The sequence below is a fragment of the Lolium perenne genome, chromosome 1, assembly GCF_019359855.2.
Source record: "Lolium perenne isolate Kyuss_39 chromosome 1, Kyuss_2.0, whole genome shotgun sequence".
Lineage (NCBI taxonomy): Eukaryota > Viridiplantae > Streptophyta > Magnoliopsida > Poales > Poaceae > Lolium > Lolium perenne.
This window is the reverse complement of record NC_067244.2, coordinates 22,659,434-22,729,561: the sequence shown is the minus strand read 5'-3', so window position 1 is coordinate 22,729,561 and position 70,128 is coordinate 22,659,434. Positions and strand designations below refer to the sequence as shown.

The 70,128-nt window shown below is 45.6% G+C and overlaps 5 protein-coding genes and 1 long non-coding RNA gene across 9 annotated transcripts in view; 3 read left to right on the top strand and 3 right to left on the bottom strand.

The window, feature by feature from the left end:
• Positions 1-1,081, bottom strand: part of LOC139831768 (uncharacterized) — a 1,110-nt gene extending 29 nt beyond the window's left edge. Inside the window, exon 1 of the mRNA XM_071821101.1 lies at positions 1-1,081. This exon is cut by the window's left edge and continues 29 nt beyond it. Coding sequence (XP_071677202.1) covers positions 1-1,081 — 1,081 coding nt within the window.
• A 15,577-nt stretch (positions 1,082-16,658) lies between these two features.
• On the top strand, positions 16,659-18,435 carry LOC127344354 (probable sugar phosphate/phosphate translocator At3g11320). The gene is made up of 4 exons (XM_051370590.2): positions 16,659-17,299; positions 17,408-17,511; positions 17,612-17,840; positions 17,953-18,435. The coding sequence occupies exons 1-4, from the start codon at positions 16,781-16,783 to the stop codon at positions 18,097-18,099; spliced, it is 999 nt and encodes a 332-aa protein (XP_051226550.1). The 5' UTR covers positions 16,659-16,780; the 3' UTR covers positions 18,100-18,435.
• A 51-nt stretch (positions 18,436-18,486) lies between these two features.
• On the bottom strand, positions 18,487-23,680 carry LOC127344302 (uncharacterized). The gene is made up of 8 exons (XM_051370535.2): positions 23,507-23,680; positions 23,278-23,424; positions 22,492-22,782; positions 22,329-22,369; positions 22,152-22,238; positions 21,604-21,733; positions 20,896-21,521; positions 18,487-20,814 (listed from the first exon to the last, which is right to left on the bottom strand). The coding sequence occupies exons 1-8, from the start codon at positions 23,595-23,597 to the stop codon at positions 18,766-18,768; spliced, it is 3,462 nt and encodes a 1,153-aa protein (XP_051226495.1). The 5' UTR covers positions 23,598-23,680; the 3' UTR covers positions 18,487-18,765.
• An 8,612-nt stretch (positions 23,681-32,292) lies between these two features.
• LOC127344286 (beta-glucosidase 34) lies at positions 32,293-37,340 on the top strand. 3 transcript variants are annotated; one of them, XM_051370526.2, is made up of 14 exons: positions 32,293-32,599; positions 32,693-32,836; positions 34,646-34,712; positions 34,862-34,920; positions 35,047-35,122; positions 35,215-35,286; positions 35,410-35,500; positions 35,596-35,851; positions 35,937-36,052; positions 36,129-36,352; positions 36,427-36,458; positions 36,618-36,720; positions 36,858-36,966; positions 37,033-37,340. In XM_051370526.2, the coding sequence occupies exons 2-14, from the start codon at positions 32,705-32,707 to the stop codon at positions 37,205-37,207; spliced, it is 1,512 nt and encodes a 503-aa protein (XP_051226486.1). In that variant the 5' UTR covers positions 32,293-32,599; positions 32,693-32,704; the 3' UTR covers positions 37,208-37,340. The 3 variants fall into 3 exon arrangements, with proteins under 3 accessions (XP_051226486.1, XP_051226480.1, XP_051226485.1); XM_051370520.2 differs by lacking the exon at positions 32,293-32,599 and having other exon boundaries at positions 32,616-32,836; XM_051370525.2 differs by lacking the exon at positions 32,293-32,599 and having other exon boundaries at positions 32,617-32,836; positions 35,413-35,500.
• Positions 37,341-38,347: 1,007 nt separating this feature from the next.
• Positions 38,348-50,304, bottom strand: LOC127344266 (probable histone acetyltransferase HAC-like 3). Of its 2 annotated transcripts, none has more exons than XM_051370502.2 (18): positions 50,159-50,304; positions 48,713-48,790; positions 45,931-46,122; positions 45,667-45,775; positions 44,620-44,857; positions 44,357-44,533; positions 43,316-44,268; positions 42,828-43,097; positions 42,459-42,734; positions 41,733-41,861; positions 41,415-41,615; positions 41,190-41,332; positions 40,817-41,102; positions 40,589-40,728; positions 40,169-40,247; positions 39,684-40,028; positions 38,977-39,197; positions 38,348-38,865 (listed from the first exon to the last, which is right to left on the bottom strand). In XM_051370502.2, the coding sequence occupies exons 3-18, from the start codon at positions 46,107-46,109 to the stop codon at positions 38,787-38,789; spliced, it is 3,825 nt and encodes a 1,274-aa protein (XP_051226462.1). In that variant the 5' UTR covers positions 46,110-46,122; positions 48,713-48,790; positions 50,159-50,304; the 3' UTR covers positions 38,348-38,786. The 2 variants fall into 2 exon arrangements, with proteins under 2 accessions (XP_051226462.1, XP_051226469.1); XM_051370509.2 differs by having other exon boundaries at positions 38,977-39,194; positions 50,159-50,303.
• On the top strand, positions 45,739-48,832 carry LOC127344278 (uncharacterized). Its single transcript, XR_007877878.2, has 3 exons — positions 45,739-45,843; positions 48,449-48,625; positions 48,781-48,832. It is a non-coding gene; the product is annotated as an uncharacterized lncRNA (long non-coding RNA).
• Positions 50,305-70,128: the final 19,824 nt, after the last annotated feature.

The following is a 70,128-nucleotide window of genomic DNA, read 5'->3' as shown; positions in this document are numbered from 1 at the left end:
CCAGCTCCCCCATTGGCTCGATCACCTCCTCCACGCAGGCCATCATCAGGCCCGGGCCGGCCTCCTCCTCCTCGTCCTGGACGAGGTTTGCTGCCGCCGATGCAGCCTCGTCATGCTGCTTCTTGCGGCACTCACGTGCCCAATGTCCCTTCTTGCTGCAGTAGCGGCAGTACTCCTTGTCGACGTCACCGTTTTGTGCGCGTTCGTTCTTCGACGTGCGTGCTGATTGGCTCGTCTTCGCCGGTGCCGTGGGTTTAGGGTTGTCGTTGCCACGGCCACCGGTGCGGCCGCCACGGGTCTGCTTCTTCTTGGCCTCCCACTGCTCCTCGGTGAGGAGGAGCTGGCCACCAGCGGTGACTTGATCACCGTCTAGTCGCTCCTCGATTGCGCGCAGGTGACCCGTGACCTCCTCGACAGTGAGCAATGCAGGGTCGTGGAGAGTCTCCATGGAGAAGGCTATCTGCACGAACTTGGTTGGGACGACGGAAAGAAATTTTCTTACGATTCTCTCTTCGTAGACGGCGTCACCGAGCGTGCTCAGCGCAGCAGCGAGGTTGGAGATGCGCATGGAGAAGTCGGCGATCCGTTCGCCGTCCTTGAACGTCACGGTCTCGAACTCCGCCCGGAGCCGCCGCAGACGTGTCACGTACACGGTCACTCCCTTGGCTCTGGACGGGAATGGCCTCCCATGCCGCCTTCGCCGTCCCTTTGCCCACCAGCGGCGGGTCACGGCGTCGAACTCGATCGCATCCCAGAGGGACGCAGCCTGGAGGTTCACCTCCATCACCATCGCCCAATGGACGTAGTTGGTGCGCGTCAGCATCGGGAAGGAGAGGTTTGCGCTGCTGCCGCCCGCGAGCTCGCGCACCACCTCTCGCACCACAACCTCGCCACCACCACGCCTTGCAAGGTTCGGTCCGCGGATCTGCGATCGCCGTCGCTGGAGCGGAACGGGTGTCACAGATCTTACCCTTGGAGGTGTACCGCCACCGCGTCCTGCGTGTGCGGCCGGTGGGACTGCTGCCGCCGGGCTCACGCCTCCGCCACGACCGCCGCCACCGTTCCGTGGGGATCTTGACATGCCCTACGATCTAGGCTCTGATGCCAATTGTTGCCCTTGAATCTACGAACTTAAAGTCGATCTCTGGATCGCAGAGAGAGAGAGACGAGAGACTCAAGGTTTTTTTTTTGTGCTGCGCTGCTGTTAGCAGCTTTTCGGTGTTCTCTTCCTTTATTCAACAGGAATTACAAAACGTGTCCGAGCCACGCGCCCCACTACCGATCATGCCATCCCATGATCCGAGCTTCGTGCTGAACGTGTCTACGAGCGAAACAACAGGATCGCTAACTGAAAGAAAGAGAAAAAAACGAGAAAGACTCGGGCGCTAATCACCCAGTCGTTTATCTGACGAAACTGACGAAGTGTCGTAAAGGACACCCGCCTAAATCCTAAAGCGCCAGGGTTTAAGACAACAACGCCCGGATGAGTCCGTGGTTGGCCGGATCCCGCACACGTCGAGGCGTTCACGGCGAGGCCCCCTAAGTACCGACCAGAGGGAAATGGGTCGCTGGTGAGATGTGCGGGTACGGCAGCGCTGCTGCTGTTTCGAGAGAGAGGCGCAGGGGCAATACGGGAGGGGATGGGAGAAGGCCGATGAGGAGAGAAGACGGAGCAGCAGGAGCGGATTTCCAGGCGCAGCCGCGTTTGCTACCATTGAAGTGCGACGTCAACCTCTTGGCCTCATGACCCTTTTGTTGATAGTGTATCTGCGTACTGAATATTTTCATGTAGTACCAGAAACTTAGCTCATGCTACTGAATTTTCTCCTAACGCGCGCTGAACAAGACTGAAGAATGTTTGCTGTATTCGAACGGGGTCTCTACTTAAAATCCTACAGTACGTACATCACCTAGGTGATGATTTGCTAGTATCCAAAACTCTGCTTCGCGCGCCTTCTAATACAAGTGCGGAGCTGGGGCTGCGGCCCTTCTCCTCTAAATTTGTTAGTTAGTATCTCCAAGTGATTCTCGTAATTTCTGAAATGCATCGGTTGTCACCGTTTCGAGTTCCGGTAGCTTATGTTTGCTGGTGGTAATATAGTGTTTCTGGAATTCTACCTGAATAATATGGCGTTCAGATGTTGCTTCGGAAACTGCCGAAAAGAATTGTTATCACAATTTTGAAATCGCAAGTAGCTTGCATGGCATATATATGTAGTTTAAGCCATACAAACTAGAGATGTTGTAAGCTGATTATGTACTACATATTATGATTGAATTTGGCAATTGTTGTAATGGTTATCCTCCCATATTTGGTTTAGTTGCTTTTGCAACGCTAATTGGGTTGTACCCATGAAAATTTCAATAAAGTGGGTGATTGGGCACTTTGGTGTGCAATACAATCATGTTCAAAGACGGAGCCAGGAATATAGTTTGGATGGGGGCAATTGAATAAAATTTTGCTTGGAGGGGGGCAGATAGGCAAATATTCAAAATTGAAGGATCAATTCGGATATATTTTAGGGGGCTTTCAGCAAAATTTTCAGCATAGGATGGTGGGGGGGCATGGCCCCCACTGGCACCCCCTAGCTCCGTCCCTGGTGACCGACGCGACCATCCCAGCATTGCCCGGCGGGCACGCGGGTGGATGCGGGCATGCCAGGGAGGCAGGCACTCAGGTGGAGGCGGGCACGCCGGCGGTGGAGGCGGGTTCATCACTGGCAGCGATAGTGGGCCGCAGGGCAAGCAAAACTGCTGCCCCTGCGCACCAACGGCGGTCGCCAACGCAGCAGCAGCGACGACACTGTACACCGAGCTCTTCATTTGCTTCTCACTCGATAAGTCACTCTCTTGCACCGGACGTCCTCTTCCCCCCTCCTTTGTGCTTTTATAGGCAGCCCGGTCGCGAGTTCAACACAGCAGAAGAGAACAAGAACTAGAGAAACAAAGCTAAAGGGTGTGGGTGTCCAGGCTCAATACGATCAAGGAACTACAAACAAAGGGTGAACCAGCTGCCATCCTATTCCTAGTTGCCCTCTTTTGCCAAAACCAAAACCTTAGAGAGCTGCTAAAAACCAAAAAATCATAGTTTGGTCTAAAACAAAAACAAAAACTGCCCAGAACAATCATAGTCAAGCTTCCTCTTCAATCCTCCAAGGTCATTAAGCAGGCAGTTAGCTCTTTTCTATTTGGGCAAAAGACACATTTTTTGTCCACTCAACTCACAGCACGTACGTGTCCTCCCCTGACTACCGATCGCGCTAGATGGTTAATCACGCCCGTTTAATCTTGTGTGGTGGGCCCCTGGCTATTTCTCGTTTCATCTCAAACGGGATGAAGAGACAGCACTTGAAACTGAGAATGCAGACAAGCAATCCAACAAACTCAGAATAAATGGTATTGGCGTGACCAAATACGTAACATGGTGAGAAACTGAGAATGAAAACAAGTACACACATAAATAATAACGACTGACAGAAAAAAAAATAGACTGAGAAATATACACTTCCATGTACAAGAAATGAATATATGACAAAACTGAGAATTAATGACCTTGAAATTGTACATTATTAGCTAAAATTAGCAGATACAACAACCATTGGCTTTGCACTCTTTCCATTATCTAAAACCGCACAAAGTTCAACCGCCACACTATGACACTATCCCAACTCTAAACTCTAAGTCGTGAACGTCTGAACGAGAAGGCATCCACCGGATGTTACAAGCCAAACAAGATAACCTGCCTTTTTGGTGAACTTTCTTATACATGTAGCCTATTCTTCGGAGGAATCAGAAATGCTGCTGCTGAGTGGGGCCTAGCCTCCTTTTCGAAAAAAGGAGCGCAGCTAAGTATAATGATCTCCTTCGGAGTTCAAACAGAAAACAGGGAAAACAAGGAACTAAGAAATGGCATTTTGGCTGCGAAACCTCAAATAGAGCTCGAGCTCTGAGGAGTCTTTTTTTCAAAATTCAAAAATAATATTTAAAAGTTTCAAAATAATTCGCAAGTAATCCTACATATGGACAATGGTTTACTTTACCAACGTACAAAATCCAACTCGAAATACTCCATCCAGTCCATAAAAAATGTCGTGGTTTCAGCGACGGAGCCAGGAATGAAGTATAAGGGGGGCAATCTTAGTATGAGGGAGCCAGAACTAGCTAAAATCACACAAATAAGGAACTGCCATGACTTGTCTTCAAAGAAAAATCATGAGCATAGGAGGGGGCGCCCACCCCCCCCTCGTCCCCCTTGTCTCCGTCCCTGCGTGGTTTAGTTCAAAGTTGGATAAAAATGAACTAAAACCACGACATTTATTATGAATCGATTGTAGTAACTTATATTCGGGGCTACACGAATATGCAAAAAACTAAGGTAAGTCGATTTCATATTTTGCACGTTTGTAACATACAACATTATCGACGTCTAGGTATTTTTCAAATTTTCTTAAATTTTCGAAAGGTTCTGCTATTTCACTCGGGCCATACGTGCCGCATACATGTGGTCACAATCGTATTGAACACTGCTCTTTCCCCACTCGGAAGGATGTCAGCCGCCGGTATCAACCAAGGCACCAATCATGTATATTGTGTTCGGTGGGGAACGGTTTAATGGCCTGTAGATTGTACGTGGAAGACATCGAACCAAGGGGTTGTTTGGTTTATGCCTCCACCAGCCACGCCAAATCAAGGACATGCCAAAATGTTGGCGAAGGATTTGCCTGCCTCATTTTGCCAGCGCGTGGGCGCAGAAACCAGTGTAAGGACCAGAATTTTGGCGTACTGACATCGGACAGGCTTCAATCCAAACGCTAGCCCATGATACTAGTCAACGCTCAAATTTTGGTATGGCAACCAGTGGCCAGCCCCCAAATCTGTTTGGCAAATGGGGACTGCACCATCTGATGATCAATCGTCTCGGGAGATTGCAGACATAAGGGGAAGTGACGCTGATGTTGCAATCCACGCGCAGCTAAGCGATCAGAAGTCCAGCGTCTCCTCCTCCAGGCCAGCCACGTCGACATATTTTCAGAAAGATGAGCCTGCCGAAGACCATTATTTAATTGGGAAACTCTTGCACCTGGAAGCAAACGTTGGCCCAGCAACAGAACATTGTAGGCAGCACGATCAGAGAAGGGACCAAAGCTACTAAGGGCTTGTTTGTTTAGGCTGGGACTGGCTGGCTGTGTAGAGAAATCTAATGTGCAGAAAAGCTGCTGCATATGTAAAGCTGTTGTTCCGAGTTCAACTGTTTGGCAAGTTGTCTAGCTGTGAAGAGATAAATTGTCCGAAATACCCCGAGTTTCGAGAACATGTATTTGAGCTAATTTTGATACCATATTGTAAATGTATTTCGAGAACATGAATATATATGATACCATATTGTAAATCCCTATGACATTTTTCCATCTACACACCATCAAAAGCTCCAAGTCAATATCATATGGAACCGAACCATACATAATATTTAAGGTATGCAAACATGGAGCGTTCAAAGCAAGAAAAGAGCTCGGCGGTGGCACACAATGTAAATAATGGCGGAGGGTCGGCGGCGACCAGCGGGAGTGGCGGCGGCGGGTTACTGCGCGGGTGAAGGCGCGGGCGATATGTTCGGCCCAGAACGGACCAGAAAAGAGCTCGGCGGTGGCACACAATGTAAATAGTCTGAAATGACATGGACAAGTTATGAAAATGATTCGGCTGTTAAAATGAAAGCTGCGGGAAGCACCTCAAAGCACCTCAAAACGTGTTTTCCCATTTTTGCCTGTAGGGTGTTTTGGCTTTTGGAAAGCCATCATCCAAAGCCACCTATTTGTTTCAATTCGATGGCTTTTTCCACTGGAAAACCGAAAAAAGCCCAAACAAACACCCCCTAAGCTTCCCATAACTAGCAGAACTGAGCAACGGCTGGCACCGAAAGCTGGCCTTTTATGTTCAGACAAATATCAAAATAGAATTGACTAGTTGAACACAAATGTAATGCATGTAAGTGTATAAGGAAAAGTGGCGGTGCTATGAATCAACATCAATCATACCTCAGTTAATTAGACTTTATTTCTATGAAGACAAATAATTTTTCAAACTACAATAATATGTCTTTTAATAAAAACCGACATAATATGCAAGAATAACATTGGAAAGGTAAAGTACACTGCAATTGAAGTAGTTTATTTTCGTTGTAACTCGTTAACATCGGTACATGGTAAAATACATCTCTCACCAAGCTTTTCCTCCTTGGCTTCTCCCATCTTGACACTTTAGAGCATGTCCAGTAGCTCTTCTAAAATACCTACCCTATATCTCTATACATGGCATCTCAATTAATAGATTCTTCTCCTAAATTATGTTCAAGTACAGTAGCTTATCTAATGCCACACATATATTCGGCTCCCTTATATATTGTGATAATATTCTATACTAACAACATATGTTTGCCTCTTCAACCTTGTTTTCATGGGAGGGTAGGCTGCTTATCTCCTCCAAGATTTTAAAAAAAAAGTTATGTTTCTCCCAACTTACATCTGAATCGGCATCAACCACCGTATCACATGCTCCGTGGCAGCAAAAACGGAACAGAGCCGACCAGCAATCTGGCAAGTACCCTATCTTTTAGAATTATATCCTAGGCTATGGATGCATTTCAAACTTTCATTGAGTTTTTGTTGATCTCTTGGAAAATGTAAGAAAATAAAAGAGAGAACACGCTTTGGCACCTACATTTGGATCTTAGAGCTGGAAATTAGTCATCACGCTTTCGCCGTTTCTTATAGGTAGAAAGTATGTGAAAACCCAAAGTATTAAAAAACTACAGTTTTTTTCCTAGGCCTAAGATACTACAATTTTGATATGTCAGAGCTTTCTTGAAGTTTGAAGAATAATTTGTCATGTTTGGCTAGTGTTCATAAGACCTCCACAACAGCAAGGTCTGGAGGTTGCCTACGTTGTGGCTCAAGAGGGCTGCTTGCCAGGAAAAGTGGCAGGAGGACTAAGCCAGCAACATCGCAAACAATGAGGACTATAGCAGAGGTCACATGCTTAACTTGCTGGCATTGGCCAGCTCGGCAGCACCCGTCTCTCCCTCCCAAGCATGGATGCGGTGTCTGGGTCTTCCGCCCGACACGCACACTCATTGTAATTTTCTAACTTTTACTGTTCCAGAAAAAGAGGTCACGAGTTGTTTCTTTATACTTCGAAAACACCACAGTTTGAGGAATAATGCATTATTAATACCACAGTTTCTAGTCAATGCCAAACACATAAAAGTATTTTGAACTATGGCGATTCTCTTTCACCAAACGCGTTTAACGAGCTACGACCTACTCTAATATAATAGTATAGATACAGGGAGAAGCATGAGACAAGAATGATGAAGGGGGAAAGTGGATTCGAGATTTCTTTTACACGGTCCATTTCGCCTAGCTCCAGCCCACAAGGCCCTTCTTAGCCCACAGCTCACATTTAAACTCTCCACGCTTCGCGCCTCCTCCCATGTCCTGCATCACTGATCGTCGAGTCTGTCAGTGCAAGCACCGTAGCATTGCAGGTTCCTCCCCTTGAGACGCACTGTATCCCCACGCTGCTGCATCTCGAAAATGTGCCTTGAGAGTATCGTAATCTTCCCAAGCTGTTGTCCATGATGGTTGACGTGCCCATTCGATGAGCACCTGAAGGTGAGAGCTGTTACCTCGTTTCACCACTTTATGCTCCAGAATGTGAGTTCCAAAAGGATCTTCGGTTTGACGTGATACACCACATTGAGTTCACTCGACGGATGATAACAGGCAGTTCTAGCAAGCCAGCACCAGCGCGAACGCAATGCCATGTTTATTAGCTTCAAGTTCTGAAGACCCAACCCACCATAGATTGTTGGCTTGCAAACGGCCTCCCACGCAGCTAGGCAGTGTTCAACTCTTTGCATCCTCATTCCCTTTCAATGATCCTCCTTATTTTTTTATAACTCTACAGAATAGGAAGTCTATGTTTTGTGTATTTTTACTTTCAGAGACCAATATGGATCTAGGCTTTTCTAGAATTAATATTTCGCGAAGGTGAACATTCTAGAGTCCTGGAATCTCACGAACAAAAGGCCCGGAGGCCATAAGATCTTGGGTGGTGCGGCCACAACCCCTGGCCGCGCCACACCACCTCTTTCCCTCTTCGAGCGTCCACAACCGTCCATCCAAAGCCCTACCTATTGGTGTTGACGAAAAACCCCTATATTAAGGTCCCCCGATGCATCTCGAAAACAAGGCGGAGCGTAACATGAAACACTGAAATAGAGTTGGAACCAGCAAAGACTGGAGAGGAAACCTCTGCCGGAGCCGCCGCCAGTTGGATCACAACCCTCTCCATGATCTACATCAACACCACCAAGATGAAGAGGGTGTATTCCACCTCCGGACTATGGGTTTGTGGACGTAGCTTGATCTATATATCTCTTGTTCTATCAATAATTTAGCACCATATGACCTGCCCAACATGATTATGGTCGTCTATGTATTTCCTTTGTGGTGGATCTCTATTCTATGAGTTGATATTTCAGATTGAAATTATCTTATGTGTGAGATGTATGAGTAGATGCATATTATGAACCCTTTCTTTAGTACTATTTTTATCCAACTTGTATGAGAGAATATGTGTGGGCCAATGTGTGTATTAGATGGAGTAACATGGTGGTGGTGATTGAATAATGACATAAAATTCATGATCTGCTATGGTTTTTACCTTTCTTTTGTTACCTCACTAGGGATCAAGTGAATTCATGTGTTATAGTTTTATCTGGTGACAATATGTGTGTATTAGATGGAGTAACATGGTGGTGGTGATTGAATAATGACATAAAATTCATGATCTACTATGGTTTTTACCTTTCTTTTGTTACCTCACTAGGGATCAAGTGAATTCATGTGTTATAGTTTTATCTGGTGACAATATGGGTGATCTTGTTTATTCAAGGTAGTATATTTGATATTCAAACATCATGCCATATTACTTAAGCCTATGCTCTCTTTGTTCTTAATTCTCGATTGTATGGAGTTTTTCCTTTCTAGAAAAAGTATAAGAGAGATGAGTTGCAACATCTCTATGTTAGGACGTGATGCACATATGAATGCTTATTACACATACAGAAGTTCCATCATTATTATATCTCTTGTGAATTATTTTATGTCCATTGCACCTTTATGAGAGAGTGGACAAATGAAACCATGAAGTTCGGTTCATTTTTTATCATAATAAACACTTTTGCATTGCGTTTATCATCATCCACATTTTCAGTACTTCTTAATTTCAAAAATACAAAAATAATTTACTATTAGCAAATCCGACCAAAAACCCAAAAACACCTTTACTACATTGCTTTTACTTTATTTCCTAGTTATAGATTGTTTTTACTATTATTTATTTACAAGTTTATTTCAGTTTACTTACACGAAACTTGTGCTTGACAACCACACGGTGGAGCTGGGACACAAGGCATTATATTTTATTTTGTAGATTGTTTGAACAAGAAAAGGAGAGAAGTTCTTCGCTAATTTCCCGAGAGTTCGATATAAACCATCGAGTCCTTGTGGGGAAATGACACTAGCTAAAACACTCTGCACTTGGAGTCCCAATAAGTTGGTACACACGGAGTTGTTGCCATCAGCATGTCCATCGCACACTCCGCGTGCGGGGCGTGTTGGGTGGCGCTACCGGATGGAGGTTGAGACAGTCCCCTGACGCCAGGTCATGCTCGCCAAAGCCACGGAGCTGAGGCGGTGATAGAAGCGACGATGGGGAATTAGGCTCGAGCGATGGAGGCCGGAGTGGGGGGTGAAGAGGGCAGCTGCGCGACCGGCGATAGGAGCGGCAGTGGTCGGATTCGGTCGGAGCGATGGTGGTCGGAGGTGGCTGTTGCGATGTGAAATCATGGGGACAGAGAAGGGACCGAGGGAAGGAGTTGACTTGGTAATTTAACAAAAAAATCCCTAGAATTTGTTATTTTTTAACATATATCACAACTGTTACGTATGTGCCACATCGGCCTTAAAACAGGACCCACACGCCAGTTTGGTGATTAAACCCGCGTGTTAGCTGAATCGGTGTTATCTGTTACAAATTATCGATGAAGTGGTGTTTTTAAAACCATAACGTAAAGTGGAGTTTTTTAAAACCCTAGCCATAAATGTGATGTTTTTTTTCCTCAAAATTGATGTTGCTTATTTTATTCTTCATAAAGTACATTTGTTTACGTGGACGTGTGCAACGTGCGAACTACTAGGCATGATTTGTACAATGCTGTCATGTTTTGAGTAATCGCCCATCGCTCTCTCAGAAGCTGTGATGTACGGTATTTTATTTTACTGAAAGTAACTAGTGTGCTCGTTTATTTTTGAATGATTATTTTATTGACGTGTACGTGCCACACGAAAAGTCTAACTTGTCGCCTTAAAGAGCACTTTATTTATTATATGATATAATTTTAATTGGTGCAAATGCCAGTACGTTGTTATCTTTTTTTTTTTGAAAAGAGGGCAAAAGCCTTGCCCAATTCCATTAATTAAGGGAGAGTTTACAAAGAGAACAACCCCAAAAGGAAAAACAAGCGACTACTCTCGCGGCATCAACGAGTTCACATGTTTAGCTCCCGCGAGAGCCCACAATTTAGCCTCATTTCTAATCTTGTCGAAAACCACCGTAGGGGGGGCGTGCTTGTTCTTGAAAACTCTAGCGTTCCTCTCATTCCATATTTCCCAAGCCACAAGAAGAGTGATGGACGCCACGCCCTTATGCTTCGTCATCAAGTACCACCAATCGATGAAGGGGAGAGTAGTCCAAGTGTTGGGGGAAAGAAGATGAAGACCAAGCCAATCCTTGATAAGCGCCCAAATGCGGATGGAGAACCGACAATGGACGAAGAGATGCTCCACGGACTCGAGAACCCTATTGCAAAGGGGGCAATTACCGCAATTATCCCAATGGCGCCTCTCCAAACGGTCACTAGTCCAAATCCTATCTTGGACAAAGAGCCATGAGAAGAACTTGATTTTCGGCGGAGCCCAAATCCTCCACACCGAGGAGCCAATAGGGGCCTCGATCGACCCATAGAATTGTGCCTTGTACGCGGACTTGGACGAGTAGTTGCCGTTCTCCGTAAGGTTCCAAGTAATCTCATCCATAACCCCGGGGTTCAAGGCGAAGGCACTAAGCCTAGACCAAAGAGACAAATATTGTCGCACGTGCGCAATGGAGAAAGTCGCTTCCATATCAATCTTGGCAATCCAAGCATTATTACTAAGGGCACTTTTGACGTTCCAACGCTTTCTAGTGGAGATAGAGAAGATGAGGGGGGCAACATCCTTTGGCTTGACTCCATGTAGCCAAGGTCCATCCAAACATGGAGTCTTCTCTCCATTGCCAACAAGGATGGTAGTGGCGGCGTAGAAGAGGTCCATATCCACCTCATTGCAAGGGTTACCCAACCCAACCCAAATCTTGTTGGGGTCCTTCCACTCAAACCAAGGCCAACGTAGGCGAAGAGCGCGGGCGAAGAAAATGGTGTTGAGAACACCGAGGCCCCCGAGGTTCTTAGGCCTACAAACCACCTCCCAATTGACCTTGCATTGCCCGCCGGTGACCTTGTCCGTAGCCGTCCAAAGGAAAGCCCGTTGAGTTTTCTTGATGGAGAGGAGGATACTTGGGGGAACCACAAGCGTTGTCAAATGGAAAATCGATTGAGCCGCGAGGACGGATTTGACAAGGGCGGTGCGGCCCGCCATAGTGACATACTTTCCATTCCAAGCGGGAACTTTGGCGGCCACCTTGTCCGCGAGCGGTTGTAGATGCGCACTTTTAAGGGCGCCCACCGTAAGAGGTAACCCAAGATATTTGATTGGGAAGGTCGCTCTTTCCACCGGTATGCCATGAAGGATATCATCCATGTCCACCTCTCCGCAACGAATAGGCACAACCGAACTCTTTTGGAAGTTGGTACAAAGGCCGGTGACGTCCCCGAAAATGTTTAAGATGGCGGCAAGGTTCGTAATATCGCTTTTCACCGGCTTCACAAAAATAGCCGCGTCATCCGCATAGAGGGAAGTCCTCACGATGGTGCTCCGGCGGCGAATTTTTTGTAGGAACCCATGAGAGGTAGCCAACTCAAGAAGCTTGGCGAGCGGGTCAATGGCAAGCACGAAGAGGAGCGGGGAGAGCGGATCGCCTTGGCGGAAGCCACGCCCATGCCTAATGGGACGGCCGGCTACCCCATTGAGGAGCACCCTCGAAGAAGAGGAGATGAGCAGGGCGACAATCCAATTCCGGAAACGGCTTGGGAACCCCCGTCTTTGCAAAAGGTCAATGATGTAGTCCCAACGCACGGAGTCGAAAGCCTTTCGGATGTCAAGCTTGAAGAGGAGTGTCGGAGTCTTGCTTCTATGAAGTCTAGTGGCGAGGTTCTTGACATAGAGGAAATTGTCGTGGATACTCCGCTTCTTGATGAAGGCACTTTGGGCCTTGGACACTAGCTCATCCATGAAAGGACAAAGTCTAATGGCCAACACCTTGGAGACGATCTTCGCGAAGCCGTGAATGAGGCTAATGGGGCGGAAATCCGTGATTTCCTCGGCGCCATCTTTCTTGGGAAGGAGCACAATATTAGCGGAATTGAGCCAATGGAGGTTGGCGACATGAAGGTTCCCGAAAAGGTTGATGGCCGCCATCACGTCATGGCCAATGGTATCCCAACAATGCTTGTAGAAGGCCCCGGTGAAACCGTCCGGACCGGGGGCCTTGTCGCCGGGCAATTGTTTAATAGCCTCCTTGACCTCCTCCTCGGAGAAGGCGTTGCCAAGAGCAAGCAAATCCGGCCCCTCAAGGTCAAGAGCCTCCCAGACAAAGTCATAAGACCGGGGTGCGCCTTTACCCATGACGGCTTCAAAGTGGTCAAGGATGATCGTTTCCTTATGCGCATGATCGGTGACCCAACCATTGTTAAGCTTCAAACGGTGGATGTGATTCTTTCTTTTACGCCCATTGATCTTCATGTGGAAGAACTTCGTATTGGCATCCCCTTCCTTTATGTTTCTAATCCTAGCGCATTGTTTTTTGCGAGCCCTTTCGATGACCGCAAGGCTCACAACCTTCCTTTTGAGCATGCTACGTAGGTTGCGCTCTTCAAGGGAGAGGGGACGGGACTCTTGGGCAATATCCAATTGGAGAATGATGAGGAGAGCGGCATGATGCAACACTTTGTTGTTTGAGAAGAGACCTCGGCTCCACAAGGCTAAATGCTTGCCGGTACGTTGAAGCTTGTGGAAGAGAACATGGCATGGCTCCCCGTGCTCAATAGGAGCGTTCCACGCCTTTGCCACCTCGTCCGAGAAACCGGGCACCCTTATCCAGAAATTTTCGAACTTGAACGGCCTTGACCGACAAGGTCCCCTATCATCGGCAAGAAGGAGCGGGCAGTGGTCCGACAAGGACGATGAGAGGGCGAAAAGGACATGGGAGTCAAAGTGAATATCCCATGCGGCGTTGCAAAAGAAGGCGTCGAGCTTGCACAAGGTGGGGTTAAGCCTCTCGTTGCTCCAAGTGAAACGGCGGTTTTGAAGATGTATCTCTTTGAGCTCGCAGTCGGCCAAGGAAGTGCGGAAACGATTGATGCGGCCACGGTTGATAGTCGCCTTATTCTTGTCGCGTGCCCTATGTATTTGGTTAAAGTCGCCAAGGGCAAGCCATTTAACCCCGGCAGCCGGCTTCAGGCCGCGAAGCTCATTGAAGAATTCATCTTTCCTATTGGAGGTGGAAGGCCCGTAAACATTAGTGATTTTGAATTCATCCTCGGAATCGATGGTTGTGACAGTAGCCGACATGGAGAACTCTAAGATGGTGACATTGGATATGTGGACCACAGAGTCGTCCCAAAGCATCAAAATACCCCCCTTAGTGCCCACAGCCGGCTTGAAGGCGAAATTTTTAAGGCGGTTGCCACCCAAAAAGAAAGCGTCCGAAGGCGATATGGTCTCAAGCTTCGTCTCCTGTAAACAGACGATGTGGCAGGTGGACGTGGAGATGATCTCATGGACGGTAGCACATCTATCCGGGTCGTTTAGTCCCCTGACGTTCCAACATAGAATGTTGAAGAAGATGTCACACATTGTAAACTAGGGCAACCCGGAGCCGGAAGCCGAAGCTGGGGCAGGAGAACATAGAAATTAAGCAGTTCCTGGCAAAGCACTTCATAGGAACACAAACAACAGACAGTCTCTGAAGCTGGGACATAATCCAGCACGACACAGCGTCAGCCCCAGTACGTTGTTATCATGTAAGCATATATAGTTCTTGGTTGCTAGCTTGCACGGCATGGCGATGCACTCACTCCCTCGCCCATGATTGCTCGATCCGATACGGCACGTACGGTTGGTTTCACCACATATATCCATCGATCGGTTCGCCCGTCGTGGTCGACAACGTTGATCGATGTGTGATGGATCATACGTGCGTTCTTCTTCGCAGCAGTTGATCTGCTGTGACACCAACCCGGGTGACCTGCTACCTTTATTGGAAGAGCAACTACTCAGAGTAACATTTAACATATGATGAAAGTTTAAATTTTTAGTTTCTTACAAGTTCAGCTCCAAAGTTTCTATGCACGCATATAGTCAGTGGGATTTTACTTTGGGACCCAAAGTACAATTTTACTCTCTGAACCATTAGTTGCCCAAGATTTACTTTCGTATGTCAACCTGAGTACTAGCAAAGCTGAGCCATCAAACGTTTTAAGCAGGACAAGATTGGCTACTCTCCCAGCCAGAAATGGTCTCTCGATGATGTGTTTCGCAGACGTCATGGTGTAGTACTTTTTATAAACAAAAAAAGAGAGAAAATAGAACAAAACAGGAAATGGATAAGAAAATTAAAAAGTAGAATGACAATGAAAAGTATTTTACACAAGATTAAAACTTGGAAGGGGCGTCAGTCTAATAAGAAAAAGAAGTGGAGGGTAAATCATAATTATTTTGCAAAACAAAAAAATATATATACATAAAATGAAATTAAATGAACTGAAAAATCCTGAACAAAAGTATGGATGTATCTAAAACTAAAATATGTCTAGATGCATCTATATTAGTGGCAACTAATATGAGTCGGAGGAAGTAGTAATTAAAATGACAGTTAGTTGAACTGAAAAACGGCATGTAATAATATGTATAGATACATCCAAATTTATAATAACTAATATAACATAGAGGCAGCAGATATCAAGGAAAAATCTATCATACATGTAATAATTTTGAGATACGGAGACTACTACGCAAAGGAGAGCAAGCCTCCAAGATCTATATGGAGTCTTTTTGCAACCATATTTCTAGGAAGAGTATATTTTGTCTTTTAGTTTTTTTTTCATTTCATCGTAACTCGAATTTTCTTTCAATCGTAATATGACAAGTGTAAGAAATATTTACCATGAAGACTTTCAAAGCGGGGAATAATCTTCATTCCTAAGACAAGGGCCCTCCGCTTTTTGGGGCAGAGGCAAGGTTTGATACTAGAGAAGCCATTTTGCTTAGGAGATACCATAACAAAAGGGATAGGTTCCTCATATTTTTCGGCACATTAGAATACGGTGTTGGATATCGAGGTTGAGATCAAGTTGGCTTTTGACTCTTTCTTCTTCTTGGACTGACATCTCCCTGGATTTCTGTGAGGGTCTTTCTAAATCATGGTGCAAAGAAGTCATATTGTTGGTGCTGTTTGATTGTTTCCTATTTCATCAAAAGTCAATCTATAGATGTCAATTATAATGTATATACATGCAGTTTACATGTGTATGTGTGATAACATTGTTATAGTGCTAGTAATTTACTAATGTACATGTAAAGTGTGAATGAGCTGTAATTTATGCAACATAAGAAATTCTGAACAACAACAAAAACGCAAGTGACCAAATCAATCTTCAATGCATATGGAGAAGAAAATCAAGTGTTAGGGAATTGAAAAGCACTGGAATATATAGTACCTCCCTTCCAATGAATAAATAGAGCATATATTATCGTTTTTGAAAAGGCAACCAGTGCGAGGGGAGTACACTGAAAACGGGAATGACAAACAAGTCTTATTCACTGAAACGGATGAAGTATGTGGTGGGAACGGGAAATGACAAGCAAAGTGACATCCCAAGACCATCAACTTTGAATACCGGTCTCGCGCGAGTCTTCTTCCCCATCGTACGTCTACCTTAATACCACTTTGTGTCAAACCTTGTAATATGTTAGTGTGTACACGTAACCCGGCGCGCAGGAAGAGTGTACGGTTCGACCCTGGACATTATGACACTTTGAACCCTGGTCTCGCGCGCGCGGGCCTTCTTCTCCATCGTCGACACACCGTGGCATCAGCTGCTGCTGAGATACACATTCATCCATCGGGCATCAGCTGCTGGTATCACCCAACTGAATAACTGGTGACATGCCACGCACATCGATCTCGACTAGGAGGATCCAACCGGCTATGGTTGAGCTTGTCAGCATCAGATCAAAGATTAGTCAACACGCGCTCGCCCCTCCCTACTTCAATATTGTACTGTATAGATGCTCAATCTGGCAGAAACAGCCACGTCGTCCTTTTTTTCTGTTTCAATAGAGTAGAGTAGAGCAGCTCCACTTCCCGGAGCCCGACCGGCATCCTCTATGCCACGGCGCGCCCGCCACGACTCCGTCCACCACCCCATATAAATCCCGGGCCAAATCAACCATCGCTGCCACCAACTAAGCTTCCCGGTTCCTTCCTCCGGCCGCCGACGATGAGGCAGCAAGAAGACCGCGCGCTGCTCCCCACGACCTCCCCGGCCTCCGCCGACGGCGCCGCACCTTCCTCCTCCGCGGCGCGGCTGCGCACGGCGGGGCTGGTGGCGGCGTGGTACGCGACCAACATCGGCGTGCTGCTGCTCAACAAGTTCCTGCTCTCCGTCTACGGCTTCCGGTACCCGGTGTTCCTCACGGCCTGCCACATGTCCGCCTGCGCGCTGCTCTCCTCCCTCCTCTCCGCCGCCACCGCCTCCAAGCCCTCCTCCCCGCCGCGGAAGCCCCTCTCGCGCGGGCAGGCGGCCAGGGTGGCCGTGCTGGGCGCCGTCTTCTGCGGCTCCGTCGTCGCCGGCAACGTCTCGCTGCGCTACCTCCCGGTCTCCTTCAACCAGGCCGTCGGCGCCACCACGCCCTTCTTCACCGCGCTCATCGCCTACGCCATCGCCGCGCGGCGCGAGGCCGGCGCCACCTACGCCGCCCTCATCCCCGTCGTCGCCGGCGTCGTCATCGCCACCGGGGTACGCACAGAATCATCATCTCCAATTAATTTTTCATTCAAGCAATCTAAGCGCACTCCAAGAACAAGTCTTGACCGGGTCTCGGACCAAATTTGTGCTTCGATTCAGGGCGAGCCGAGCTTCCATCTGTTCGGCTTCGTCATGTGCGTCGGCGCCACGGCGGGGAGGGCGCTCAAGACCGTGCTGCAGGGGATCCTGCTCTCGTCAGAAGAGTAAGAAACCCTCCACCACTGACCACGCTGGCTTTCTCCATCATACATTTCACCCGATCGAATGATTGACTGCCATCGGCTTTGGCGTATGTACGTGCAGGGAGAAGCTCAACTCCATGGACCTGCTCCGCTACATGGCGCCGGTGGCCGTCGTGCTGCTGGTGCCGGCGACGCTGATCATGGAGCCCGACGCGCTCAGCGCGGCGGCCGCGCTCGCCCGGGCGGATCCCAGCTTCGTCTGGATGCTGCTCCTCAACTCCTCGCTGGCCTACCTGGTGAACCTGACCAACTTCCTCGTCACCAAGCACACCAGCCCGCTCACGCTCCAGGTGAGCCATGGTTCCTCTGTGTCTCCTGCCCTGTCCCTCGAGCATTGTGCTCTGCTCTTGCTGGGGATTCTTCAGGTAATGCTCATGCGTGTAGTGCTTGGGGTCTTTGCAGGTCCTCGGCAACGCCAAAGGCGCGGTTGCCGTCGTGGTTTCCATCCTGATATTCAGGAACCCGGTGACCGTCATGGGGATGCTGGGGTACGGGGTCACCATCCTCGGCGTGGTCCTGTACGGCGAGGCCAAGAAGAGGAGCAAGTGAGCTCGACCTGGGGTCTCTTGTTTTCGCAACTCCAATGCTCCAGGAGATGCTCACTGAGAAACTTGATCTTTCGCTGGAGCCCTCCACGTTCCGGCCTAGTCCTGAATCGGGAGGTTGTGTCACGGTGAAGACGGCCAACTCATGTATTTCATTCAATATAAATTCATGCTCCAGGTTGCAACCTGGGGTCCTTCAAGTCTAGGACTTTGTGCGTAAGCCCATAGATAAGAATGTACTATAGAGCAAGTGCCTGATTGATATTCGTATTCAGAGAGATGTACAGATACCATGAGGAACATGATATGTCTATAAAACTATTCAAGATAACAACAGTTACTCTCGTGTAGTACCTGAGTAAAAACACTACTATTACCATAGCAACTGAGATGAACAAATGGTAATCATGTACGCTTTACTCGCAAATCTGCAGCTGACATACCAGGTCTAGTGTTTTGCAGAACAGAACATCACAGTTTTTAACAATGTCCTGGGCTTTAACACTCGTAGAGCACTCGTTGAACTTCTAAATAAAACAACAAAAGAAAATGCAGGACAGTTTTTTTGTACTAACTTCAGCTGAAGTTGCCTTCTGAGTAGCAAGGGTGTAATCAGGAACAACCAGCAGCATTTCTTGTGGAACTCGGAGCCTCTACCAGATCAAGACACCTAGTCGGTGGCATCCTCTAGAGAAATGGAGGAAAGCTTCTGCGCCAACAGAGTCAACGGAGTCGCATCTCCATTTGCGGCTCCAAGAGAAATCGACGACAGCTTCTGGGTCAAGAGAGTTACTGGAGTCATTTCCCCTATAGCCTGCACATTTGGATGCGAAGCCAAAATGGATCCCTTCACTGGAGTCGCATCCCCTTCAGCTTGGATATTGTCATGCGACGTCAAAATGTTTTTCTTTAGTGGACTCGGAGAACTACTAGGATGGATATCCTGATGCAGGGCAGGAATGTTTTCTTTTGCAGTATCCACGGCCGCAAACACTGGCCAGGCGTGGCCCATGCAAGCTTCACGGTCTACAACTTCCGATGGTTCTACTTCCATTTCTGCAATTCCAAGAGGTATTGAAGGTGGGCAGGCCTGGGGCATGCAAGCTTCATTATCAATCACCTCTGATGGTTCTACTTCCATTGTTGCAACTCCAAGAGGCAGTGAAGGTGATGTCTTACTTTGAGAGGCTTCAGGCTCTATCAACTCTGATGGTTCTACTTCAGTTTGTGCAACATAAGTTCGGGATGGACTTTCCCCACCAGGTGCTGCTGTGGTGTCTACTTCCATTGTTGCAACTCCAAGAGGCAGTGACGCCTTACTTTGAGAGGCTTCAGGCTCTATCACCTCTGATGGTTCTACTTCAGTTTGTGCAACATTAGTTTGGGATGGACTGCTTTCCCCACCAGATGCTGCTGTAGTGTCTACTTCCTTTTTTGCAACTCCAAGAGGCAGTGAAGGTGATGCCTTACTTTGAGAGGCTTCATGCTCTATCACCTCTGATGGTTCTGCTTCAGTTTGTGCAACATTAGTTTGGAATGGACTGCTTTCCCCACCAGGTGCTGACGAAGTTTCTGATTCTTGTTGATCAATGGTACATGAGGACAGCTTAACTGTTGCAAGACTGCCATCACCATTGTCTTGGATAATCTGACGCAAAGCTGGAATGCTCTCCTCTGCAATGTCCACAGCGACCAATGGACCAGTCTCAAGCATGTGTGTTTCGTGCTGTGACACCTTCGATGAATCTACCTCTGTTTCTGCAACCCTGACAGCTTCATTATCAATCACCTTTGATGGTTCTACTGTAGTTTCTGCAACTCTGAGAGTCAGTGAAGGTGATGCCTCAGTTTGAGAAGCTTCTTGCTCCATCACCCTCGATGGTTCTACTTCAGTTTGAGAAGCTTCATGCGCTGTCACCATTGATGGTTCTACTTCAGTTTGCCCAACTTTGAGAGGCAGTGGAGGTGATGCCTTAGTTTCAGAAGCTTCATGCTCCATCACCTTTGATGATTCAACATCAGTTTGTGCAACTCCGAGAGGCAGTAAAGGCAATGCCTCAGTTTGAGAAGCTTGATGCTCCATCGCCTTTGATAGATCTACTTCTGTTTGTGCAACTCTGAGACGCAGTGAAGGTGATGGCTGAGTATGAGAAACTTCCTCTGTTACCTTTGATGATTCTACTTCAACTTCTGCAACCCTGAGAGGCAGTGAAGTCGGCGCCTTAATTTGAGAAGCTTCATGCTCCATCACCTTTGATGATTCAACATCAGTTTGTGCAACTCCGAGAGGCAGTAAAGGTAATGCCTCAGTTCGAGAAGCTTGATGCTCCATCGCCTTTGATAGATCTACTTCTGTTTGTGCAACTCTGAGAGCCAGTGAAGGTGATGGCCCAGTATGAGAAACTTCCTCTGTTACCTTTGATGATTCTACTTCAACTTCCGCAACCCTGAGAGGCGCTTTAATTTGAGAAGCTTCATGCTCTACCACCTTTGATGGTTTTACTTCAGCTTGTGCAACTCTGAGAGGCAGTGAAGGTGACGCCTTAGTATGAGAAAGTGCTGCTGCCATGAATTTTAGTTCTTGTTCATCACTGGTAGAAAATTCAAAGTTCGCCTTCGGAGTAGAAGAAATCCGAGGGTTTGGTGTGGCCAATGGTGAAAACAAGACATTCTTGGATTGCACTTGCACCCGGGCAGCTTTTTGCTCAACAGACTTCTCCTGGAGACATATAGAGTAAGAGTATCAGAACAAATAAAGAATAACGGCATCATTACGAAGAAGAAAATATACTCCACTTACAGCATCAAAATATCCAATCTTAGGTGTAGGCCTTCGTAGACCAGATGGCTTAAAGCCGTTTCCTTGGTTGGATGTGTCTATATTAGACTTCCGATTATCACAAGGTGTACCTTCTGTAACAGTAAGAGCCCTCGGTTTTGTGATTGGAGGGTGGTCATTGCTCTTTCTGGTGGAAGGGGACAGTGAAGATGACCTAGTACTAAAGCTCTCAGATGTTTGGCTCACTCTCCCTATAGTGGATGCTGTTGAAACCCCGGAAATCACTGAACTCATGCTGTCCACTGAGCTACTAGGTGAAATGGTCGGTGATGCACTCTCAATACTACTCCTAGTTACAATCTTATTTCTTGATGCTATTGCTGGTTCAACCTTGCTGATACCAGCTCTCGGTGATGAACGAATAGGGACCCTCTGAGCAGTTCTAGTCTTGCCAATTAGGGTCGGTGATTTGGTTTTCGCACCTGCCGTGGTACCTATGGGAGCACTGTGCAAGGAAGGAATTGATGTTGACGACAAAGCACCCGATTTTGTGGTGGAACTTGTCTTTGTCCCCCAACCAGGCCGAGATGGCACGCCAGCTGAAGTGTTAGCAGATTTACCAACTGCCTGCCTATTGACTACACCTCCTGCAAGAGGAGAAAAAAAGTGTGTTAGGATTGCTCTCTGTAAACTATGACAGAACAAATTTGCATGCGGTGATTCACGGACCAGTGCTGCTTCTTTTGTCTGAAACCCCAGAAGTGGCAGCTGTGTTAGCTGGTGCTCCCATTGTAGCAACTCTTGGCAGAGCCCTAGGAGGTCTTGAGGATGGTTTTGCTTCTGCAGCGCTTGATACACCCTGCTCCAGCAGAAAAAAACAAACAAGATATTAAGTTCAGAGTATTACAGAATGGGGACTCCAACTAAAATAAGCAATTAGCGAAATTATTTCTCTCTGAAAGATTACAAATTGACTACTGGAGTTGTTACGATTTAGAATTATGCAGTTCCACTAATGACAGTGTTTTGTCGAACAAGTAACCCTAGTTATACGGATTTAGATTATATGTTAAGTCGCATTACGATATTTCAACGACTGCAAGTCTCTTAAACAACAGATTCACAAGGAAAACTACAGAAACCAAATAACTTAAACTATAGAGAACCCTGGTGTATGTATGTAACAAACAGCCTGCAAGCCCTAAACCTCAAGTCAGGGGTAAACAGCAGCGTAACTACAGAAAATATGACTCGGAAATAGCTAGCACGGAACATACCCCTCTTGTAACTGTAGGCTCTTTCGGAGTGACTTGGGGCCTTTGCTTGGAACCAACGCCATTGCTTGTTGAACCAGGGGGCCTTATCTGCAGCAACGTTAACACTATTGATTACCAATGATGATTGCAGACTGCAGAACACCGGCTTTTTAATCACCAAGGAATTTGTCAACATACCTTGCTCTGAGTCAGAGGTATCCGATCAACCCCCTTTCTGGCTGAAAAGTGGCAACAAAACAATCACATTAGTAACAAAAAAAATAGCAGCAGACAGTCAATGCCCACTGAAGCTGCAACATAAGAAATCGACGCGTTGCTGCAACTTGCAGAGACATCTGACCTGTAACAGGAGGAGGCGCCTTTGCCGCTGCAGCCTTGGTGCTTTTCGAGCTAGCAGCAGTCACAGCAGGAGCTTTCTCAGGCTTGCCTAGCGTTCTCTGAACGGAAGCCCGGACATTGTCAAAGAGGTCCGAATCAAGGCTCTCCAGCAGGAAGCTCTCGCTCTCGATGGTCGAGGTCGTGGACTCCGTCGACCTCCGCATCTCCTCGGCGATCCCGGGCAGCAGCCTGGACCCCTGCGCCTTGCGGAAAGTGCTGTTCACGATGCCCAGCTCCTCCGTGTCCAGAACACCTGCTCGGGTATGGCAGGAAATGGTGTGAGCTGCTACCAGTTGGCATACAGGTGCGCATTCGGAAGAGAAATGCAGAGCTGGAAGGTGAATGCTAAGAACTGTTACAGGTGTACAGCTAAATGCGCAGGGTTGATATAGCAAGTGGCAGTTTCGGAACCGGAAGGGTGATTTGAGGTTGTGGCAGCAATCCATATCATGACGCGTCAAAAACATACAGTACCATGAGCTGCTATGAGCTGGCATCAGGATGATGCACGGGGTGTCTACCGCAACAAATGAAAATTTACATTTCTGAAAAGGGAAGAAATGCTCGGAACTGATACCCACGTGAAACGCACAGGTTTACTACTACCGCAACACGAGCGTCAGTTTCGGAACAGGATGGGTGGAAACGTTGGGCATGGCAGGTACGCGCATCAGTTATCACACCACGCACGCAGTAGTAAATCACGGAATATCGTAGTACTAGAGATTTGAGCAGCGTGCGTGGGAACCTTCGCCGGTGAAGAAGGCGCTGTCCCAGGCGAGGCTCTTGCGGAGGTTGACGGCGCCCTTGGGGTTCCTCCTCTTCGGGGACTCGGCCCGCTCCGTCGCGCCGCCCGGATCCAGAACCCGCCCCGCCGCCGCGGCCGCCGAAGCCCCTGCGGAAACAAAATAGCCGGTCAGATCGGGTCGGAGGAGGCCGGAATCGGCGTGGAAATGGAGACGGCGCGCTCAGATAACCTGGCGGCGGGTCGGGGTGCTGCGGCGGCGAGGCGAGGTCGAGGAGGAAGTCGTCCTCGGCGGAGACGTCGATGAGCGAGAGCGCCTCCATCGGGGGCCGGCGGTGGGGGCCGAAACCCTAGATCGCCGCGGATGGGAGCTGGGGAGAGAGACGTTGGGTTGAGTTGGGGCTCAGATCAGAATGAGGATCAGATGGGGAAGGAGAGTGGTTTGCGTATAAAAAAGTCCGGCCCGTCTCCGTGTGACTGGCCGGTGGGCCCAGGCGTGGGTTCAGGGTCGGATTTGATCACGTGGGCGGGATGGTTTGAATTTCGGAGGGGAGCTGGATCCGTGCCTGCCTCTCCTTGGGAAAAAATCTCGATAACCCCCCAAGTTGACACAAGGGGGGTTATGATAGAAGGCGCGCCAACTGGGGGGTTATCGTGTATTTTCCCTTTTTTTTTTTTTTACTAGCCCTATTTTGTGTACAATTAATTTTTTACAAAAGAAATAATTCTGTTACCATTAATAAGCAAGAGGTCCGCTAGGATAGCCTTGCCGCACCTTTGCATGGCCAACGATAAACCCTCGTGGCAGGCCAAAGTTTCTGCCTGCGTGGGTCAGCGCGATGTATCAACTGAGGTCGGCGGCAGGCCGAGAAGAACAAATGTCCTTCCTCATCCCTAGGCACCATCTTCAAGCTCATGCGGTGCCATCTTCTAGTTTGAACGACCTATCGCAATTCAATTTAGCCCACCCATGGGGTGGCTTCATCAAAAACATATCCCAAGGCTCCTTCACCTTAGGGGTGTACTAGGATCCAGCTCATACCCGTAAATCAGAGTACGCTTAGGCTCATTGGTAGATTACTCCTGGATCTGTTTGAAGGTTTTAAGATACCCCACGCCTCGAACCCTCGACCGAAGGGAAGGGGTTCTGCATGTGTAGCTTCATTGTGGGCATACCACACACTCCAAGCAATAAGTAGTATTGCATCGATAGTTTCACAACCACGGAACTTTGAAGGCACAATTGGTTTTAGTTAAACTGAAATATTCGCAAACTGCTTGGGCAAGAGACAATGCAGTTTCTGTGACCTCTTTCTTTAATGTCCATGGTCGGAAGCCCGTGGACATTGCTCCCCTTATTTTTGGGATATCTTCAAGGAAGAAGTGGAACATCAAAAAATCTCTCACCAACGACATTACATGGACTATCCCCGAAAATGGGCAATACTCCGCAAAGTCGGCTTACAAGGCACAATTCCTCGGTGCTTCATCGTCGCCGCTTAGCTCCTCCATGTGGATATTTTGCCCCTCCCCCGACCCCCAGTGACATAGGCATACCCTTCGGGTACCCATTATTAGTATACCTGGCTCAGCTCGGCCCAATATGGAGAAGGCCCAAACAAGGCAACCCGAAGAAGTAGTCGACTAGGACTCTTGTAAAACCCTAGGCTGGTTGCATATATAAAGCTAGCCAGGGCACCCGAAATAGGGGCCAACATATAGACATAGAGATAGATAACATAGCTACGCCTATGGCGACACCATGTAAACATATTATGATCACACAACTCCGCCTATGGCGGCACCCTGTAAACATACATATGCTCATATACTGGATTGCTAGCAGCACGTAGGGATCCTCCACCGAGGGGACCCGAAGCTGGGTACGTCGTGTACCTAATCTCGACCCCGGAATCTCCATCGTCGCTCTCTCCCGAAACCCTAGTCTACAATACGTAGGCATTGTCGAGGTATTCCCTCGTCAATTGGCGTCGTCTGTGGGAATCGCGACGACTGGATTTCGTTATCCGGGCGGGATCCATCGAGTTCATCATCATCAACAATGCGTATGCCGATCGACCTCAACAAAGCGGCAGCAGTGCATCTGATCTACGTCGAAAAACGGCGCCGCTGTATCCGATCTGCGACAACAAAACTGCGTTGTCAGTCTCGCTCGCACGTCGGCAGTCTCGCTCTCAGTAGCTATTCACGTGGATTCTCTGGCAAGGATCGGCAAAAGGAAAAAAGAAAAGAAGAAGAAGAAAAAAAAAATACGGCGCGCTCAGGAGAAGCTATCAGCCGTATTGTCGGCTGCCGTGCGCGCACGTAAAGTGATCAGCTGGCTAGTTCATGGGCCGCCACGCAATCTTCATACTAGCGTTTGTGGTAAAATCAAAGCAACACGCCAGGAACCGATTGAGCTGTCCAGGAAGCGATCATCGTTACTTGGGCCGCGAAACAAGAAAATCCATACAAGCTGACGGAAAAAGGCGCACGACAAAATCACAAGAGGCCAGCTTATTTCATCCAAGGATTAGCAAAAGAAAAAAAAAGGGAGATCGATCGTTGGAGCCGACGGAATTATAAAGGGAGTACATGTTTGCTGATATCAACACTGGCCAAAATTTTACCCGATCGGACCAGCCAGCGCGCCTCTCGCGGTCGCAAATTCGCAGCCGATACGAATATCAGTTCATCAACGACGAAATATCAGGCGCCACGTGACTACATCGACTGTGTCCACCGCACGACCTACTTCCACATCAACTCCGTCGCGCCCGATAAAAAGTTAAGTGTTTCCTCTTCCGAGAGTTAATTATTATTTACTTTCGCCACACCCAAATACTCGGGGGCTGCGTTATTACATCTTTACAATAAAATACACCCGACATTCTGGGCTGTGCCATTACTTCGTTACCGCAAATATACTCGGTTAGTTGGGGAATTTCTTTTCTTTGGCTCTGGATATATCTCCTTCGGCTCAGTGGATTTATTTTCGGCTTAGTGAAATTACTTTCTTCGGCTCAGTGGATTCATCTTTTTCGGCTTACTGGATTCTTTTTCATCGGATTCATCTTATAAGATTCATCTATATGAATATTACTGGCTTACTCTTATACAACATTACCCGAGGCGTTTCGGGTCACTGGATTTATCATCGAGGATTATTACTGAATTTATTTTCTTTGGCGGATTCATCTTCTATATTATTGTATTCTTCGATTCAATGGATTAATCTTCTATGATTATTATTGGAACTATTTTCTCCGGATCAATGGATTCATCCTCTATGATATCAACGGATTCATCTTTTATGGTTATTATTGGATTCTTCGGCTCAATGGATTCATCTTCTATGATATCGGCGGATTCATCTTCAATATATGATGATAATACTCGGGGGCTCGACAACGACTTCGCCCCGAGTAACAACGGTGACACGGCGTCTAAGCAACAATCATGACATCACCCCAGCAGTGCTCGGGGTTTCGGCTATCTCTTCATCAACAATTTTGTGGCATCCACTTTCGCAATTCGGTGTTTTTTACTTCGGCTCAACTTTTTTGCTGCACTCGAAGACTTCATCGCGCATCGACTCTGTCGTATCTAATAAGCTAAGTGTTTCCTTTTAATTTACATAAAGTTGATTATCATGTACTTTTGCCGCACCCGATGCTCGGGGGCTGCGCGGCATATATTCGCTTTACATATCATCGAATCTGAGCATCTAACACCGCATGCGAAAAAGAGAGTCAAGGAAAAGATAGAAAAAGTTTGTTTATTTGTGCAGGAGAAAGAAAAATTCAAAGTATATAAGAGAGAACCCGACGAAATTGTCTACAGGGAGAACTCGACGAAATTGCCTTCAAAAAAAAAAAGAACAGGTCCCGAAGAATTATCTTCAGGAAGGACCCGAAGAATTGTCCTTAAAGGAGGACCCGAAGAATTGTCCTCAGGGAGGATCCGAAGAATTATCCTCAAGGAGGTCCCGAAGAATTAACCTTAGGGAGGTCCCGAAGAATTATCCTCAGGGAGGACCCGAAGAATTATCTTCAAGGAGAACCCGAAGAATTGTCCTCAAAGAGGACCCGAAGAAATTTTCCTGAAGGAGGAACTCGACGAAATTTTCATCAAGGAGGAACCAAAAAAAAAAAAGAGAAGAGGATAGGCAAATCTTCGGGTCCATTGACTCGTCATTTGTTTCGAGCAAGAGTATCGGCGATGTGCCTGCCGACAATATAGAAGAACCCAATATATTTGGCTGTCTCATCACGCCCGAGAAAAATATAGAAGAACCCACAAAATGGGTCATCGCATTGGCCGAACAAAGCACTTGACAAAATATTCTCAGAGCGCCAAAGTCGCGAACAATCTCTGAATACCGCAAAACTCTGCGAAGGTAAGACCCCAGGTCCGTCCTGTGTGACGTGGCATCGCCAAAGACTGCGCTCTGCTACTTTTTTCCACATCAACAGATGTGAAGAAATATCCCAGCGGACGCGCTGTGGACCCGATAAAACATGACTGGGACTCGACAGAATGGTAAGACCTTAAGCGGCACCTGTCGAGTTTACACCAGTATCCCGAGATCATGTCCAGGGACGTGATCTTGAAGTAGGTTTTTGCGGATTGCCACTAGAGCAGTTAACTAGTACCTGATCCGTCAGATGAACTAGCCCCAACTACCATTATCCCCGTACAATATAGATATGGATGTCAAATAAAAATAGCAACGGCCTGGAGTCGATAAAAAGAGGGGCTGCGTAAAATTCTTTATCGAGTAGTACAACTTGAGCCTATGCCAGGTGCAAGCATTTGCTCATAGGCTCGGGGGCTACTCTTATCGAGAGTGTTGTTCACCCTCCCGATAAAATACAAGAAAGAGAAAAAGTTGTGGTGTCGATTAAAAGCAAGTTGAGCCTACACCCAAGTGCAAACACTTGGCTGTAGCCTCGGGGGCTACTCCCATCGGGAGCGCTGGTCGCGCGCCCGATAGAAAAATAACTTCGACAGCATCTACGACAATCAAGGTTTGTAGACTCAACTCGATTCTACGACTCGAGTGGAGCCTACTCCCATCGGGAGCACATGGATTTCATCAAGTCCTCCAGAAATATAGTTAAAGTTCTTCATCGAGTAGTACAACTTGAGTCTATGCCCAATGGCAAACACTTGTCCATAGACTCGGGGGCTACTCCCATCGGGAGCGCTGCCGCGCACCCGATAATTTCAAGAATCGTCGACATCATCTACGCTATACATGATCTACGACATGGACCTCGCCTTGTGTTTCTTCGACTTCGAAGATGGTTATGCTTGGAGTTTCTACGCAAGTCTTCGACTTCCCTACAAACTCGGGGGCTACTGACATAGGCATACCCTTCGGGTACCCATTATTAGTATACGTGGCTCAGCTCGGCCCAATATGGAGAAGGCCCAAACAAGGCAACCCGAAGAAGTAGTCGACTAGGACTCTTGTAAAACCCTAGGCTGGTTGCATATATAAAGCCAGCCAGGGCACCCGAAATAGAGGAGAACAGAGAGGCCAAGAGATAGACAGCATAGCTCCGCCTACGGCGGCACCCTGTAAAGATACTTATGATCATATAGTAGATTGCTAGCAGCACGTAGGGATCCTCCACCGAGGGGACCCAAAGCTGGGTACGTCGTGTGTGCCTAATCTCGTCCCGGAATCTCCATCGTCGCTCTCTCCCGAAACCCAAGTCTACAATACGTAGGCATTGACGAGGTATTCCCTCGTCACCCAGATCAAGTTGTCTGTTTGGTTAGCAATCTAAAACAGGCTTTGGACGGCCGATTGCCTCGCCGTGAGAGGGTGGCCAAATTGCAGTGTGTATCCCCTTTGCAACCACATCCCGGAGTCAGTTGATCAACCTTTTCCCATTGTAGATTCTCCATAAGGCTTTGGGGCCTTATATAAGATTGGCTTGGGCTTCATTTTGTTGAACCTTCCGCTTGGATGGCGCTCTCTATCCATGAATGGTGGACCATTATGACAAGGCGAAAAGACTTGGCCTCCGCCACACTTCTCGTCTCTTGGGAAACTTGGAATGGGCACAATGCCCGTGTTCTTCACAATAAACCCCAAAAGAAACCGCCTCGAACCCTCGACCGAAGGGGAGGGGTTCTGCATGTGTAACTTCATTGCGGGCATACCACACCCTCCAAGCAATAAGTAGTATTGCATCGATAGTTTCACAACCACAAAACTTTGAAGGCACAATTTGGCACCTTGGTTTTAGTTAAACTGAAATATTCGCGAACTGCGGTATTATTTCACTGCTTGGGCAAGAGACAATGCAGTTTCTGTGACCTCTTTCTTTAATGTCCATGGTAAGAAGCCCGTGGACATTGCTCCCCTTATTTTTGGGATATCTTCAAGGAAGAAGTGGAACATCAAAAAACATCTCACCAACGACATTACATGGACTCTCACCGAAAATGGCCGCAAAAATCCGCAAAGTCGGCTTACAAGGCACAATTCCTCGGTGCTTCATCGTCGCCGCTTAGCTCCTCCGTGTGGAGATTTTGCACCCCCCCCCCCCCACCCCACCAAAGATCAAGTTCTTTGCTTGGTTAGCAATCCAAAATAGGCTTTGGATGGCCAATTGGCTCGCCAAGAGAGGGTGGCCAAATTGCAATATGTATCCCCTTTGTAACCACATCCCGGAGTCAGTTGATCAACCTTTTCCCATTGTAGATTCTCCATAAGGCTTTGGGGCCTTATTTAAGATTGGCTTGGGCTTCATTTTGCTGACCCATTCCCTTGGACGACGCTCGCCATCCATGAATGGTGGACCATTATGACAGGGCGAAAACACTTGGCCTTCGTCACCCTTCTCGTCTCTTGTCAAATTTGGAATGGGCACAATGCCCGTGTTCTTCGCAATAAACATGCCCCGCCCTCGGTCCTCCTTGCAAAGATCAAGCATGAGGCAAACCTTTGGGTGATTGCAGGCACTAAGCATATAAGTAATCTTGTGCCGGGAGAATAAAAACCTTGTTGTATTTTCGAAATTTTACTTTCTTGTCAAACTTCTATCTTAATTAATTAATTCGGGCAAGGCTTTTGCCCCTATTTCAAAAAAAATAGTACCAAATCTACGGGAGCACTTTTTATTCGGATCCTTCCCGCCATCAAGATCTAATTTATCCAATGATCATGGAAGTGATGCCAGATCTTCATCGACACGTTCTCGCTTCGATGATGCGCTTGACCACACTTAGACGCGCTGTTGTTGGTCACATAATGTTAATATCGTTGATGCATTGCACATGCGACACTTGTTCGCGATTCAAGTGACACATCTCCTCGCATTCATCAACCTCGTCATCAACAACTTCCGCTAGATCTATGTACGAGGGTATGATTTGTTACCTCCCATCTCGTATATGATTTTGGTTTATGTGTAGGAACATTATTTTTGTTATCTATACGTGTTCCCCCATAGTTATATTGTCTGGAAAAAACATATACACGTGCCATAGCATCTTTATTAGTGGCAAAGAGGCAGTAAATTGGGGCTTATCAAGACCAATGGTACCAGCTTCTAGAATAGAATGGGATCTTCGTAAAGTACATCTTTATGAGTATTACAACTAATTTGATTGAGGGCCTGGTAGAACTCCCATGAATTGTCTCAACAACTTGATGAATTAATTTAAAGATATAGGACTTCCCTATTAGAACATGTTGTTGGAAGGGGTCTCCCATTTTTCCATCAAACATTCTGCCTTTTTCGGGGTACTCGGGTTCAAATACCCATGGATTTTTTTGTTTCTTTACTAGCTCCACATAATTCTGAAAAACCACTATGGAATGGACACGGATATAGGCTATGAGCATAAATGAATGAATATGCAGATCCGAATATAGCTAGTTTTCTCCTAGATGCATCAACAAATAATTTTTTAATAGAATGCCAATGTATCTGGCCTATTATTTCAGAGGAGTGCTAGTTGCTAAAGACGATATCAGAATCAAAAGCTTCTTGTCTCCTGCCAACAAACCACATCTACCTTATTGAGTTCTAATAATTCCGCCATTGATTAATTAATGTAACTTTATGTTTTAATTACTCAACACGATATTCTTAGAACAAATCCCTCTAATATCTTCTATATGGAATGTACAAAAGCGACAAAACACATTGAAGTTCGATTCCGTGCAATAATAAGGTTGTAATTGTATGCCACATGTCATTAGACGGTCGAATTGTCCATGGACTGAGAAGGCGAATGCCATAGGACAAAATATAATGCATTTTGACGACCACCGTAGTAGACCCTTGTAGGCTGACTAGAATGGTTATTTTATTTACCTGTGATAGGCATGGATACTGATTTCATTTTAGGTTTTAGCCAGCGAAATTAACCGACACACCTATCATCAAACATAAGATTCAAATTCCATCCCCTTCTTTCAGGGCAGCAAGCTTAATTTTAGGGATTTTAAAAAAAATCTTTAGAAATGAAATATGGATGAATTTTGCTTGGAATTGAAAAGTTCAGTCATATTTCATTCCAAGATTCTAATTTGTCCGAGATATCATATTTAGGAAGGGAGGGATTAGTATGCACGCAGATGCCACTGAATAATTGTGTTGCGTCTAATCCATCAACTCGTCTAGCTTTCAAGCATCCACTTCTCATCTAGTGTGGCCACCAACTAACATAGAGGGAAACGACACATCACAGTCTGACGTAGCAGTACTGTACGTACGTAGCTCGATCTTTCGTGCTTCCACTTCAACGTTTCTTCGCAGCTATCCAAAATTTAAGTGACGCACTGTGGTACCTTGCAAGGAATACTAACAGTAGATTAATGGATACATATGCAGACCAACAAGTATCTATTCGATCTCGTTCGTAGCAGTTCATTGGCATTAAGTAGATATCACCAACACAGTTCGATCCGAAGTCTTCGAACACTCTTGTTACATGGGTATGATGGAGGGTTTTTTTTCCCCAAACGATCTAAGGATCGGATTTCATTACCCATGGATAACGAAACAAGGAGTATCATGCCATCTACTGGCAAGTTAAAAGTATAACAACTGGAAAGAAACTGAAGATTATTACAACCGCCGCCTTTTGTTCTAGGAGAGAGTGTTTGTTGCCTCCGCACTTGGCTTTATTAGTTAGTTTCCTGCTCTGGCCCTCCTAACCAACTTTACACACACATCAAACATCTCAAGACTTCTCTCCCTGCAAGCAACATGCCATCTAGCTCACACAGTCCGACCATGCACATTATGTAGAAGAGCCTTGGCTGCTTCTTCTTCTCTTGTTCTTACAAATTAAGGTCTCTCTCTCTCTCTCTCTCTCTCTCTCTCCCTCTCTCTTCGCTTGTTCTCGCGCTCACCCTCCCTGGAGACCGATGACGTACATATGGCAGTGCCCAGGGCTGATGCTTGTGCTGTGGTTGGCGGTCACGTCGGCGACACAAGGGCGAGGGCAGATGAGGAATGCGAATAATAATCTGACGAGAGGGAGTTTCCCCAAGGGCTTCGTCTTCGGCACGGCCACCTCCGCCTATCAGGTAAGTTTGCTTAATTCATTCAACACATGATCCAACATGATCCATGTAACTTATTGTATAGCTTGGTTTGCTTATTCCATGGTTTGCCCTTTGTCTTGATATACGGGTACAAAACATTTTGGGTGTACCATGGTTATACCTATCACGTACACTGAAAAGAAAAGCATACTTTCGGTAGAGGTGTTTTATGGTAGGGATTACTAGTCATACGGAGCAGTAGTATATCCACCCACGATTGAAGGGGCACTATGGGCAATTCAGCTTTGACAAAAAAAAAGTCTGTTCCATCGTCTTCTACACAGTAAACATACCCCGCAAAAAAAAAAAAAAAAACAGAACGCGGGCGCTCTCGGCAAGTCCTAGCCGGAAGCACTCACACGCTCACGCTCAAAATACCTTCCATGTGTGGAGTCTGTAGTGTTCGTCTCCGCCCACGGTCTTCACGAGTTCAGAGACAGACTCGATGTGTACATTAATTCACAGCTGCAGCGGATCGAGGAACTTCTCGTGCTCTGGCCGCATCGAGTTCTCTCTCGAGTTTTTGGTGATGTAGGCCTCCGTCACCTCCTCATTCGCCGGCCGGCATGGCCATCGGCGGCGGCGCAACCCTCGGCGGCTGCTCCTCAGCCCACAGTGGCACACGGTGGCCGCGGCTTCGGGGTCAATGCTCATCGACACCATCCGCGGGAACGCAGAGCCCCTGCTTCAAATCTGGTCGCCGCCGCCGCGCTTCGTCATTATATGCATTGTTCACCGCAGCTGGTCACCTAATCGTATCTGGGACAGAGAGGAATTGTTGTGGGTGGCAAATGAAAATATTGATCTTCCAGAAACAGCTTCGGTGTTTTATTTGGTGCGGGATTTGCACTATCTTTTCATCTACCGAATATACCCTCCGTTGGGAAAATACTACTGCTTTGAGTCACTAGTATTGATTAACATGGGCCGTAGGATCTGCAAGTTGGACGATCCATATCTCTCCGCCCCTACCGTAAAAAGCCTCTTTCGGTAAGAAAACATTTTGGGTGTGAATTAACTTGTAGAAGCCTGTAGGACCTGTATATGTTTTGTCGAAAACGGGTAGCCTCAGCCTCTGCATCAGTCGATGCATACGGCCATAGGAACTGGGGATGTGTAGAAGATCACAACCCGTGATTGTTAGCAATACTCTACTACTTTTGCAGAAAGATGGAGAAATTTTGTACGAGCAGCCGATTAGTCAGCGAAAATGATTTATCATGAACCTTTTCCTAAAATAAAACAATATTAATTCTAAGAGATAAATATGAGTAGTCACCTCCTTCTAGTTTATTTGGCGGAGATCATTAACATGCGATTTACCTCAAAGAGGGTCACTTGCAATCAAATCGCACTCAGAGCGACACATGTGGCTGCTTTCCAGCATTTTTTTTATCTCAGCTTCTGAGTCACTCAAGTCACTTTTGGGGAATGTTCTTTTTGCACACTTTTCCGAACGACATGTCAGTTCTACAATTTGATGGGTTAGTTTATCAAATTATTGATTAGTAGTTATCAATGTTGATCGCCCTACGTTCATGCAAGAAATTTAATTCATTATATGCGTAAGATTTACTGAACCGGGTCATCTATTTTTTATTGACACCGCTAGGAATCACTGGTATATATCAATGGAAAGTAGTATTAAGTAACACGGTTGCTCGATTTAGTAGTGGTAATATTAATTAATGCAACTATTCACACAAATATTTCCCAGAATAACTGCATAATCTTGGAATAAACTTATGTCTTATATATGTGTTTTCTGAAGTCATGTTTTCCTGTATGTAGCACGAGGGAGCCGTCAAGGAGGATGGAAGAGGACCTACAATTTGGGACAAATTCGCGCACACGTTTGGTAACATGAATATTTTTTTCTGTCCAATGAGACAGTGACTGAATTTTTTTTTGTCTACAAAGAAACTTGCGTTGGTCACTAAAATTTCCATATCTGTTATTCGAAATGGTGATACAATCTTCTGAAAATTTCCCTTTTCTATTGTCTAGGGAAGATCCTTGACTTCAGCAATGCTGATATTGCAGTTGACCACTACCACCGTTTTGAGGTTTTTATTCTTAGAAATGAGAAATATATTAGTGCATAAAGATGTATACCAATTATTCTTGAGAATGTCTGGAATATGTACATGAACTTTTAATCACACATTGTAATTGAAACAACTATATTTCAGGAGGACATTCAGCTCATGGCAAATATGGGCTTGGATGCGTACAGATTCTCAATTGCATGGTCTCGGATTCTCCCAAGTATGCATTTACAACTTTGCATCTCTAGTTATCTAACTATAATTACTAAACATGGTTGCCAAATTGTAGATAAATTCGTGTTTGATATTCAGATGGTACCGGTGAGGTCAACCAGGCAGGCATTGACCACTACAACAAGGTGATAGATGCACTCCTAGCAAAAGGTGAACTCTTCCACATTCTAAAAGTTACAACATTATCTCCCACTTTTTCCAGGTGTTATAAAAAATAGGTGCTGAATAAAATTTAGTTATGAGTTTACTGTCAACATAAACTATTTTTTTCAGTAGGGATCGAGCCATATGTAACTCTCTACCATTGGGACCTTCCTCAAGCCCTGGAGGACAAGTACATGGGACTGCTTGATAGACAGATAATGTTGTGTAGGCACACACCTTCTCCATCCATGACCACATGGAGATACTATCTGTGATCTAACAGCTAAATCACCATGATATCTGAAATGCATGCAGCAACGACTATGCCGCCTATGCGGAGACGTGTTTCAAGGCGTTTGGGGACAGGGTGAAGCGTTGGATCACCTTTAACGAGCCACACACGGTAGCGGTGCAGGGCTACGACAGCGGTATCCATGCCCCGGGCCGATGCTCCGTGTTCCGCCACCTCTGCTGCAAACAAGGGAGCTCCGGCACCGAGCCCTACATTGTTGCCCACAACATCATCCTGGCTCATGCTAAGGTTTCAGACATGTATAGGAATAAGTACAAGGTCGGTCTTTACCCTCATAAACATGTGCGATGCGCGCATCATATGAATTAAGTGTGTTATAGTAAGTGCAAAAATATTTGTGCAGGCAGACCAGAATGGAGAGTTGGGGATGTCGCTCAATGTCATATGGTACGAGCCTATCTCAAACTCCACAGCTGATGTTGAAGCAACCAAGAGAGCACAAGAGTTCCAGCTAGGATGGTAAGCGAGCTTCACTTACTAACTCCATTGTTTTTATTGATCTGATCATTGATAGCTGATGTGGTGGAGCCGAAAGGTTTGCCGATCCCTTCTTCTTAGGCGATTACCCGGCAACGATGAGATCGAGGGTCGGACAAAGGCTGCCTAGGTTCACGACCAAAGAGGCTGATTTGGTCAAGGGCTCGCTAGACTTTGTGGGGATCAATCACTACACCACATTCTACACAAAGGATGACCATTCCAGTGTCACCAAATACTTGTTGAATGATACCTTGACAGACAGCCAATCCATCAGCCTCCGTAAGTTCAGTATTTTCCGCCAAAATTTAAATCTAACTTGGTACTGATATGTATATCTTGCACGGTGTTTTCAGCCTTCAGAAATGGGAAGGCAATTGGAGATAAGGTAAATCATGTTAGCAAGATGCACATCCATTATGACAAGAAGTCCATCATCTAAGAACAAATATTTAGCTGCAACGTTATTGATTTTGTGCTGTAATGTTGCATTTGGTTCCAAAACTGTAGAAACAACTGAATATTGCTCTCATACGCCTTTGTGCAGGCCAATTCGATATGGTTGTACATTGTTCCCGTCAGCATGAGGAAACTCATGAACTATGTGAAAGATAGATACAACACACCAACTGTCTACATCACAGAAAATGGCAAGTACATCCTGATTTTAGTGTATTAATTTAACACAACACTATAAAGATTGAACAAAAAGTTGCTTCGAGTTTACGGACATATTTAAGAAGTTTTTGTTCTCAATCTGTGAAATGTGATTTCCTCTTTTTTGCAGGGATGGATGACAGTAATAGCCCCTTTATCCCCCTCAAGAAGGCCCTCAAGGACTCAAAAAGGATCAAGTACCACAATGACTACCTTACAAATCTAGCTGATTCCATAAGGTACTCACTAAAAAACATTTTGGGATTTGTGGACCAGTTAATATATATATAGTTTAATTTCTGCAGGGAGGATGGTTGCAATGTTCTTGGTTATTTTGCATGGTCCTTTCTTGACAATTGGGAGTGGACTGCTGGATACACCTCAAGATTTGGGTTGTACTTTGTCGACTACACGGATAACCTCAAGAGATATCCCAAGAACTCAGTTCAGTGGTTCAAGAATTTCTTGTCATCCTCTTGATCAAAATTTTATAGCTAATGTTAGAGTCCATGAATGTACTTGAGAATTTATGCACTCATTTATTGTATATATATACAACTAACTTCAGAAACGTGTTGTACATAGTTATGGGTTCAACATGATAATAAAAGAATTCCCGCTTTGTACAACCAAGAGTGCACCATAGACCATAGATCATTATGATGTAGAGGAATACTTCCTCCGTTTCATAATTGGTTAAACTAAAGAAAATATTTATGGAACGGAGGTAGTAGATATTAGTATATTCTTGTTTTCACTAAGCCTCCATCTTGCAACACACTCAAAATTAGACCCAATATGAACTTAAGAACATGGTTAATGTGAATCCTTGGAGGGGTTCAACCTCGTCTTCAGCTAATACTTCGCTCTAGCTCACTCAGAACCAGGCGTGTGCACACATTAGTTTTCTGCCATGCATGCTGAATCTATACGCAAGAAATGAAATGCATATAGAACCCATACAAGCTTTCGCACACACGGATTTTCAAGATGGTCCAATCTCAACGAGCAAGGTTTTTGGATTTTCGCATTGGAAGTTGCTTCACAGAAGGGGTAGGCTCTGTGTGTTCCGTATCTTTTTCAGCATGTAACTGCCAGCTGAGCCGGTAGCGTGTGCGGTGTCATGTATTTAGATCCTAATACACATCCAAATTTTGCACATCTTATATCTGACACCTTAACTCCTTCATGTTTACTTTTCCCAAAGAAAATAAATCAACAACAGTAGATTTTAGAATTTTGCGATATTGGTAAAAAGCTACAGGTAATAAGAGTAAGAAACATATCACTTGTACCAGGCGCCTGACAGCAAGTACAAATTAAAGAGGAAAGTGAAAAAACTGATAACTTGCACAAAGGAAGGGGACTTGATATACACATTTTTATTGAATTTGGATTTGGCCACACTACAGCGATACTGAACAAAACTGTGGCCTTGTCGAATTCAACTGGGGAAAGAAAGCGAAGAAACAAGGAACAAAATCCTCTGTCATGTTGATCAAGCTATTGCTTGCACGGGTAATAAGAGTAAGAAACATATCACGTGTACCAGGCACCTGAAGCAAGTACAAATTCAAGAGGAAAGTAAAAAAACTGATAACCTGTACAAAGGAAGGGGACTTGATATACACATTTTCATTGAATTTGAATTTGGATTTGGCCACGCTACAGCGATACTGAACAAAACTGTGGCCTTGTCGAATTCAATCGGGGAAGAAAGCGAAGAAACAAGGAACAAAATCCTCTATCATGTTGATCAAGCTATTGCTTGCAAGGAAACTAACTATACAGGTATGTACCAACACTACATATGTCAGACTGTCTATGTAAGCTTCCGCAGGTATTTCCTATCGATGCATCCAATGGCAGCCTGGCGACGTACATCAATAAAGTCACCCCGGCAGCCTGCCTTCTTCGTGCAAATTCCAGGAAAACCTGTGAAACAATTAACTCTGCTGCTTCTGCTGCAGCCGCCACTAAGTCATCATTTTATTTACCTTGTGATCCCGCTGTATGACGGCCAATAACTTATTGCATTTTCATCAACAAATCTTCTCAATTAACAAGTAACTAGTTCACAGGATGCTAGTCTAGCTCCAGTAAGCAATCTTGCATTGCCCATGAATACCTTTATATCCCTAGAATAAAATCAAGGAAATAATCAGCACGCCAAAGAAAAGAGACATATATCTTAACTAGTGCAAATAAAGATTTGGAGACAGCTGCTGCATACTGCAGATGACATTTACCTGCATCTTGGAACTGAGCATTCCCCGTCATTACAATGTTTTGAATGGGTGAGCAGAAGTTTCCACATGAAGATACACTTCTGGCAACCTCCTTGGTTACGGATACCACATCGTGCACCATGGAAGAACAACTTCTTCACCGCAATACAAAGTTTGAAAGTGCAATTATGCGGATCATAGAAGCATTTTGATGCATGTACCAGACCCTCAAGGTAGTCCTGCTTTGAAAAGAGGCAACTTCATTAGTATGATGAAACACAAGACAATCCTATCATTTTCCCAAAATAATTAAAAACTACACAATCATTACGTAAGAACTTCACTGCTTATTAAGTTGGATATGCAATTGCCTGGACAAAGGAAGTAAAAAACTTCCAACGCTCAAAATCATGAAACAAAAAAATTCAAATGACATCTTTCATTCAAGAAAAATTCAAATTGGGCAAATTATGGTCAGAAAAAGCAATGTTGCGATGCCTAAAAGGCTTACGCTGTGCCAAAATTCATGTTCAGAATAATCCAAAAACTGTAGTGCGACATTCTACCTGAACAAGGGAACAAAACATGAGAGATGGATCCTGTTTGTCTAATCGGTTATGCCTATTTGGCTGTTTGTTAAATCATCTTATCAACCTCAGACTATTTTTACACAGCAGATTATAGAATAAGTTCAACAAGCTGAGCCGTTAACAGGGATTTAAGGATACCTGTAGAGTGTAGTTTGGCAATAGGCAGCGACTGTCTGTCTGTTTAAGTTTATGAATGTGCAAATTTTCACCCCCTTGTTTATAGCATGAATCGCAATATTTGCAGCCAAGGCAAACCAGGCATCGCCATGCCAAGCGTTGATCCATGGTACAATGACAAGCAGAACAAGCTGAATCATGCAGATTATAAAGAATCATCATTGTTGAGTGTTTTGCCCGTCGGAGTGTATCAAACTGGTATTGGTTATCTTGACAGTGCTTCAAGAAATCTATTCTGCTGTCAAAATACTTGCTTTCCATTGTTGGATCTCCATCATCAGTCTCTGGAAGAGGTTCTTCCTCTATCTGTAGAAGAATTAGTTACTTTGGTCAGAATAAATTTTATCATACATGATCAAATAGCAGCATGCACATTGTGCTTGCTTTATTCTGCTGATGAAATGAACTTAAAGTATAGCAGAGTAGCAGAGTTTTTATAGCAGTACTCTGAGAAATGTATGTTTTTGTTTCGTTGTAGCTGGGTGCCTGTCCTTCTGTGGAGCACTTAGCTCATCTGCATGACATCTACAAGACGAATAACAAAAATGTTGTCAGTAATAGGTGTTTTGTCAACGCAGTGGGTGAATTATCGATGAACATAAACAAAATAAGTTCTAAAACAGGGCATAGGTGCTAGATGATCAATGTAAGTGACAGGTGATCAATTTAAAAAAGCTGGAAGCTGATGGTTGCAAGGGCCTAGGTGCTAGATGATAATGCATTTGTGCAGTTATACATATTTTCCATAACACGGATATTCCCACAGGTGCTATTTTACCAAGTTCTATTTGGTCATCGAAATACATATAAGGCAGCAGATTCTGCAAGTTCAAAATAAAATAAAAGTGATCAGAAGAAATACTTACTGGTCACAAAGATGGAAGTTTTTGCAGCAGGTACAAACCCAACTTTTACCAGACACAATTGGTTCGTGGCAATGCTTGCAGAAGTGTTGAAGACAAAGCATGATAAAGTCTTCTTTCATTGTACGCATCTTTTCACCAAGCTGCCAAAAAAAGGAAAAATATGGTCTCGGTACCCACATTATACTGAAAGGTGGATTAGAACATGATTTAAAATTTAAATAAACTAACCTTGTGCACTAATAGGATATCCTCAAGGTTTCCTTTCCTGTCATCACGTTTGGCAACCCGTAGGAGCCTTCCTACTTGTGTCTCTTTCTTCTGTGAGGTCTTGTCATCTTTCTTCTCAAGGAGTCTCTCTGCTTCCCCGGGCCAGAAATCGTTCTCACAGTATGGCAAACATGCTGCTGAGATATTGGCCTTGCATTCACTGATAGGCTGAAGGAAGAAGTCGTAGAGGGTATTTCGCTCCACAACTACACCCTCCTTAACAGCCTTCTTGACCAAGTTCTGATACCTAAGAAGATTCATGAGAAAGCCCAATGAAGGCCTATAAACAAATAATTAGATTAAAAATCATAAATATCGTGTTCTAAGTACATACCAGCTCCGAAGCTTGTCAGACTTTGGCATTTTCTGTGACGTGGGATGACAATACAAAACATAGTCATCACGCTTTGTAGATGGGCAAGCCCATATGGAGCAGCTTACAAACCCTTGTTTCTTGCAGTAGTCCAAATACCCAATCTATAAAAGAAAACATATCGGAAGAATTTGAGCCCAACATGAAATCAAGAATGTTGTCAGTTGAGTATTTGCATTCTCATACCAAAATTTCATGGTACACGAAGGTACGGAGAGCTTCCCCACTTGCAGATTTGATTTCAGGCCTGAAGTACTTGACAGAATCGATATATGCAAGATAAACATGCCTTCGGTTTGGTGATGGGCTAGCAGAACCATACTCTTGCACATACATGGCGAATAGACAAACATCCACACCTTCATTCTTTTGAAACAAGAGAATGGCCTGTATAAAACAAAAGGCAGCAAAAGTTAGCCTTCGTTATGTACAAATTAGAAGGAATTAATATTAACATGGATACTATGACAAGAGTATTTGTCAATTAAAGCATTGTTCAATCACCTTTGATTTGTACGGGAATTCCCCAGGATATTTTCCTTCTTTAAAAAAATCCCTAAAACGTGGTTGGACTTGAAGTACTCTCGCAGCTGAAGAAACCACTCTAACAGTAAGACCATCAACTCCAGGTACCTAAGAATTGGAGCACAAAAGAAAAAATTACAATAATTTACTACATAATTGACATCATATTGTAACACAATTCATAGAGACAAGCAAACAATTAATCAACACAGACAGTCTGATAAAGAGTGAACATCAGCAATCACAGCTCATTCCACAATTCTATTCTTGTTAAGCTGGTCATGCGTATATGGCGTGCATCATCACATCAAATTATCTTTATTTAAATCCAATAAAATCTGAACACATGACAGCTACAGTTTAACAAAAGAAGATCCCGAAATAGAAAAGATATATCCCCATTATACATGTATATTCCAACACAAGGATTAATGACCTAATAATTGAATCTCAAATATCATATAGAAAAAACAGAAATGTTCAGTTCAAGTACAATACTGTACTGAATTAAGTCAACAGTATGAGATTACAATATCCTGAACTGAATTACTAAGCCAACAGCACAAGGTTAAAACACAAGAACTAATATATAAGTTTGAACACACATGGATGGGCCTACAGTTAGCTTTATGGTCAACCTTTGCAAATAACTCATGGGACCTCTTTTGTGTGTTGTACAAAATAATCATAAACAAGAGACAATACCTCTTCAAGACTTTTTCCTGAAGCGCTTGCCCTCTGCAGCCGCTCGTGCTCAAGCCGCCCTAAAAGTCTTCGTTCAATATGATCACTCAGTTTAGTTCTTGGTAACTCCAGAGCTCCTAGAACAGTAGATGATTCCAGCAAACTTATATATCCACTATCCTTCTCCTTCAATAAACATTTGGCACAAGTATATTCTGCATCCTCCTCCACAACCTTAGGGTTAAACAGAGCGCATATTTGGTGCTGCCAAGCTTTGCACTTATCGCACGCTACCCACTGAAATGACACATATGAGCAAAAGATGAGAAATTCATACATAATTATGAAATCATGAATAATAATTAGAGAGATATAAGAAAAGCACATTACCCATTCAGGCTCAGCATCTGTTTCTGCATAACTGAATCTCTTTTGATATTTAGATTTCGCAGTACTAAGATGGTGACATTTGGCACATATTGAACCCTTGTCATTCCCATTTTCAACATGAACGTAATAAGATCCAGTCGAATTTATTATTTTAAAACAGAGAGCACAAAACCGTGGGGGCGGTTCAAAAAGAAGCCTCTCCATCCCGCATAAATTGCATGTATTTTGGTCGGGCAAGCCAGACTGGAGTTCTTCCGTCGTCACCTTGCTCTGAAAATAAAATAAAGCAAATTGTGACAAGAGATATAAGCCAGTAGCTTAAAATAACTAATATTCTGCACAATACAATCAATCCAGTTGCCATTCTTGTGCCTGAATCAAGTGCAGGTACATAATAACTACTTAACTCTGCATATTACTTAGTGACATAGGATCAGGTGGTATTACAAAATAATGGAAAACCAATGAGAACCAAATGGCTCACTCACCGGACAAATATGCTGGTTCAAACTTCTCAGGTGATCTCTAAGCTCATCAGCAGTCAAAGCATAAAGTATTGATGCCCCTCTTTTCTTCATTGCACTTAAGCCAGCTCCAACTGCTGTTTGATCCACTGAGCTAAGCTTAGAGTCCTTCATCTCAGCATCACCATTTACATCACATGATTCTTCTTCTGCTTGTACAGCAGTCTCTGGAAATCTAACAATGTCCATGCTATGCATATCTTCGTTGGTTAGTCCGAGTACAACATTGCTGTCCCCCAAGGAACAGCCAGAGGGTGACTTTGTAGGTAACTCTGTGGTTTCAGACTGTAATGTTTCAGAAGATGCAATTTCATTGGCAGCAGGCAGTTGCTGGTTTGGAAACTCTACTTTAGTGGCATGGACAGGACTGGGAAAATTAATCTTTAATCGTTTTGCTGGATGATGCTTGCCAGAAGATTCATCTGAAGTAGGCGAAGTTGGCTTGGATACAGTGCTATTTGATGTCGGTTCAGCTCTCCCCACTCTCTCTCTAATAGAACCACAATTACCAGAGTCAGCCATGTAGCGACATTGATTATGGCTGAGTTTGGTGTTCAAATTTGAGCATTTCTGTGTGCTGAAACCTTGGGAGTCCAATACCTGGCTACATTCATTCACTTGCATGCACTCGTCAAGTTCGCATTCTCCTTTGATGTTCTGGCACATTTTCGATTGGTCATAGATATAAGACAAGTCATGGGCTCCAGGCGTGATATTTGACTGATCTGGCTGCTCTATTGGGTGACTATGCGTATACACCTCCTCATCACATTCTCTGTATTGTAGCGATAATGGTACTTGGCCAGTGGAATATCGGTTGTCATTTGTCGAATTTGCGGATCGATCACACATTGCAGAAAAAGAACTGGAACTACCAGAGGTCGACGGCTGTGGACTATCAACTTGATGAGCATCACCTGGAAAAAAATGGCCATAAATGTTTATGTTGCGAAATAGCTTTACTTCAGGTTCATACATAAGTCAGGTATAAGTAAAATAACTTACCTCGGAAATGGTCCTTTGAATGGAAAGTATGCACCCCACCACTGAAATCCCCAGCAAGAGAGGGACTGCATTTTGGTAGTCCTGACAGACATGGAGCAACTGTGGTATTTGCTAAGCATTCAGCTGATGAACGAGCAAAGTTGGCAGGAAACTTATGGTGGCCATTTGGTGCAAATCCTGCCAAAAACAATCCAACATAAAAAACCCGAAGTTGTGCTGTGAGGATAAAGTAGAGAACCCACTATCTTAAGTGTGTAACTCACCCTGAGGATAAAACACATCATTTGATATGTCTCTTGCACGCAGGGACGGACTGATAGAACCAGGAACAGCTCTACCATACTGTAAATTTGAATCTGTAACTTCCATCCCATACTGTTCTGCGTTGTATGTGGGTAAAGCCACTGAAGAAGCCCAAGAATTTCTACTGTTGTGAAATGATCCACGAGTGAGAACAGCATTCAACCTAACTTGTACAGTTTCAAGATCCATGTACTCCACCTGAGAAAAGGACTAAGTGTTAGTAGGTCATTCAGAATTTAAGAGGATGTTTGGTTCACAGCCAGAGATTGCCAAGCCAAAAATTGGCGTTCGCCACACATGTGGCTTGCCAAATTTTGTGGCGAGATAAACCTGATTGGTTGGTTAATCAAATGTGGCAAGGATACTGTGGCAAGTTCTGGCGGGCAAAAAGATCGCCAAGGTTTCTCTGATGGAAAGTGTGGCAAAGGAACTTCGTGACTTTGGCCAGCCAAGTTTTGCAAGTTAACCAAATGCTGGCCAAAGGTGGTGTGGCGGGCCAAATTTTGGCTTGGCGATCTTTGGCTGGGAACCAAACGCCCCCTAAATGATTGAATTCCATGAGTGCGTATCAGATAAGCTAACAGTAAGAGTACCATGAAAGTTAAACAAAACAAATTAAAAGAATAACTTAAATTTTGAAAAGCAGTTTATGTTCAGAAGTAACTCTAAATAAGGCTAAAATCTAAAAATGATAAAAGAGCAGAAATAATAACCCTGAATAAAACACCACAGGCTATAGTACTACACTCCCCTTTACTTCACAGACCAAGAAAGCACTATGAAGTTGATGAGATGACCATACATAACACTATTAAGTGATGACATGTTACAACCACTTAACCTCTGCAGCTGTATTAAAATATGTGTAGGTACTTGGAGACAATACATTAACTATACCCTTGATTCCCTCGATAGACATAAATTTTGATGTGAGGACTCCTGTGTTCAGCAGAAATTATAGTGAAACGGAGGGAAGGGTTATATTTGCAACAAGAAGCAACACAAACCTGCGATTCAGCCTCCTTATAAAGCTGCTCATCAATACTTTTTGAAATTTCGTCAAGATAATGTTTGTGCAAGTTACAGAACTCCTGCCTTGTTTTCAGGTAGTGTACACTGGAGAGGAAAAGAAATCAGGATGTAATGTGGAAACAGGAAAAATCAACGATAAACACGGAGAGCAGGTAAAGTAGCTACACCTAGAACGTAGCCTACTGACACAGTAGTAGTGAGCTAGTAGCGCTTTGTGTGGTTTCATTTCAGAAACTTACATTTTATTCCGAACGACCCTACGGACCGGAGAAGTGTCTGAGTCCATGTTGTCCAGCTGAAGCATCTGCACTTGAAGCATCTGCACTGCGGCGCGTTGCGTGTACGGTTTTAGGACGGGGAAGCCGGTTGGTTGTGCATGCTGCTGCTGGACCCCTCGCAGGCTTTTCCGTGCCATCATCCTCGTGGATCACCTGAAAGTTTGAGTCAGTAACGGTTTACTCGGCATCTGCAGAATGTTACCGAAGAATCCACATTGCCTCTCTACACATTCCAATGTCGCCACAGAATACAAAAAATAAATTTGGAAAAAAAAAGAATACATATATGCTTTTTTTTTGCGGGGGGAATACATATATTATAACTGCGGAATTATGAATTATGAACAGAGTAACGATCAGCCATACGTGAAACTCAATCCCGCAATTCCGTGGCAGGCGCGCAGCATCGCCTAAGCCACGCGCCGTGCGGGAACCAGAACAAGACAGAACGCAAGGACCCTAACCCTAGGGGGGGCGGGGCGTGAGATCCGGATCGGGGAGGGGGCGTTACCTAGGGCTCCACGGCGCAAGGACGGCCGGGGATGCCGTGGGGGAGGGCGATGGATGCCACGCTGGGGTCGCCGGCAGCGGGTGGCTAGGGTTAGGGCTAGGGCGGCGGTGTGACGGGGAAGACGACGACGACGGGCTGGACGGGGACGAGGAGGAGGTAAGAGAAAAATTAATAATAAGGACCCGGCCCAAACTGGATCGGAACGGCCCAAGATGCGGATCCAACTGCCTCGAAGGTGACCCAGGCTCGGTTTCGGCTTGGTTTGGATTTGGAGGACAGCTGACGGGGAGGGAGGATAAATTTCTTCGGGGAGGGAGGATAAGTGTCTTTGGATCCGAGTTGAATGAAGACGGAGGAATGATGAATCTCGGAGAACTTTGGGGGCTACTGTTGTGGGTATACTTTATGGGTGTATCAACAACGTGGCCTAGATCCGGCAAGCCCGGGTGGCCCATAGACGGTGATGGTGGCATGTGGCCCATCGGGCGGCCCAGTTGCTGTAGATCAAGATGGATGATGTCCAGCCCAGGAACAAGGAGCCGGATCCCAACCGGCCTACTGAGGTAGCCGGATCCTTGGAGGTCTATGCCAGGAGTCAGATCCGTGAAGGCCCATGAAGGAAGCCGGATCCATGACAACAAGTTAGGCATAGGTGGATCCTTGACGTACACGGCAATGTAATATTCCGTAGTTAGGCAACTTGTATTCCGGGTAGGACTCTCCATAGAAACCCTAGATCCGGGCGCCTATATAAGCCGGATCCTGGGAGCCCTTAGGGGAAGATCTCGAGTTAGACACGAGACAACCACAACTCATTGTAACAACGCGAAAGCGCCCAGATAATTCCAGACAAGCAGCAGTAGGCCTATCTCCGAACAGGTGTTCCGAAGCAGGGTAACTCGCGTACCACCGTTCCGAGGACTCTCCGCCCAATGGCCCTACTTCATCTTCCCTCCATGAGGATCCCTCCTCTGGAGTACCGTCGAATAGGCAACGATAGATGACGATGTCTTGGTTGATGTCTTGGTTGATGACGGTGAACATGAACCAACAATGACCACATGAACGAGAGAAGTTGGATGCAACACTTGAATACGTCCCTTGTGGGATTTCATCCTGCCTTGCCACATGGTTGAAGAATTAGAGTTGTCGGTTCAATGTCAAGCCGATGTCAGAGCAGAGGACAACGCATGGGCACTTTTAGTAGTTATTATTACATAATAAATAAAAAATAAATAAAGACGCAGGTTTGGAACGGAAATGATCGGTAGTACCATTTATCCTCCCTCCCTTTTTTTCTGAGAGAAGAAATTTATCCTCCCTCCCCGTCAGCTGTCCTCCAAACCCAAACCAAGCCGAAACCGAGCCTGTATCACCTTCGAGGCAGTCGGATCCGCATCTTGGGCCGTCCCGATCCAGTCTGGGCCGGGTCCTTATTATTAATTTTTCTCTGACCTCCTCTTCGTCCCCGTCCAGCCCGTCGTCGTCGTCTTCCCCGTCACACCGCCGCCCTAGCCCTAACCCTAGCCACCCGCTGCCGGCGACCCCAGCGTGGCATCCATCGCCCTCCCCCACGGCATCCCCGGCCGTCCTTGCGCCGGGGAGCCCTAGGTAACGCCCCCTCCCCGATCCGGATCTCACGCCCCGCCCCCCCTAGGGTTAGGGTCCTTGCGTTCCGTCTTGTTCTGGTTCCCGCACGGCGCGTGGCTTAGGCGATGCTGCGCGCCTGCCACGGAATTGCCGGATTGAGTTTCGCGTATGGCTGATCGTTACTCTCTTCATAATTCATAATTCCGCAGTTATAAAGCATATATGTATTCCCCCCGCAAAAAAAAGCATATATGTATTTTTTTTCCAAATTTATTTTTTGTATTCTGTGGCGACATTGGAATGTGTAGAGAGGCAATGTGGATTCTTCGGTAACATTCTGCAGATGCCGAGTAAACCGTTACTGACTCAAACTTTCAGGTGATCCACGAGGATGATGGCACGGAAAAGCCTGCGAGGGGTCCAGCAGCAGCATGCACAACCAACCGGCTTCCCCGTCCTAAAACCGTACACGCAACGCGCCGCAGTGCAGATGCTTCAGCTGGACAACATGGACTCAGACACTTCTCCGGTCCGTAGGGTCGTTCGGAATAAAATGTAAGTTTCTGAAATGAAACCACACAAAGCGCTACTAGCTCACTACTACTGTGTCAGCAGGCTACGTTCTAGGTGTATCTACTTTACCTGCTCTCCGTGTTTATCGTTGATTTTTCCTGTTTCCACATTACATCCTGATTTCTTTTCCTCTCCAGTGTACACTACCTGAAAACAAGGCAGGAGTTCTGTAACTTGCACAAACATTATGATCAAAAACAAAGTCAAGATTATTAAGCTAGGCCGCTTGGCCCAAACGAATTACTCTACTCCATCCACTACTACGGATTGTTTCAGCCAGCAAAACGGCACCCATCTCTCGAAACATGCTACCGCCCTGCCAAAACAGCAGCCTTCACTCCCTCCTTATTTTGAATGTCGCACTTTTGTGTTTTTTGATAAATAAAATATATTAATATCAGAAGATACCAATTACACTCAGCCTCTGCAACAACGCAGCACCATAATGTCAGTACGGATGCACACACCCAAAAAAGAAGTAAGAAACAAAAACCCCGCTACAGAGTCTAGCTAATGGAAGGAACCTAGCTGAGCAAATCTTCACAGTAACAAGCTATAAACTGGACCGATGGCAGCAACCTAATGGAAGGAACCTAGCTGGGCCCAGTATCAAAAACCAAAGCATCACAGACTAAGGCATAGCCTAGTGGTGTGAAGGGGCTGATGCCTTCCCACCCACCCGAGTTCAAGTCCTCATACTTGCAATTTTCGGTGATATTGTACCCCCCTCTATCAAAATACCACGTGGCCCCTCCCACGTAGGAATCATTTTAAAAACCAAAGCATCAACAGCCTTGGCTACACAGAAGATAAACAAGGATGTTGAGTTGATAGAATTACTACATATCCAGACTTGCAACCATATTCGTGCAGAAGTGCAGAGCTTGTAGGGGACCACTAAATTTTTGAAATGTCAACCTCAAAATGATGACCAAGACTTGCCCACAAGGCAATACCATTTCCACCATACCAGGCTACCATAGCCAGAACTACTTACTGTATTATTACAACAACGACGTCCCAGACTGCTGAACTCAGTCAAGCTGAGCTCACATGGCACAGAAACTAAGCCATCAACCCTAACATTTATGACCGATTAGCTGATTTGTACACCCCCACGGCGAGGACAGCTGAACAATCCTCTGCTAGCCAGAAGAAGAGGAGTTTGCACACGCGAAACCCCCCTATAATTAGCTCGGAAGAAACATATGCACAAAACAAGGAAATGGCCCGCATATGACAAATTTGGTGCCCCTGCGGAATTCTTCTGAAATCTAAAGAACCACGCCCTGTAAATTGTCGGACGAAACGCATACCCCATTAAATATCCACCACAGCCGACCATAAGAAGTAGTAGTAGTAGTAGAAAAGTAAACGCAGCCAGATGTAAACATGTGAACAAATCCAATCCACGACGCTAGGAGGCAGCGCGGGAAGGGGGCGAGGCCAAGAGGCGCGGAGGAGGGAGGGAGGAGGAGAGGGGTTTGGAGTTTGGGGGGGGGGGGGGGGGCTTACGGCGGGGCGGAGATCCAACTCGGGGCGGGCGGGCGGTGCAGGATCAGGGCTCGGCCGCCGAGCGAGCGAGCAAACCCTAGATCGATCTAGGTGGGGGGCACGGGGAACCGGCTGCGGGCGGGGGGTCGAGAGGTTCGGGGTGCTGTGCTGGGAACGGAAAAGCAGGGGCCTGCCGAGCTGGCACGGCTGTGAGGCTGCAGGGTGGGGTTTGTCTGCGTGGACCGGCTATTTTGTTTGGGCAGTCTGTCTCGTCCTTTTCGGGAGGGCTGGTGGTTGTTTTGAATTTTTTTTTTTTCTGATGATGAAATCCGGGGTGGACCGGGGAGTACCTGGGCATTGTTCGGGCCGGGCCGGGCCTAACAAAGCCCGACACAAAAAACCCCGCATATCCTCTTGGCAAGATCTCGCTGGATGTTGTTTTTGGTACACCCAACAACTTTAGGAAGGAAAGACTCGAGTTCGAGGTAGTAAATTGGGAATCTCAGTACCACGCTATCCTCGGCCGACCGGCGTTCGCTAAATTCATGGCAGTTCCCCATTATGCGTACCTGAAACTTAAGATGCCAGGCAATAATGGGACCACGATAACTGTTCATGCAAGTTTCTCTCGTTCCGATAATTGCGACAAGGACTTCCAGAAGATTGCCTCTAAATTCGGAGTCAGAGAAGAACTCAATGCACTAGACGTACTCACCGACCACAAGCAGCCACCTACCGATAATCGAAGTACAAGAGCCGACGAGTTTGACGCTGCCAAAGAAGCAAAAAAGCATCAAGTGCATCCCTCTGGTCCGAAGAAAACAATCAACGTATCGGCTGATCTTACTGTCGCATAGGAAGGCGCGCTCATCGAGTTCCTTCGTGAGCAATGGGAGATATTTGCATGGGAGCCATCCGACATGCCAGGTATTCCCAGGGAACTCGCTGAGCACGCCCTCAATGTTGACCCTAAAGCTAAACCTGTCCAGCAAACGTTACGTCGTTTTTCGGAACCGAAGCGTAAGGCCATCGGGGAAGAAGTTAATCGGCTCCGAAAAGCTGGGTTTATTCGAGAACTCAAGGAAGCTAAGTGGGTAGCTAACCCAGTGATGGTGCCGAAAAAGGACATAACAGCTCTCCGCATGTGCATCGACTTCACAAGCCTCAACAAGCATTGCCCGAAGGATCACTTTCCGTTGCCACGTATCGACCAAATAGTCGACTCCACGGCAGGATACGATCGCCTCTCTTTCCTAGATGCTTACTCTGGATACGATCAAATCAAACTCAAAGAAGAAGACCAAGGGTTAACGGCGTTTATCACACCACATGGTGTTTATTGCTACAACGTCAAGACTTTTGGATTAAAAAACGCAGGCGCAACCTATCAACGATGTATGCAAGCTTGTCTTGGGGAGCAGATTAGTAGGAATATCGAGGTCTACATCGACGATATCGTCGTCAAGACTAGAAACGCCGCCACACTCATCGACGATCTTCACGAAACCTTCGACAATCTCGACAGCTACAAAATTAAGCTGAACCCGAAGAAATGTTTCTTCGGGGTACATGGAGGCCAAGTACTCGGGTACTTTATATCTGCTCGGGGGATCGAGGCAAATCCCCTCAAAATCAAGGCTGTCCTTGACATGGAACCACCAAGAAACTTGCAGCAGGTGCAGCAGCTGGCAGGATGGGTGGCGGCTCTCAGCAGATTCATTGCAAAATTGGGAGAAAAGGCGCTACCCTTTGATACGTCGTAAACGTATCTATAATTTTTTATGCTCCATGCTTGTTTTACACCAATTCATATATGATTTGCTTACACTTCGTTGCACTTTTATACATTTTCCGGCACTATCCTATTAACAAGATGCCACAGTGCTAGTTCCCTGTTTTCTGCTATTTTTGTATTTCAGAAAATTTGTACAGGAAATATTCTCGAAATTGGACGAAACAAAAGCCGAAGTTAATATTTTACCATAACGAAGACGAAGTCTGAAGGGGAGACGACGAAGAGCCACAGGGGGCCAAACCACCCCTTGGCGCGGCCAGGCCTGGGCCCGCGCCAAGGCATGGTGTGGCCCACCCTGGCCTCCACCGACCTCGCCCTTTGATTCTTTGATATGGTTTGGACAAACTTTCGACATGTCACACTTTTGTGTGTCATCTTGTTTTATTTTGTGTTTTGTCCAAATCATATCTCCATTTGGTTCTTGAAAGTTTTGCATGCATATTTTCTCTATGTCTATCTTATGGCATGCTTGCTTTCGTTGATCCAATATATAGGGTAAACTCCACCAAAATCCTAAGTTGGCTAAGATGTGCATGAAACTCAATTTCATATCTATATGCACATGTTTACGTGGAGTTTGTCCTATGTATTGTAGTTCCTCTAACTACTCGGACCCAATTAGTTTGGGAACCATTTTGTACTTGAGCTTTGTCTTAGGTACAGTGGAGATGCATTGGATACTCGTCTCGCTCATAAGGAAGAAGTGAAGGCCAAGTGACTATAGGAGACGAGCTATGATGTTATGACAGTTGGAGATATGCCCAAGAGGCAATAATAAAGTGGTTATTATATATCTTTGTGTTTATGATAAATGTTTGCATACCATGCTATAATTGTATTAACCGAAACATTGATACATGTGTGTTATGTGAACAACAAGGAGTCCCTAGTAAGCCTCTTGTATAACTAGCTTGTTGATTAATAGATGATCATAGTTTCATGATCATGAACATTGGATGTTATTAATAACAAGGTTATGTCATTAGATGAATGATATAATGGACACACCCAATTAAGCGTAGCATAAGATCACGTCATTAAGTTCAATTTGCTATAAGCTTTCGCTACATAGTTACTTAGTCCTTCGACCATGAGATCATGTAAATCACTTATACCGGAAGGGTACTTTGATTACATCAAACGTCACTGCGTAAATGGGTGGTTATAAAGGTGGGATTAGGTATTCGGAAAGTATGAGTTGAGGCATATGGATCAAGAGTGGGATTTGTCCATCCCGATGACGGATAGATATACTCTGGGCCCTCTCGGTGGAATGTCGTCTGATTAGCTTGCAAGCATATGAATGGTTCATAAGAGATGACATGCCACGGTACGAGTAAAGAGTACTTGTCGGAGACGAGGTTGAACAAGGTATGGAGATACCGATGATCAAACCTCGGACAAGTAAAATATCGCGTGACAAAGGGAATCGGTATCGTATGTAAATGGTTCAATCGATCACTAAGTTATCGTTGAATGTGTGGGAACTATTATGGATCTCCAGATCCCGCTATTGGTTATTGGTCGGAGAAGAGTCTCGACCATGTCTGCATAGTTCATGAACCGTAGGGTGACACAGTTAAGGTTTGATGTCGTTTTAAATAGATATGGAATATGGAATGGATTTCTAATGTTTGTTCGGAGTCTCGGATGGGATCCAGGACATCACGAGGAGGTCCGGAATGGTCCGGAGAATAAGATTCATATATAGGAAGTCATTTTCTAAGTTTGAAAATGATCCGGTGTATTTATGGAAGGTTCTAGAAGGTTCTAGAAAAGTCCGGAAGAAATCACCGCGGAAGGTGGAGTCCCGGAGGGACTCCACCAACCATGGCCGGCCAGCCAAAGGGGGAGGGGAGTCCCAGGTGGACTCCACCTAAGGTGGCCGGCCACTCCACCAAGGAAAGGGAGGAATCCCACCCCAAGTAGGATTCGTCCATATGGCAGTTTTGAATTGGGGTCTTATTCGAAGACTTTGGGCAAACCCTTGGGGGTTCCACCTATATAATGAGGGACAAAGGGGAGGGGGCCGGCCACTTCAAACACACCTTGGCCGCACCCCATAGAGGCACCAAGGCCGGAGCCCCCCTCTCCCCAAACCCTAGCCGCCCCTCCTCCTCATACACCTCTAGTAGTGCTTAGGCGAAGCCCTGCTGGAGTTCTCCACCACCACCGACATCACGTCGTCGTGCTGTCGGGATTCCGAGGAGGATCTACTACTTTCGCTGCCCGCTGGAACGGGGAGGAGGACGTCATCATCAACACCGAACATGTGACCGAGTACGGAGGTGCTGCCCGTTCGTGGCACCGTCAAGATCTTCTACGCGCTTTTGCAAGCGGCAAGTGATCATCTTCTGCAACAACAAGATCTAATCTCGTAGGCTTTGGAAATCTTCGAGGGTTAGTCTCATGATCTTCTCATTGCTCCCATCTTCTAGATTGCTTCTTGGCTTGGTTTTCGTTCTTGCGGTAGGAAATTTTTTGTTTTCTATGCTACGAATCCCATCAATGACAAACTCATATCTACCACATCACACCACTGCAGCCGGGTAACAAGTATCTATCTACTTCATGCATTCTTATCTTGTATCCAACCGTGTGGTTGTCTTTGGCATGAATTGTTGTTTGAAAATGTTGTGGTCTTGCAAAGCTCTTAATGAAACCTCTTTATTGAAAATGCGAGAAATTTGAGATGAGCGCATATGGTAGGAAGTATATAAAATCATATTCATGATTCACCTAATCCCAAATATGCCATCTTAGCAATTGTATTGCACATCTTTTCCTCAATATGCTCACATGTGCAATAAAGATGAATTTGCAAATTTGATTCTTTCATTGATATTTCTTTTGTATCTATTTTGTGTGTACATGTTTCTTTGTGGATAAATATCTTTGTGATGTTGTCCACTTAGAGAAACGTATATACATGAGAGATGATACATCTTCTTTTCGTATCTTATTTGAGTCTTGTGTGTTGTATGGCTATGCTTAACAATATCATTCATTGAAGACTATGATGATGCTCAATGCTTATTCTTGTATTAGTCTTATAACATGCTTTGGCATGCCTCTCATACATCCTTTTGGTTGATCTTTCTCTTATGTTGCCTCTTGTTTGTTGCTCAACCACTTGTTTGTTCCAAGTGTTAAACCTAATCTCTTATCTATGATCTCTTGCCAATGTTTGTGTTTTAAATGGTAATGAGGGAGTGAGGATTCCATGTTGTGCACATTGTATTCAAATGAAACATTCTAACATGTGCACATACCTTGGGCAGCTTCCTCACTTTAATTAAAACACTCTTTTGCGGCTATCATAAATCTTTATTTCACTTGGTATCTTTTGCTTTGAATGATCTTGTGGCAGTTATGATTCCATGTTTGTGCACCTTACTTTGCAATGCAAATTGTCTATTTTGTGCACAAACCTTGGGAAGCTTCCACATATTACTTAGAGCATTCTTCTTAATCTTATCATAATTTCTTTCATTTGGTTCGTTCGTTCATTTGATTGCTTGCTTCATTTGTTGGAACTTCTTCACCTTCTTATCCTTTTGCAATCTTTGTTCCTCAATATAGTTTGATTTCCTTCGAGTATTCGTCATTGAATACGTGCATTTGATTTCACTCACATTATGAGAAATGCACACCTTATGCAGGAACTCTCACTATATTGGCCTTCTAAATTGTTTGCCCATTTCGGCAATCGATGCCAATGGGGGAGAAGTTTGGAGGGTTTTAGGGAATTGGTTGTATGCTTTTGTTTGCCTTGCATTGGTTGCTTTGGATGGTTGAATATTTAGAGGATACTCCGGTAGGCTTTGATTGCCAATATATGCAATGAAATTCAAGTTCATTCACACGTGCATATATTATGGGGGAGTTTGTTCTAAATATTCAACTTGTCTTGTTCGCTAAATTCCTTATATAAACCCTCTCAAAGAGATTGTCGTCAATTACCAAAATGGGGGAGATTGAAAGAACATGGAGCCCCCATGTGTGGTTTTGGTAATTGATGGCAATCCCTATGGACTAATGGTTGCATTGAGTTTCTCTTATAGGTTTTGTCCATAGGCAATGCTTGTACCATGAGTTGGTTTCAAGGTTGCAAGAAGAGGAAGATGCTGAAGAAACAAGTGCCTGAAGAAACTCCAGGCTGGATAATCCGGCCCCAAGCGGCCGGATCATCCAGCCCCTGAGGCCTGGAATGCGCTAAGGAAAAGAGGGGGCGGATGGAATTTCCATCCAGCCCCCGGATACTTTTTCCGTCCGGCTGGCACCAGGGGATTTTGCACCGCGCGGAAGTGAGCGGGGGCGGATGGTATTTCCATCCGGCCCCCGGATGGAAATACCATTCGGCCCCTAACAGTGGACTTCACACATTTCGGAGCAAACAAGAGCGAGCGAGATGAAGAGAATATTCCCCCGAGCTTTAAAGGAATATTCCGAAGACGGGGCGGATCATCCGGTCTGCCCGCTGAAGAACTTACCCTGGATCATCCGGGCCAACTTGGTCGGATCATCCGCCCCTCGACTCCGCAACGGCTACATCAACCGTATGGGCTATAAAAGGGGGAGTCTTCTCCCTCCTCAAAGATAGATCGGACCAGCATGAAGAACATGAAGATATGCCAAACAAGTAACTTTCCCTTGACAGTTTAATTATGGGGGAGCAATCCGCAAGACTTCATCAAGCAAGCATAATCAAGAAAGGCGTTCCATCTTAAAGCGGTCAAGATCGTCATCGTCAAGATCGAGTGGAATGCGCAAGATCAAGGTTTGTTCTTGATAGGTTTTCTCTCTTACTGGTCTCTTGTTGTTGGGAGACCGGGTGACAAGGGATTAACTTATCAATGCCTACAGATTGTAGACTAGGGTTTTGTTGGAAGTAGAGGGCAAGTAGATCTCGAAGGTTTCAGCCGAAAAGTACTCGACGACGTAAAAACTAGGGTTGCGTGAAACAATGAATCGATCCTTTCTTTGTCCCTCGACTCCCCCTTATATAGGAGGCGGAGCCGAGGGTTTCGTAATACACAAGTTACAGAGTCCGGGAGGGTTTCTAACCCGTCCCGTAAAATTACAAGTCTATATTTCCTAATACAACTCTAGCTTTCCTTAATACTATCTTGGGCTTCCGAACTTTATATTCTTCGAGTCATGGGCCTTCAGTAAACCCCGGGTACCATCTTTGGCAGGCCCATTGGGGATGCCTATGTCAGTAGCCCCCGAGATTTTACTTGAATCGAAGAATCGGGGAAAATCTCCAAATTTATAAGCATTCAATAACTTTGCCAAGCTTATCATATATCTTTGGATATACAATTCTATATTGTACAGGGATAATGGTAATTGGGGCTAGTTCATCTGACGGATCAGGTACTAGTTAACTGCTCTAGTGGCAATCCGCAAAAACCTACTTCAAAATCACGTCCCTGGACATGATTTCGGGATACTGGTGTTAACTCGACAGGTGCCGCTTAAGGTCTTACCATTCTGTCGAGTCCCAGTCATATTTTATCGGGTACCTAACGCGTCCGTTAGGATTTTTCTTCGTATCTGTTGATACGGAAAAGAGTAGCAAACCGACGTCAGAGACGGTGCCACGCCGCTCAGAACGGATCTGGGGTCTTACCTTCGCAAAATTTTGCGGCATTCAGAGATTGTTCGCGACTTTTAGCGCTCTGAGAATATATTGTCGAGTGCTTTTTCGGCTGTTGGAATAGCACATTTTATTGAGTCACAAATGACTTATCTTGCTTCCCGATGGGAGTATATGTAGAGTTATTTGTATAACTCGAAATATGCTCACTTTTTTTTCTTTTTACAATTTCATCGGGCACGCGAACAGCGTTCCCGATGGGAGTAGCCCCCGAGGCTACAGCCAAGGACTTGTGCTTGGTTGTAGGCTCAACGCTTTATGCCGCTATATTGTCATTCTTTCTCGAGCTCTTCACATCTATCGGGTGCGCGACCAGCGCTCCCGATGGGAGTAGCCCCCGAGGCTATGAACAAAATGCTTTGCTTTTGATCATAGGCTCCCGCAATTTCTATTTTGTCATAGTCGAATATTTCTTTTTTCCAAAGTAGCCCCCGAGCATTTGGGCAAAAACTTGTATTTGATCAAAGGCTCTCGAAATAGTCAATAATTTTTCCTGCCGCCAATTTCCTGAATCTTCACTGTCGAGATTTTCCCCTTGGTCAAAGTAACACCATTACTGACAACAACCACAATTGTTGTATCCAGAAGACGCGAATGCTGCTCTCTCTCTGTCTTGTGGGCCCAAATTCCTCGCCAATTTGACACGTCGTGCAAGTGGGGAACCCACGTCCTCCGCTTTTCCTGGCGCACGTACTGTAGCGCCTGTTCCGTTCCTTCTCAATCAAAATACCATTTTACCCTTAACCATATCTGCAATATCCACCGCAAGATTATTGCATCCAACAGTGCATTGATTCGCCAAATCTCTATATAAGATCTTCTTCTTCCTTCGTTCACCTCTTCGCTTGCGCCGCACCTCTTCTCTCTTCTGCATAAAATCCCCGTCGCGCCCTAACACCTCCTGAGCTCATCCACGCTCATACTTCGCACTTTGGCCATTGTTGATGCCACCGCGCTCGCGGCTCACCCGCCACAGCACACCGGAATCGAAAATGGCAGCTGAGGATCTGGAGTGGGAGAGATCCAAAATCTCCAACCAAGACCTGAACTTGATGAAGAAGCTTGGGCTTATGCAGAAGAAGGACGTGCTGCGCTTCCCCAGCGAAGAAAGCTATCCATCTCCTCCAATCGAGTATCGGGTCAGTTTCGTCGACCACCTCATTCGCGGCCTTTCTACCCCCATTCATGATTTCGTCCGCGGTCTTCTCTTTGTTTATGGGGTACAGCTGCATCAGCTAACTCCTAACTCTATTCTCCACGTCGCAATTTCCATCACTCTTTGCGAGTGCTTCCTCGGAATCCCTCCTAACTGGGCTCTGTGGAAGCGCATCTTCTACCTCCGCCGTAATGGCTCCCACAACATCGCCTACAACATAGGTGGTGTTGTTATCTGCGTTCGCCCTGACGTCGAGTATTTTGACGTCAAATTCCCTGATTCCGTCCAAGGGTGGCGCAAAAGATGGCTCTATGTGCGCGAAGAAAGCGCTAACTCAGTGGAGTACAACATAGCTCCTTTTTGATGGAAACGCCAAGATTCTTCGCCGCCGTTCCTGGGACGCTGAAGCTACCGAAGAAGAGAAAAAAGCGACAGAGGCGCTAATGTCTCGTATCCATGAGCTTCAGAATACCCGCGGCAAGGAACTGTCGGGTATCCAAATCACAGCTTACTTCCTTAGGATTAGGGTGCAGCCTCTGCAGGCTCGCAAAAATCCCCTTTGGACGTATGCTGGCGAAAAAGATGCTAACAGGCTCTCCAAGGATCTTTCTGTAAAGGACTTGGAGAAACTTATCCGAAGAATTTCATCGCTCAGCAAGAAAGATCCTATTCCATCTTCTTGCCGTGTGGAGCCATATAGTGTCTCCAACCCTCTCCCCAAGGTATTTTCTTCCTCTCGACGTTTTTGTCTTCTCGATGATTTTACTATTTATCGAGTGCCATTTTTACTAATGTCCCCTGCATAAATTTCTTGTCGACATTCTTTGTATTTGTAGAATCATCCAGTTCTAGCTTCTCTTCCTCCTCTTCCTGAAGATGGAGAGGTCGAAGAACAAGCTGTTGTCACTGACGACAACCAGGGTACTTCTCGCCCTGAGAGTGAAGTCGCGGGTTCTCAGAAATCCGCAGCTTCTTCTGAAAGAGAAGATTCTAAGGATACCGCATCGACACACTCCCTCCCCTCCGCTGTCTCTCCAAGGAACAAGAGAAAAAGGGACGAAGTTGACGATTTTGGCACCTCCAAAGCCGGCGCACCTCCTGCCGAAGAAATTGTTCCTACTGAGGGAAGGACAACTTTCAATCCTTACGAGGATGCCCTTGTCAGCTCGTAAGTTCCTTGCTGCTTTTTGTTGCTTGCTCTCGATATTTTGTCTATGTTGATTCTTACTTTGTCGCATTTTTATTGTAGTGGTGACGAGGATGAAAATCCACCTATTGATGCGACTGCTCGAACGAGTACGTCGCATACTTTAGTTGTCTCCGAAACTCAGCCTGATGGAGAGGAAACTTCGCCTCCTCAGCAGGACATTGAGCATCCAACTCCAATTGCAAGCCCCCGTGCCCCTTCACCCAAGAGGGCTAGGGTTGAACCGGCCAAGGAGCCTATCTTGCCAATTGGTAGTTCCACAACTCCTTCACTGGATGATGTAAGTTCTTTACTTCTTTTCTGTCTTCCGAAAATTTCAATACTATTGGCTCCCCTCTATTTTTGCTTCTTTTGCTTGTTACTGTCGAACTTTTCAATTCCTATATTGATTTTTCTTCCTCGACGTTTCTTTTGCAGCCTTTGATGAAGGAATTTATTCGTCTCGGTACCCAATTCGTCGGGTATCGTGACCATACTAAAGAACTTGAAGGTACTCTCTTTTTTTACTGCTCCGCCTGCTAAATAAATTCTCCTTCATTTTTTACCATGACACTTGTTTATTGTCAATTGTGTTGCCAGCCAATCTTGCGAAAGCTAACAAACGTGCTGATGCTCTTGCTCTTAAATTGGAGCAAAGCGAAAAAGCTCGCGAGAAAGCTGAATCAGATGCTGCCGCTGTCAAAGGTCTTCGAAAAAGACTTCATGACGCGGAAAATTCCTTAAGCGAACATATTACTCAGCAATTTGTTCGTGAAGAGGAAATTGTCACTCGCTTGCAGTCGCAGAGTCGACGTTTTGTCAGTAAGTACTTGGATCAACATGATTTCCTCGGGTAGCCATAGGATTCCTTTGCTTGTTTTCTGACGGGCTATATTTTTGCTTTATTAGGGAGAACGCAGCAAGATTATGATCTAGAAAATCCTGAAGGTGATCGCCTCCTCGACGCACTCTCCCTTCTTGAGATTCATGGAGATGAAGCACGCCAAGGTCTAACTGACGCTAGAATAGTTCTATCTCGGCTTTTTCCGTTCTTCTTCGTGAAGAAAGAAGAACCCGAGACTTTTACTGCTCTCTCCAATTGCTTCAAGTCCAAAGAAGATCTTGGACCCAGTCTTCGACAAGAAGGCCTAAAGATTGGTGTTGAAGGCACCATAGCTTTGGTTGCTAACATCCAACAGGATGTCGACTGGGCCAAAGTTAGCGATGTAAAGGATATGGAGACGAAGAAATGGCAGTCTTTGATTAAGGCTGCCAAGCCACACTCGAAGAAAATCCTTGCTTTCCTTGGATTCAAGCCAACTCCAGCTCCTAGTTCATCGAAGCCGGAGGTCAAGTAGACCACCTTGTCTCTATTTTGTTTTGCTTCTCTTTTGATGCTGTCGCCAAAGTAGCTTTGGTGACAACTTCCCCAATAGTTCAATAGGAATCTTTTGTAATAGCCTTGTAAACATCTGACCTTATTAATAAAAAAGCTATGTTGCCGAGGTATTGATATCGAATTATTTTCTCTCCAGTTAATTTTTGACAACTATACCACTGGGCCTCATTCCTTGGTTGCCTTGCCTGCTACGTCTTGCTCTAAAAGGTCCTCCGCTGTCGAGTATATTGGAGGTTTGTCGAGTGCTGCACAAAATGAGGACTTAGACGAACTCCGTCAACAACTGCAGTCGAAGAAAAAACAGATTCTCGTGATCATGGAACAGTCTCGAAGATCATCTGAGAATGAAAAACGAGCTGTTCAAAAAGCTCAAGAAGCCATGGCGTTGAAGGAAACTGCAATTGCTGAGGCTGCCGAAGCTACGCGCCGAGAGAATCATATGCTTGATCTGATGAATGATGCTAGCTTGGATATGACGGGTATGCTCCGCAAAACTTGGTCATTTGTTAATTTAACCTTATTATCTTTTACTCTTTGCTAATGTTTCCGGTAAAACAGGTTCTTTCTTGGATACTGCTGCCGAAGATCAACGTGTTGAAGCTCGAACCAATTTGCTTGTCAGGCTTGCTCGTGAGCACGGTGCCAATTTCTGGGTCACTCCTGAGCGTACTCGCCAAATAGTCAGATTTCAAGATCGCGCCAGTCAGGTCCGCGATTTTCTCGACTTCTGCACGAAAACTTTGTCTTTAGTCTACAGTACCATGTTTCCTTGCAACAGAATCCCAGACACCCTTTCTGCTTTAATGGAGAAATTTCGAGATGCTCCTCATATTCATCAATTTGTGCGGGCTCAGCTAGAAGCTGGGGCAAGATTCGCCATGATTATGATACAGATCTGCTACCCGAAGTTAGATCTTACTCAAATTGTCACCAAGTGTCTGGCCAAACAGGCGAAGCGGAGGAGGAACATTGATAAAATCGACAGTATTGTGCGCCCTGTAGCAGAAGAGATGATGGACGAACTGCTTCGGATGGATGCAGAATTCTTTGTGAGGGGTAGTTATGCTGAACATAGTACTGGTGCTGCAAATAACGAGGGTACCAATATAGACGTTATACTGAATGCTGATTGAAGAATTTCTTTGTTGTTCTTTCCCGGTCGAAGAATGCCTGTATATTGTAACTAATATATATGTTGTCAAATATCTCGAACTATTTTTGTTTCAACAAGCCCCCGAGCTTTGTTGTTGGTTCTTCCTGTGTGTCTATATTGTTTTGCGAGGTGTGTTGCACCAAGGCGAAATTTACTGTTTTGCAAGTTCTATTTTGTCGGCAGTTCATATGTATACTGTAGCTGCTGGGTGCAAGCCCCCGAGCGTGTCGATAAAGAAGATGTATATCACCAATATCTTTTCTATATTGCAGCACCGCGAGCCCGCCTCATTAAAAACCTTTCCAGCCCCACTCGGTGCCCTGAAAAGGAAAAGAGTGCGTCTGAAAGCTCGCGGGTGTTTCAGTACATTGTATTTTTACAAAGGAGGACTATATTTCGACTCTAAGCGTAGAACCGCCTGAGTTGCGCCACGTTCCACGGATTTGGCTCTGCAACCCCTGTCTTCTTGTCCTTTATCCTGTATGCTCCTCCTTCGATTACTTCTGTGATGATGTAAGGGCCGAGCCATGGCGACTCGAGTTTTTCATGACTTTTTTGAGTGAGCCGAAGAACTAAGTCACCAACCTGAAAAGATCTCGGGCGCAGACGTCGACTGTGGTAGTTTTTCAGGTCTTGCTGGTACTTGGTAACCCTTGATAACACTTCATCTCGAGCTTCATCCAATGCGTCGACATCATCCTCCAATGCTCTTTTTGAAGCTTCCTCGTCATACTCTGTTATTCTCGGAGAATCGTGCTCTATTTCTATCGGCAATACTGCCTCAGCTCCATGGACCAGAAAAAACGGAGTTTCTTGTGTCGCTGTGTTTGGTGTTGTTCGTATACTCCATAACACACTGGACAACTCCTCTGGCCAAGTATGTCGAGCTTTTTCCAGTGGTGCCAACAGACGCTTCTTGATGCCATTGCAGATGATACCATTGGCTTTCTCGACTTGGCCATTGGTCTGCGGGTGCGCAACTGACGCAAAGTGTAGTTTGATGCCTACCTCTGCACAATATGCCTTGAATTCCTTGGATGTGAAGTTACTACCATTGTCCGTGACGATGCTATGAGGTACTCCAAATCTGAAAACGATACTTTTCACGAACTTAACGACAGATGCTCCGTCCGGCGAATTTATCGGCTTCGCTTCTATCCACTTTGTGAATTTGTCGACCGCGACGAGCATGTACTCATATCCTCCTGGCGAAGCTTTGTGTAATTTTCCCACCATATCGAGACCCCACTGAGCGAAGGGCCAAGACAGCGGTATTGGCATCAACTCGTCACTTGGGAGAGTGAGGTTTTGCGGCAAATCTCTGGCACGCGTCGCAAGTACGAACTATTTCTTTCGCATCCTCAATTGCTGTCAACCAATAAAATCCTGCTCTGAAAACTTTGGCTGCTATAGCTCGACTGCTTGCATAATGACCACATATTCCTTCGTGTACATCCTTCAGGATCATCCTTCCTTCTTCAGGTGTGACGCACCTTTGTAACACTCCCAAAATACTTCGTTTGTACAACTCCCCTTTGACCACAGTAAAGGCTTTAGAACGCCTTATAACTCGCCTTGCTTCAACTGGATCGTCGGGTATTTGTTTTCGTAGGATGTATGATATATACACTTGCATCCATGGGATTTGTACCATCATTACTAGGTCCTGTTCCTCTTCTTCTTCTGGTGCTTCTTTCGTAGCCCCCGAGGGTTTCTTGTCCTTCTCCTTCTTTTTTGGCTTCTTCGACTTTGTAGATCTCTCGGCTATCTCTTCCCAGAATACGCCTGGTGGAATTGCGAGACACTGCGACCCGATATTTGCAAGAACATCGGCTTCATCATTGCTCAGCCTACTGATGTGATTTACCTCGCATCCATCAAACAGCTTCTCTAGCTCGTTGTATACTTCTTTGTATGCTATCATACTATCATTAACTGCATCACATTGATTCATGACTTGCTGAGCCACCAACTGCGAGTCGCCGAATATTTTTAGCCGAGTTGCGCCACAAGCCTTCGCCATCTTCATTCCGTGTATAAGGGCTTCGTATTCTGCCTCATTGTTAGACGCGTTTGGGAACGTCATCCGTAAGACATATTTTAATTTGTCGCCTTCAGGTGATATTAGTATTACGCCTGCTCCAGCTCCTTCCAACCTCTTGGACCCGTCAAAGTTCATAGTCCAGGTTCTCGATAAATCCGGGGGTCCCGTATTTTGTAACTCCATCCACTCTGCGATGAAGTCCGGTAAGATTTGCGACTTTATTGCTTTTCTTTTTTCGTACGTGATGTCCCGAGGGGAAAGTTCTATTCCCCAAAGGGAGACACGACCCGTAGCTTCTGGATTGTTCAATATATTGGATAAATGCGCCTCATTGACCACTATTATCGGATGCGCCGAAAAATAGTGCCGCAGTTTTCTTGCAGTTGTAATCACTCCATATGCTAGCTTAAGTGCATGTGGGTACCGCTGTTTTGATGGCGATAAAACTTCACTGATGAAATATACCGGCCTCTGTACTCCATGGAGTTTTCCTTCTTCTTCTCTTTCGACTACAAGTGATGTGCTGACCACCTGAGGCGTAGCTGCGATGTACAACAATAAAGGTTCCTTCTCCTTAGGCGCCACCAGGATTGGTGGTGTCGAGATTGTGCGCTTGAGATCCTCGAAAGCTCTGTCTGCTTCTTCGTTCCATTGAAACTTCTCCCCTTGCTTGATCAAAGCGTAAAATGGCAACGCCTTTTCTCCCAGCCTTGCGACGAATCTGCTTAAAGCTGCGACTCGCCCAGTTAACTGTTGTATTTCTTTCAACTTTGTTGGCTTCCTCATTGTTACGATAGCTTGAATTTTCTCTGGATTAGCTTCGATTCCTCTTGCCGAAACTAAGAACCCGAGAAGTTCTCCCGCAGGAACGCCAAAGGAGCACTTTGTCGGGTTCAGCTTTAGGCAAAACTTGTCGAGGTTGTCAAAAGTTTCCTTTAAGTCCTCGATCAATGTTGATCCTTCTTTTGTTGTTATGACGATATCGTCGATGTATACTTGTACATTTTTCCCAATCTGTGTTGCAAGACACTTCTGCATCATCCGCTGATATGTTGCTCCCGCGTTTTTCAAACCAAAGGGCATTGTTTTGTAGCAAAACACGCCATAAGGTGTTATAAATGTTGTCTTGACTTCATCCTCTTCTTTTAGTCTGATCTGGTTGTAACCAGAATATGCATCCAGGAAGGAAAGACGTTCACATCCTGCCGTGGAGTCGATAATTTGATCGATCCTTGGGAGGGGAAAGTGATCCTTTGGACAATGTTTATTGAGACACGTGAAGTCGACGCACATGCGAAGGACTTTCGTGTTTTTCTTCGGGACCAGCACTGGGTTAGCTACCCATGTGGCCTCTGTATGCAGCTCTTTGATGAATCCAGCTTCTCTGAGTCGATTAATCTCTGACAGCATAGCTTTGCGGTTTGGTTCCGAAAAACGCCGCAAAGGTTGTTTAATTGGTCTCGCTATTGGATCCAGGCTTAGGTGGTGCTCGGCAAGTTCCCTGGGTACTCCTGGCATGTCAGCTGGACACCATGCGAAGATTTTCCAGTGCTCACGGAGGAACTCGTCGAGCGCGCTTTCCTATGCGAGATCCATGTCTGCTGCGATGGACGTCGTTTTCTTTGGATCTGTCGGGTGAATCTGCACCTCCTTAGAATTCTTGGTAGTGTTAAAGGTTGGCTCCCTGAGTGGCCTTCCTACATCTGGTAACACATCATAATCAGTTGTTAGCTTTGACTCCATATATTCTGCCTGCATCCCGAAGGTTTCTGATAGTCGATGAAAATCCTTGTCGCATTTATCAGCTAAGGCAAAACTGCCCTTGACTGTAATTGGTCCCTTAGGTCCAGGTAACCTCCATAATAAGTACGTGTAGTGTGGTACCGCCATAAACCTGGCGTATGCTGGTCGTCCCAATAAGGCGTGGTATTGCGACGGGAAGTCCACAACTTCGAACTCCAGCTTTTCTATTCTGTAATTTTCTCGGGTTCCAAACTGAACGTCGAGATTGATCTTTCCCAGCGGGTAACTCGGCTTCTCTGGCGTGATACCATGGAAACGTGTGTCCGTAGGTTTTAAGTTTGCCAAGGATATGTTCATCTTCCTTAATGTATCTGCATACATAAGATTTAGACTGCTGCCTCCATCTATGAATACTCGAGATACGTCGAATCCTGCGATTACTGCCGGTAAGATAAGTGCTGATTGCCCTGGTCGAGGAACTTGCTGCGGGTGGTCCGCTATTGTGAAGCCAATGTCCTGTCCCGACCAATTTAGGTACTCAATCGTTGGTGGAGGCATCTTCTCTGCCATGAACACTTGTCGCGAGATTACTTTCTGAGCCTTGTTAGACGGCCTAGCTTTCTGAATCATTGAGACCGCACCGTTGGAATTGGGGTCGACATACGGAGGTGGGTGTGGTGCTGCCGCTATTCTGAGCTGGTGCCGATTTTCGTCCGTAATTGCGGGAGGAGGTGGTAGGTGGATCTCACTCCTTGGTCCTTGAGGATTTCTACTTGCTGCTTGAGCATTGGTTTGCCCTGCGAACCTCAACATTGCTTGAAAATTTCGACAATCCTTCTGCAGGTGTCCTGACTGCCTCTTCCCGTTATTGTCGAGATAGAAATGCATCTGACATGGCCCGTTCATCATATCCTCGGGAGATATATATGGTCTCTGGAACCTTGGTCCACTATTTTGCATGTTGTTTCGGGAATCATCTCTATTGTCGCCTCGGTGCTCGTTGCTTCTTTGATAGTCATCTCTATTGCTTCCTCCACTGTTTCCTCGAAAACCAGCCGATATTTGGCCAGGAGCATCATAACTCGAGAACTGTCGAGGAAAACGTCGCCTATTTTGAAAATTGCGACTACGGTCCTCCTCTGGTGACCTGTGCCGCTTATTGTGAACAGCATCCTCTCCGTCTGCCCACCTGTTTGCTATCTCCATTAATGCCGATACTGTCTTTGGGTTGGTTCTTCCCAAATCTTCGACGAAATCTCCACGTCGAATTCACCTTGAACGCATCTATTGCTCTCTCGTCAGATATGTTCTCTGCCGAGTTTTTAATGATGTTCCACCTCTGGATATACTTTCTCATTGATTCATCATGCTTTTGTCGACACGCCCTCAGCTCTTCTAGCGATGCGGGTTTTTTACAGGTGGATCGGAAATTCTTAACGAATACGTCCTCAAAGCTTTCCCAGCTGTCGATGGAACCCGGAGGAAGCTTTTTTATCCAAGATCTTGCGGCTCCGCTCAGGTGTACTTGAATGCTTTGCATGGCTGTTGCTCTGGTTCCGCCTATCAGCTTCACCGTCTCGAGGTAATCAACTAACCAATCTTCGGGATCTTGCAAACCATCGAATTTTTTGAAATTATCGGGTAACTTAAACCCTGAAGGAACTCGAGTCTTCCGGACCCTCCTTGTGAAGCACGGTAACCCACACATATCCTCGTCATCTATCTCTGGGGAATGTCGGTGTTCCCTTCTATTTTGTCGTGCTCTATCCACCCGTGCTTGTGCTGATGTGTCTCGTACTCCACTCGTTCTTTCGGGACCTTGAACTGCTGCAGTGGGTCGTGGACTATTTTGCCTTGCGGGTCCTTCGGGAGGCGAATTTATAAACGCCGTCCCCATGGCTCCGACTCCTGCCATGGCCATATTGTACAATGCTTCTCTTGGATCTCCAGGAGGTGGCTTGGATGCAAGAATGAAAGCCTGCGTCGCCATGTACCCAAGTTCTGGTGTCTTAGGGATAATATTACCCCTCGTGTCTATCAACATAAAGGACATGTCGAGATTTTGAACCAGATTCTCCCTATCTGCCTCAGGTATATTTTGCAGTCGAGATCTTGCCCTGTTGCGAGCTTCCCTGTGATTGCTTCCCGAAGTGCCTGACTGTCGACTCAGCTCCGCTCTTCGCTTGCTTGATGCTGATGCCGCTTCTTGCCTCCTATCCAACGCGGTCTTCTGTTTCTCGAGTTCTCGCCTGATACGTGCAAGCCTGTATTGATACGCTTGTAACTCCTCAGGTGTCGCTGTTACGGTCATAGGCTCTGTACCATTGATAGCTCTTTCGACTCGATCCCATACTGCCTGCGGAAATCGCACCATCTCTCGCGTCCCCGTGCCGATATATTTTGTTCCTAACCCTCGCGTGAGATCTGCAGGATCGACATACGGATTTCCTGCATCGTCAAAGTTCTCCGACGTCTCCTGTTCGCGACTTGTTTCTCCAATGGCGTAGATCTGATGATATTTTGGACTCTGAACTTTGTTGGGTTTGGTGACACCATCATGGAGATTGGTGAAGACCTTTCCAACAATAGTGGACTTGTCGATGAAGTTGAAGCTGTCTATATTGCTCGAGCCATCGCTTATATCGGAGTCCGCAGATGACTCGAAGGACATGTCGCTGAAGATCTTGGCAAGTTTTTCACTTGCCATAGTGCTGATGAAGCGTGGCGACGAAATCTCCTCGTCACCTGACTCGATCGGCGATGTTGAGCTCGAAAAATCGGAATCGACCGCTGATAATCCCGACGAGATCGGAATTTCGAGATGGTACGCTCCTTCCTTCTCGACGCGGAAGTAGAACTTTCCGAACGTCATCTCCATGGGCTCCTCCAGATACGCATATGCATCCAAACGGGAGGGCGGGTGAGGAATAAAATCGACTAGACCAGTTTCGATCTCTTTACCTCTGTCCATCGCATTGCTTGCAGTTGACGAAGTCGACGATCTTGAACGTGCCATCGAGATCAGCTCCTTGGCACCTCTAATTCCCACAGACGGCGCCAATTGACAAGGGATTAACTTATCAATGCCTACAGATTGTAGACTAGGGTTTAGTTGGAAGTAGAGGGCAAGTAGATCTCGAAGGTTTCAGCCGAAAAGTACTCGACGACGTAAAAATTAGGGTTGCGTGAAACAATGAATCGATCCTTTCTTTGTCCCTCGACTCCCCCTTATATAGGAGGCGGAGCCGAGGGTTTCGTAATACACAAGTTACAGAGTCCGGGAGGGTTTCTAACCCGTCCCATAAAATTACAAGTCTATATTTCCTAATACAACTCTAGCTTTCCTTAATACTATCTTGGGCTTCCGAACTTTATATTCTTCGAGTCATGGGCCTTCAGTAAACCCCGGGTACCATCTTTGGCAGGCCCATTGGGGATGCCTATGTCACCGGGTGTGTAGGATAGTTGGCCATTCTATCAAGAGGGCTCTCGAATGAGTCACTTGGTCGTATCGTTCGGAGAGAGCTCAAACCATTGCATGCTTTGCATCATGTTTCTTGGTTGTTCTTGGTTCTTATCCATGTGATGTTTTAGAACTTGTGCTCGTTCTCATGACAAGCTCTAGCTCATCAAAAATGGATTCTGTATGGAAAACTTGTTGCGTTTTCGAGTTTGAGGGTTTTATCAGTATGCCTTTTTAGATATGTCAAACCTCTCCTCATTTGTTTTTGTCTTCCCTTGTTGGACTATGATGGTTCCCTGCATGATCTTGTAGAGCTTTTTACAAGCTTCGAAATGAGTCTGAGATCATCAAAATCGGAGTCCGGATGCACAAGTTATGGCCGTTCTATTT

Bases quoted from the DNA above. Each gene is read 5' to 3' on its own strand.
- LOC127344354 (XM_051370590.2), top strand. From the start codon at position 16,781: ATGAGGCAGCAAGAAGACCGCGCGCTGCTCCCCACGACCTCCCCGGCC. The intron at 17,300-17,407 runs GTACGCACAGAA...GCTTCGATTCAG, and splicing joins GCGTCGTCATCGCCACCGGG to GGCGAGCCGAGCTTCCATCT. The intron at 17,512-17,611 runs GTAAGAAACCCT...ATGTACGTGCAG, and splicing joins ATCCTGCTCTCGTCAGAAGA to GGAGAAGCTCAACTCCATGG.
- LOC127344302 (XM_051370535.2), bottom strand. From the start codon at position 23,597: ATGGAGGCGCTCTCGCTCATCGACGTCTCCGCCGAGGACGACTTCCTC. The intron at 22,370-22,491 runs GTCAGATGTCTC...GCCACTTTTCAG, and splicing joins GGCGCCTCCTCCTGTTACAG to CCAGAAAGGGGGTTGATCGG. The intron at 21,522-21,603 runs GTCCGTGAATCA...CTCCTCTTGCAG, and splicing joins AGACAAAAGAAGCAGCACTG to GAGGTGTAGTCAATAGGCAG.
- LOC127344286 (XM_051370520.2), top strand. From the start codon at position 32,675: ATGACGTACATATGGCAGTGCCCAGGGCTGATGCTTGTGCTGTGGTTG. The intron at 34,713-34,861 runs GTAACATGAATA...TCTATTGTCTAG, and splicing joins CAAATTCGCGCACACGTTTG to GGAAGATCCTTGACTTCAGC. The intron at 36,053-36,128 runs GTAAGCGAGCTT...TGGAGCCGAAAG, and splicing joins CAAGAGTTCCAGCTAGGATG to GTTTGCCGATCCCTTCTTCT.
- LOC127344266 (XM_051370502.2), bottom strand. From the start codon at position 46,109: ATGATGGCACGGAAAAGCCTGCGAGGGGTCCAGCAGCAGCATGCACAA. The intron at 42,735-42,827 runs GTAATGTGCTTT...GTGTCATTTCAG, and splicing joins CAGATGCTGAGCCTGAATGG to TGGGTAGCGTGCGATAAGTG. The intron at 41,103-41,189 runs GTATGTACTTAG...GAATCTTCTTAG, and splicing joins TCTGACAAGCTTCGGAGCTG to GTATCAGAACTTGGTCAAGA.